Raw genomic sequence first — 72,089 nt, 5'->3', positions numbered from 1 at the left:
CTAATATTCTGTTGACATTGTTATAAAGAATCACGTTTCACCAGATTCACTGGCGGTGGCGTTTGTGGCACGGTTACGTTTATGCGTTGTTTGCGTCACTGTTATGCAATGTTTGCATCATGTTTGCGTGCCGTTTCTGTCACGGTTATGCTTAACCGGTGTTGGCGTCATGGTTACACTTATGTTGCGCTTGTGTCTGCGTTCACGTCATGTTTATTCTTCTGCTGTGTTTGCGTGTCGTTTGCATTTACGCAGCACTTGCGGCACGGTTCCACTTACGTGGCGTGTGTGTTACAGTTCCGCTTACACTTAAGCAGCACTTGCATCACGACTATGCTTACGTGGCGCTTACGCCATGGTTACATGGCGCTTACATTACGGTTACGGTTAGGCAGCGTTTGCGACATGGTTGCACTATTGCGCAGTTTGCATTACGTTTCTGCTTATGCTGTGTTTGCGACACTTTTATTCTTGCTCAGTGTTTGCGCTTTAGCTACGTTTGTGCTTACGTGGTGTTTGCGTCACGTTACGCTTACGCACCAGCACGGTTACACTAACACGCCATTTGCATTACGCTTACACACCGTCACGTTTGCAGCATTTTTACGCTTAAGAGGCGTTGCGTCATGTTTGCGCTTACACGACATTTATGTCACATTTATGCACCGTATGCATTACTCTTATGCAGCGTTTGCATCACAGTTCTGTTTACCTGCGGTTTGCATCACAGTAAAGCTCATACTGTGTTTGTGTCACGTTTACGCTTTGTTACATTTGCCGCAGGCTTACACAGCATTTGCAGCACATTTATGCTTACGGGCCGTTTGCGTAGTGTTGATGTAGCTATTGTGCCGCTTTTACTCTTTTGCAGCGTTGCAACATTTTTGGCACATTTACGCTTATGCAGTGCTTGAGGTGCGTTTACACATCCGTAGATTTTCGTAGTTTAAATGGAAAATGTACATATGTGTAAACGCATTTCAAGCACTGCATAAGCGTAAATGTAAATGTGAGACAAACGCCACATAGGCAGAAGCACGCCGCAAATGCCATGTAACCGTAATTGCAATGCAAACGGCCCGTAAGGGGAAATGCTACACAAACGGCTCAGAAGCGTAAATGCTATGCAACGGCCATAAGCGTAAACAAAATTGCGTCATGTTCAAGCTTACGTTGTATTTGCCTTTGTGTCATGTTTACGCAGCATTTGCATTTATGTTGAGTTTGACTCGTGTTTACGTAAAAGGCACTCGCGTTTACGGCACATTTACACTTCCGTGCCATCACGTTTGCGTTTACACTTCCATTTACATGCTGTTTGTGTTTATGTCTTGTTTTACGCTTATTTATGCTTATGTGGTGTATGCGTTGATGTCTCGTTTGCACTTTGCATTTACATAACGTTTGCATTTCCGTTTACATTTCATGGGTGTTTACAATGCGTGTAACATTGTATTTTTGGTGTGGTGTAAAGTTAATGTCAATAGAATATAAGAATGTGTGTGAAGAAGCCATTAGATACTCATAAAGAAATTATAGCTCACTACTGACAGTATGAGAGAAGATTAGCATACCACAACCCCCCCCCCCCCCCCAGCTCTTGCCCCAGCTCCTCCTCTCTGACGAAACACAGATTATAATGGGCAGATCTGGGGACTAATAACTCCACAACCGTGGGGGCTAGAAGGAAAATTCAAAGTGCCAATGAATCTGTGTGGCAGCCCCTACAAAATGGCATCATCTCCATATAAGTGAGGTAGTGAAAGGTCCTCTTTAAGGGAAAGTGTTTTTTTCAAGTTTTTATCTCTTCTCTTTTAACTGTATTTTTATTGAAGTTTTTCCAGCATTGCCAATAATCATAATGTAACATAAGTACAAGTAGCAACAGGTAATCAGGTAATGTAACAGGGTCATGCCAATATATAGGGGGAGGGAAGATCCCTTCAGACTAGTTGGGGTAACTTTCCCATAGAGTAGGAACAACAAAACAGAAAAAAATAGAAGAGGGGGATCCTCAATGGATAAGAGACATGATGGTTTAGAGACATAAGGGATAAGGGCAAGGGGTGGTATCTAAGTCGGCTGGGTGGTGGGTGCTTCCCAATGTGGAAGCTACCATTTTAGCAGACACTTTGACCAGTCCAATAATCATCCCATGGGGCTCATATGTGGTCAAATTTTCCTACTGTGTTGTGCAGGAGTGTTGAGAGCTATTCTAATCTCCAGTATTCTTATGCAAAGCTCTAGTCGGGAAGGTGGTGTGGGTTGTTTCCGTTTTGCAGAAATTAAACATCTGCCTGCAGTAAGAAGGTGCAAAGTAACCTAGAGGCATGCTTACTCATTCCTTTAGGATAGAGATTTAACAAACAGATACTAGGGTCTAGGGAGGGTCTGGTATTTGAGAACCTAGGATAAAATATTTGTAGCTGTGGTCCAGTACGGTCGTATATTTGGGCAGAGCCAGAATTTGTACTGCACATCTGCTCCCGCCGTTCCCACCGCCAGCAAACATCAGGAGAATCAAGGTATATACGATTTAATAATGCAGGGTGTGATACCAGAGCATTAACAATACTGGTTCTCCTTATATTGGACACATTGAGATGTTTTAGTCACCCTGTCCAAGACTTGCCTCAAGGTCTCAAGTGGAAGTTCCCCAGAAAAGATTCATATTTTCATGTATTCGTGTTTAAGTATCTCTGTGGGGCCATGGTTTGTTAAAATCCTTTATTTTGTTGAGATGAGTCCTACTGTAGATACATATGACTTACAAACTCATTCAAAGTCAGTAGGTGTAGATACCGTCAGTGAAGGATATAATGAGGATAGAAAGGATTTGATTTGTAAGTAACTATACATAGCCAAAGATGGTAAATTAAATCTATCTGAGAGGTCTAGTATGGTTTTGGAACTACAGTCGGTAATGTCTGCAAAGTGAAATAGGCCCTTGAGGTGCCAGGGCCAGGACATGTGACCTGTGAGACTCAATGGAAGATATGGGTTATACAAGAAAGATGTCATAGGGAAGTGATTAGATTCCAGGGGGAATAGTTTGCTACACTAAAGCCATATTGACCTGGTGTGTTTCATGGGGCCTAGAAATTATGTTTTGTGTGGGGTTGAGGCAATCGCCCATAGGTAAGTATTGGGTTGCACCAGGGTGCTCCAGATTTTCTCTATTTCCATCTATTTTGAATAAGCCAGGAGAGTGGACCATGCCAGAACCCTTAGCAAGTGTATACTTAAGTAAGTAAGTAATACTTAATCAGGTCGGGCACCCCAAGACCACCTCTGTCTTTGGCTCGTAAGCTCATGGTACAACCCAATCTGTGGTGCCCATGCGCCCATATATACTTCATAAGTGAGGCCTGTACCCCACAGAGTATTTTGAGGGGGTTTGGGATTGGTAGGGTCTTGAAATGATACATTAGCTTTGGGAGAATAGACATTTTGATTGCCAAGGTCCTGCCGAGGAGGAAATCGGTAATGTGTTCCACTTGTGCAGTAGTCTCTTCACAGAGTCAATAAGGGGAGGGTAGTTTTGGGAATATAGTGCTTTATAGGTAGGGGTGACCCATGTGCCCAGGTATTTTATGCATATTGTTTGCCATTTGTATCTAATTGGCTTTCAATAGGGCAAGTGTGTTTTGTGCAAGAGTGAGAGGGCCTTAGTTTTATTGATGATGACTTTGTGCTTGGATAATCAACCATATTCATCCAGCAATCTATGTAGGTTGGGGAGTGAAGTATGGGGTTGACCAAGAGTCAAAAGGATGTCATCTGCGAACAGCGAAAGTTTGAATTCTTTGTCCCTGACTAACACCCCCTTAACATCCACAGATCGTGTATCAAAAATCTAGGTGATGTTACATGGGGTAATTTAATTGAGGCTGAAGGGGTGGAGTATAGATTCCCTATAACATTTAAGAATGGACCATGCTATCCATAGGCCCGCATAGACCGCAGCATAAATGGCCATCTCAAGCGGTCAAACGCCTGCTCAGTATCTAAGCTTAAGAGAAGGGCTTCACTTTTGGTCTTGTTCACTACTTCAATCAGGTCAAGTGTCCGCCTGATATTGTCACCCACCTGACGGCATGGGACAAATCTGACTTGGTCTTTGTGGATTAGGGGGGAATCCATTGGATAAGACTGTTAGCCAAAAGCTGTGTGATAATCTACATTTAATTATGCAATGGGCTGATAGTTGGAGCAGTCCAGTGGGTCCATTTGGGTGATGTGGGAATGAGACATTTCCAACGGAATCAATGTCGCCTAGAAAAAAATGCATTGTACAATTTAAGTAGGTGAGGGGATAAGAGTGATTGAAAAGTTTGGTTATATATATGTTACCCTGTCCGGACCCGGGGATTTGCCATTGGGAAGTGATTTCAAGACCTCTGTCAATTCAGAGGGAAGCGGGGAAGGTCACTGGACTGCAAATAGGAGACAATTTGGGAGTCAGGCGAGGTAGGGTCGAGGGGCAATGAGATGGGTAGGTTAAACAGCTTAGAAAAGTATATATGAAAAATAGTTGTAATCTCATAGGATATGGATCTGTCTGACTGGTGGATGCAATGGTCTGTGGACCTACATCATTTCTCTAATTGTCTCGCCAAGAGGGTATATGCCTAATTACCCTTTTCGAAATATTTTTGCTTAGAGTAGTGCAGGATTTTCTCTATGCGTGCAATTGTTAGTTATTCGAGTTTGGCTCTAACCTCTATAACCTTCTTAAAGAGGGGTCGGGGTTGTTAGGAGGGTCCTCTTCAAGGAGCAGAGTCGGGTCTCTAATTCTACTTTAGTTTTTGTTTGTTCCTTTTTCATAGCCAATGCGATGCATTCCCCCCTGATCATCATCTTATGGACCTCCCAGCAAGTCAGCAGTGACATTGATTCAGCAGGAGAAGCAAATGATACCGTTCACCCCCGTTAAGTGTCAACAATGACCAAACCGTGTCTATGTAGACTGGTGTTGGAGAGGGAATCCTTAATGGTAGTCCATGACCGCTGTCAAGGGACCACGGTCTCCATTGGTCCAAACAGGGATGCCCTGTGATATCGAAAAGCATATCCTCTATGTGTGATAGTTCTAGACTTAACATAGTAAACTTGAATTCGTGAGGAATGTTTTCATCTACATGGCCCTCCGGTCTCCTTAGCGTCAAGGGAAGTCCGAAACCCTTCTGGACAGGAACTAAGGTTAAAATTCTCCAAGTGGTGAGTTTCAAGTGTTTGAGTGCATTGGCGAATGTTGGGATGATGGGCGATTCCTCTTTCTTTGCACCTGAGACCATTCAGGGGGCGGAGCTCCTGGGGTGGTGATATATCCCAGTCCTGGATATCAGCACAGAATATATACAGTGAAACCTTTCTGCACAGGAATGGGGTGGTCTGCAAATAGGGATCATCTTTCTTAAAGTATAATCAAAAATATCAGTGATTGAATATAAAACCCGTCTTTTAGAGAGATGGTCTGCTGGAGAGGTTTCACTGTGCATATATGTGTGAATATATATAATATAGATATATATATATTTCACCAAAAAAACGTCCTCTTTCAGACATAAATATGTCTATCAATATAGAAAACTCTATACCAGTGGTGGCGAACCTATGGCACGGGTGCCAGAGGTGGCACTCAGAGCCCTACCTATGGGCACCCAGGTCATCACCAGAGAGGACTCCAGGTATCTTCCTACAGACCCAAACAGCCTAGGACTTGCTGTGTACAGAGCTATTTTAAAGTGACAGGACTACAGATCTGCATTAGCATTGTAGCTCCTGCTCCGGCCCTGATAATTCTTCCTGTTTATGTACCCTGGAGGGAAGCTATAATGATCATCCAAATTCCTTCTAGCTTCTGGTTAATTGGTGTCTTCAGGGTGCTGATGTGAATGAAAGCTGTGACAAAGCAGGGAGTATAAATCACAAATTAAATTTCTGCGTTGGCACTTTGTGATAAATAAGTGGGACTTGGTTATAGTTTGGGCACTCGGTCTAAAGGTTCGCCATCACTGCTCTATACCATATTTTGTCCTCCAGGCCACACCTTCTAAATAACACCACTAGATGGCTGTAGAGTGCTAAAAATCTGAGTTTTATTCAGATATTCAAATAAAATAAAACATATCAATTACATTATTAATTTAGCTTTATATTGATGCCCTTCTCTTTTACTGAGAAAAGTGTAGGTCAGGTACAAAAAAAGAGAAAAAAAGGGGGGAAAAGAAAAGGAATGTTAAAAACTATGCACAGGGCATGACGGATCCTGACTGGTGGCTAGGAGAAATAGGTATTGCGCCATTGTTTGTCCGGCCACAAAAATTAATCTATTTACAACAAAGGATTTAATGTTTTTGGTGTTTCTCATTTCTAGATCAATCCAGACATAACCTTACTCTTAGATAGACACAATGCCATAATCACGGTTTACATTTTTGCAGGGGGGGGGAATTTATGCCGGCCACCAGTGACAACCTTGAGCCCAGGAGACACCTCGACGGGCGTTTCACCAAACAGCTTCGTCAGGATATATTAATCTTTTTTTATTGAAAAGAGTCTTATTCTAGATTCGTACAGAAAACTTACATACAGTGTGCGCCATGACGCAGCATGGGCTTTGTACATGAACACACAATAAATTAAGATTCACTCCTAGCATTACAGACACAAAGACTATGACATCCTAACTCTTTGCCAGAAATGCTACTCTAACAAACAAGCTCCACCAAGCAAAAACACACATGTAAAAAGAGGAAGAGGGGTGCAGGGTGTTTTGTTCACAGGCTCTAAGCTTTATTGAAAAACACAGATACAAGAGGGAAAGGTAGGGAGGAAGTAGAAGCTTGAGAGGTCTACACTTCCTTTCTGCTGCATGCAGTTGAGGCAGAGTCCCATGATTCCCTGCTCTGGTTCAAGGGAGCTTCGGTTCTTGTGGAAAGCAAGCTGGAAACAAGTGTGGGACGGGTGGGAGCCTATAAAAACAGGTAAGTCCAGGGGGAATAAGTGGTATCAACAGTAAAACAAGAATAAAAAGTTTTGTGCGGCATTCTCCCCACGTAGGTGGATAAGTGCCCTTTGGGTTCATCCATAAACACGCCCTCTGGGGAGGGAGTGGGTTAGGCCAAATCCTATTCTTCCTCAGTGTAGTCTACTTGGGCCTTCCAGATGGTGTAGCCCCTGAGGACCATTGGGTGGCAGTCGGCAGTGGAAAGGGTCTCTTTGTGTTAAGTGGGACCTCATGGCGTACCAAATGGCGTCCTTGAAGCAATTAACAAGTCGCCAGGCATCCTGGATAACTCCCATGGTGTGTGTCCCTTGAAACAAGCCATAAAGCACAGCATGGTGGGTCATGGTGTTCCTGGGCACAGAAGTAGCAAAGTCCTGGTCCAGAGCATCCAACAAATGCTGAGCAAAAGGGCACTCCCAAAACAGGTGCATGGGTGTTTCTACCATCCTGGGGCACCTGGGACAGAAGCATGTTTTGCTCAGCCTCCGGTGACTCCTGGAAGCTGCTCTGTAGTGTCTTTAGCTCTGATGAGCTTATGGGTGGTCTTGGGCTTCTACAGGTCCAGTTTAAGTCCCTTCAGATGGTGGTCCCTAACAAAGTCCACAACCCCGGCATAGTACCAGGGAGCGGCCCAGTTGAAAGGGAAGGAGCTGTCCCACTTGTCCCACCCCGGCTTGCGCCAGAGAGGCAGGAGGAAGTAGCAGGACACAGACTTTCCTGGTGAACTTACGGTAGTCCTTCGGGTTCTGTGAACGCAGTCACAGACAAAAACAATCCAGAGCAAAGTGGGGATGTCGAGGATGCCTTTTCCACCCCCTTTGAGTGGTGCCTTGTACATGATGCTCTGCTTGACTTTGTCCATTTTGCCCCAATCAAATTGGAAAATGGTCCTGGTAATTTCGTTGCTGACCTCGAGCCGGGGGCAGCCACGCCTGTGCAGTGTACTGTAGCACCTCGTTATGCAAATCAATAGCTTTCCCCTCCAGAGAGAGTTGTCTGAGGCTCTATAGGTTAGTCCTGTTCTTGATCTTGGCCAAGCGTTCTTCCCCAGTCTTTAGAGCTGCTCCTTTCTTTCCGAACCAAACTCCCAAAACCTTGATAAAGTCCTGCTGGATGGTGAACGGGAAGGGGGCAGAAGAAGAATGGTGCCAGTTCCCGAAGAGCATGGCTTCTGACTTCGTGCAGTTGACCTTTGCCCCTGAAACTTGTCCGAACTTGTCTCAGGTCTGGAAGAATGCAGTTCCCAAACCCTGGTCAGTACAGAAGACGGTCACATCATCGCGGTCTGGTCCCAATGCAGTGATCCCTCTGATCTCTGGATTCTGCCGGATAGATTCTGCGATCTGCTCTATAACACAAACAAAAGAAGAGGTGAGAGAGGGCAGCCTTGTCTGACCCCTGAAAGCACAGGAAAGGGGTCAGTCTTCCAGCCGTTCACCAGCAACGTGCTGTGGTTGTCAAAATACATGAGGTTAACATAGGCACAGAACATCTTACCCAGACCAAACTTACGCAGGGCCTGGCCCATGAGTTTGTGAGAGACCCCGTTGAACGCCTTCTCCTGATCGAGACTGACAGGGCTGCCTGGAGCCGGAGACTTTCGATGTACTGAACTGAGTCCCTCTCGATGACCAGGCTGTCTGCGATTCTGCGGCCGGGGATGTACAGTGAAACCTTTTTGCACAGGAAGGGGTCTGTCTGCAGATAGGGGGCATCTTCCTTAAAGGAAACCTACCACTTACAAGGGCAGGGTTAAGCTGTAAGTACCGAGCACCAGCTTTTTAAACTTTAGACCAGAAGCTGCTTCGGCGCTGCGTGCGCGCGCCTACATAGGAAATAGCGGAGATGTTGCGCGCGCACAGTCGCGCGCAGCGCCGAAGCCTCTCCTGCTCTAAAGTTTAAAAAGTGTTAAAACCACAATACCGCGGTTTATGACACTAGCGAAAGTAAGTACCGGCACCAGCTCACCCTGAGCTGGTGCTCGGTGCTTACAGCTTACTCCTGCCATTTTAAATGGAAGGTTTCCTTTAAAGTATAATCTAAAATATCAGTGATTGAATATAAAACCCATCTTTTAGAGAGGTATTATTCTGGAGAGGTGTAACTGTGCAAAATTATTTATTCTTTTTGAAAAGGCCTTTATTCACCAGAACTCAGTAAAACTCATAGAGAGTGTGTCCCATGACGTAACATGGGCTTTGTACAATGCACACAATAAATTAATATACACACCTAGCACCTATCCACGATGTCCACAATGTCCTTGGCTCTAATGAGTTTGTGGATAGTCTTGGGCTTCCACATATTTGGCTTGAGTCCCTCCAGATGTCGATCCCTCACAAATTTCAGCACCTTGGCATAGTACCAGGGAGGATCCCAGTTGTAAGAGAGGGAGCTGTTCCACTTGTCCCAACCCAGGTTCCACAGGTGAAAAAGCGGGACATGGACTTTCCGGCAAAGTCCCTTGGTGTTCTCAGAGTTTGGACGCAGTCACAAACAAAAGAAATCTATAGCAGAGTGGATGGAAATGTCGGGGATACTCTTACCCCCCTTGCGCTGCTCTTCGTACATGACTGACCTTTTACCTCTGTCTATCTTTGAACCCCAAACAAACTTGAACATGGTCCTGGTAATGGCCTTGCTGACTCACCGACCGTGGTCTGCGCAGAAGATGGTCACATCCTCCATGTACAGTGAGCACTTGACAATGTTGTGTTCTGGTACTGGTACGGAGATCCCTCTGATGTCTTCTCTCTGCCGGATAGATTCTGCAAACAGTTCTATAACACAAACAAAGAGAAGAGGTGAAAGAGGACAGCCTTGTCTAACCCCTGAAAGTAGTATTGTGGGGACACGTGGCGCCTTGGGGGGGGGGGGGAGTAATAGTTTTCGGGGGATATAGAGATATGATAGTGAAGATAAGATATGGAGGGAAGGGTAGAGAAGGGGGCTGCTGCGGATCCTGTGGCACGCAGGAATGCATGCGGTTTAATTGGTAGATAGCTATAAGACAGAAAAGTCCAAAGAAATGCACAGGTAGGTGTGTACGCGCTGCCCCTACAGCTAAAATTGTAGTATACAGGTAAAACTCCAAAAGAGTGTAGGAAGTGTAGAAAGTTTTAATTTTTTCAGTGGCGGACGACGCGTTTCAAGGACGTATTGTCCTCTTCATCAGGTCCATAAGCATATTACACTAAAAAGACATCGAACAAGATAGGGAGTGGGGGAGGTGGTACAAATAAATAGAGTAAATAAATAATTATATGTAAAAAGAATTCATAAATATGTACAAATAGAGTATGGATATGTACAAAAATACAAGAATATGTATAAAAATTCTTAAATTACATAAAATTCATCAAAATGCATAGAGCCTTTCAGCAAAATTCATACAGACTTTGTAATATATGTAATATATGTATCTAATTTTACATAAGTGGTAAAATACATAGTGATGATACTAGACAGATCTGAAAGGTGTGGCTGTCATGGATGACAAAAAGGTGGAAGCGATGGGTTTGAACGTACCTGCAGGGTGATGGAGCAGGGTATAGGGGCAGCGCCACTGGTTACTGGCAGGATAAACCACTGTGGGTAATGAAGAATGATGGTGATAAGTAGAGGTTTGGGGAAGGAGAAGAAGGGAGAGCTAGGGGATGGGGGTCCGAGTGGACCGGTACTTACAGTTGTCCAGCGATTCGTGCTCCCGAAAAGTGGCGCATGCGCAGAGCGGAGCGCCTGATTTTTGGCGCATGTGCAATAATCCTAGTGGAATAGAGCCTAGCTGGATGGTGGTGGGGAGAGGGCGGGGAACGGGGAGGTGTGGGTGGGTAGGGGGGGGGGATGAGCAGAAGGCATAAAAAGGGTATAAGGGGGTATAGGGCAGAATATATTGATGGGTATAGAAAGTACAAAAAGAGGCAAATAAAATGTATACATTAAGGCTGATATTTAAATGGTAAAGATAGTTATAACAGCAATATACATATAGTTACTCTTCCGGCATCACTATGTATTTTACCACTTATGTAAAATTAGATACATATATTACAAAGTCTGTATGAATTTTGCTGAAATTTTATAAGGCTCTATGCATTTTGATGAATTTTATGTAATTTAAGAATTTTTATACATATTCTTGTATTTTTGTACATATCCATACTCTATTTATATTCTATTTGTACATATTTATGAATTCTTTTTACATATAATTATTTATTTACTCTATTTATTTGTACCACCTCCCCCACCGCGTACACACCTACCTGTGCATTTCTTTGGACTTTTCTGTCTTATCGCTATCTACCAATTAAACCGCAGGCATTCCTGCGTGCCACAGGATCCGCAGCAGCCCCCTTCTCTACCCTTCCCTCCATATCTTATCTTCACTATCATATCTCTATATCCCCCCAAAACTATTATTTCCCCCCCCCCCAAGGCGCCATGTGTCCCCACAATACTATATCCAGTCCGGACCCCCACAGGGACCCCGGTAGGAGGACACCCATCAGTGAACCTCCATTTTTCACACGTTAGGCTGCCTTTAGTTGTCAGTCTTGACCACAATCTCACCTAAGCATGGACTACTACAATTCCAGATTCATAAATAGAGAGAACCTGATACATAAACTATCAGTGTCTAGCAAATCCACCCTCGCTATCTCTTCAGAAGATACACATGTCTCACAGACAAACACGAAAAAAATGACAGACCTCTTTCTCCGTCTGGAAGCTGCCTGTAAAAAGGAGATTCAACACTCTATAGATATTGCCTTTCTTAAAATCTACCTGAAAGAGAAAATTACCCCAAGAGGTCTTAGACTACCATTCAAATCCCCTTTTCCCAACGACACATCTTTTTCCCAAGATTGGGAACTGTACCTTGAAACCTGCTCATCGGGTTTGATAGATAGGCTCATACACAAAAGATCCCGAATGGTTGACACCAACACTGCATCTATTGACACGATTAAAAATGATCTAGAACACTATATTGACCATAGCGATTACTCTAGCTTAAACGTATCCATTTCCAACAGGCTCCGCTCACTAGAATACTCCCTAGTCTCCGCCCCCACACCCCCCCCCCCCCAAAACCGACTCAGGAAAACCACCCGACACAAGACATAAAGCCCCACCTCTCCACCCAAACATCCCCCCATTAATGTCTATCTCCAATCAGACAACAAATAATAAAAAATACACCCACATACCCACCAAAGGACGTACCTATGTCAATCGGACCCACAAGAAACCCAACGCCTCCTATTCTCCCGTTCATAATGTTGCTCCACCACCTGACCCCAAACAGAACCCAAACAATCCCATCCGGAACCACCAACCTCATGTACACTTCCGGCTTTCACAAATAACTACTCACAATGTGACAATAGACAGCCAAATCGAAATATCTCCCTGTTCCTCCACACCAAAATCAACGACACCCATACTGCCACTTACTAACCTGATAGCCCAACCTACTCCCCAAGAGATACATAATGACACTCTGAATCCCAAAACTCCTTTATCTCAGGACTCGAGCCATTCACTGTCTTTTTTAGACCTACCACCCAATCTCAAGGACCCCCCACCCATGATAATGGAAAATCTGGTCATGCCCCTGTTGAGTCCGAAAGCGACCTTCTCCATATTCTCCCCAGCCAACAGACAAAAAAGAAAAGGAGGACCAGAGGATGTAGGGGAGGGAGAAATCGGAACAAAAAAGTAAGCCATTAACCAACACCAAAGCCCAGAAAGTGAAAATCTTTAACCTCTCGGCACATACTCTCACTCCCAGTGAAACAAGCTTACTCAGCAAAGGGCTTTCTTTTTGCCCCTCTACCGTCTCTAATGAATTTGACCTCTTTCTTGACTTGAATCAATTTATTCGCAAGATGACCCTCACTAGGCACTTTTCTCTGAAAAATATAGCTGATCCAGCCCCTCCTCTGATCCCCCAGACAGTTTCTTACATACCAACCTAAAACCCCCCTCTTCATTTAACCCCACACATAGCAGAGGACCGTTCATAGACACCTTCTTCCATACAGTATCCACTGAATTCAGGATGCTAAAGAGAGGACCCCACCCATCCAATATCACCACTAATGAGAAGAAGGCCCTGAAACAACTTATGGATAACACCTTGATAGTTATCAAACCGGCTGATAAGGGTGGTGGTACTGTCATTCTTAACAGAGACGACTATATCACCGAAAGTACCTCTATTCTCTCAGACTCCCAATATTATTGTCATTTGGACCAGGACCCAAAACTCGACCATCTCAACCAACTCTCCACCCTGGTACAAGAAGCCCACTCATCTGGCATCCTGACAAAGAAAGAAAGAAATGATTTAATCCCTAAAAATCCTTGCACTCCCCTCTTTTACTACCTCCCTAAGATCCACAAAAATCCGGTAAAACCCCCTGGACGACCAATCATATCCGGTGTCAACTCTGTTACATGCAACCTCTCCGAGTATGTAGATATACTTCTCCAAAAATATGTGGTAACACTACCAACTTTTCTCAGAGATTCCGTACAGCTCATACTGGAGCTTGAACAAATTAAATGGCAACCAGGATATCTACTCATGACCATGGACGTGACCTCCTTGTACACCAACATTTCACACAATCTAGGAATTCAGACTATCCGAGAGACCCTCTCATCAGACACCCTAATGCCACCTGAACAAACTGAATTAATTCTAAACAGCATTCGATTCATTCTTGATCATAACACCTTCTCATTCGGATCCAGCATATATAAACATATTAAGGGGACAGCCATGGGCACCAGATTCGCTCCCAGTTACGCAAATATTTTCATGGGGGCCTTTGAGAAGAACCACCTTACAGAAAATCCACATTTCTCCCATAGACTTAAATACTTCAAAAGATATATAGATGATCTTTTTATCATCTGGGAAGGCACTGAAACCGAAGCGCTCTTATTTACAGAACAAATCAACACAAACAACTGGGGTATCCAACTCACAGCCAACATCTCCCCAACTCAAATCGAATACCTGGACCTTCCAATATCGGTAAACCAACTATGCTCTGGTCTGACCACTGAGACTTTTTTCAAAAAAGTAGACGTTAACAGCTTCTTAGACTTTACCAGCTCACACTATAAAAAATGGCTTCTAAACATACCTTACAGCCAATACAAACGTGTAAGAAGAAATTGCACAGATACCAGCACATTCAGAACCCAGTCCAAACTCCTCAGGGATCGTTTTGCACAAAAGGGCTATCCATCAAAGGTCCTCAAAGATGCATATAATAAAACTCACGCTCTGACGCAGAAGGAGTGCCTATTACCTTCCCGACACATCGAAACCACCCATAAAAACAGGAGTGCCAACTTCATCACCAAGTACACCACTGACCATAAGATTATTAGGGAAATCCTCACTGAACATTGGCATATCCTACAGAAGGATCCCCATATCACCAACACTCTCCCGGCCAAACCTCAAATTACCTTCAGAAGAGCGCCCACGCTAAAAAACCTTCTAGCACCCTCCAAACTCCGTACGTAATCTGCCACCAAAACTACAACCAGCCTTTTCCCCGAACTAAAAGGGGCCTTCAAGTGTGGGGTGTCAAAATGTAAAACCTGCGATATCCTCCTACACAGATCCACTACCTTTACATCCAAGACCACTAAAGAAACCTTCCCTATCAATTTATTCATCAATTGCAATTCTGACTTTGTCATATATCTCCTTGAATGCTCCTGCACCTTACAGTATGTAGGCAGGACATCTCAAACACTCAGGGAACGCATGAATACCCACCGCAGCAAGGCCAAGGCGGGCTTTCTACTTCATAGTGTCTCTAGACACTGTCTCACTCACCACGATAGGGACTTTTGTAGCCTGTCTCTGATCCCCATCGAGAGAATCCCGAAGAACCACCCGAACAGATTGGATCCGTTGATTAAACGAGAAAATTTTTGGATTTTCAAACTGAACACCCTGTCCCCCAACGGTCTCAACGAATCTCTGGAACGCATCTGATGACAACTCCCTCCAGAAAAGCATATCATCTACATTTATGATCCCTGCATCTACATACCGGATCCAGAGACTGACCCATGAATTGTGCCCATGGACTTCGCACGGCCAACATTCATCTATATATTTATTAAATTTGTTGTTTTACTTTATATTGTTCCACATGTCTCCCTTTGTTACTGTTTTGATCATCTTCCAATATAGTATTATGTTGTTTTGATATGAATTTTCAATATTTCCACTGTCCTTAACAAACCCATTTTATCATATTGATGCCAGAAGAGTAACTATATGTATCTTGCTGTTATAACTATCTTTACCATTTAAACATCAGCCTTAATGTATACATTTTATTTGCCTCTTTTTGTACTTTCTATACCCATCAATATATTCTGCCCTATACCCCCTTATTCCCTTTTTATGCCTTCTGCTCTTCCCCCCCCCCTACCCACCCACACCTCCCCGTTCCCCGCCCTCTCCCCACCACCATCCAGCTAGGCTCTATTCCACTAGGATTATTGCGCATGCGCCAAAAATCGGGCGCTCCGCTCTGCGCATGCGCCAATTTCGGGCGCCATTTTTAAAAACCCGCCGTATTCCCCGCACTGCTATTGCATTGCAGCGCGCACGAATCGCTGGACAACTGTAAGTACCGGTCCACTCGGACCCCCATCCCCTAGCTCTCCCTTCTTCTCCTTCCTCACACCTCTACTTATCACCATCATTCTTCATTACCCACAGTGGTTTATCCTGCCAGTAACCAGTGGCGCTGCCCCTATACCCTGCTCCATCACCCTGCAGGTACGTTCAAACCCATCGCTTCCACCTAGCCCCCCCTCCCCTCCCCCATCCCACTCATTTTTCCATACCCCTTATCCCATGCAGGATTGCAACACTTTCCAAAATAGTACTCCTCTCTGATACACCCTAAAGCATTTTGTTCAGGTAAGCCTCATTATCTTTTTGTCATCCATGACAGCCACACCTTCCAGATCTGTCTAGTATCATCACTATGTATTTTACCACTTATGTAAAATTAGATACATATATTACAAAGTCTGTATGAATTTTGCTGAAATTTTATAAGGCTCTATGCATTTTGATGAATTTTATGTAATTTAAGAATTTTTATACATATTCTTGTATTTTTGTACATATCCATACTCTATTTATATTCTATTTGTACGTATTTATGAATTCTTTTTACATATAATTATTTATTTACTCTATTTATTTGTACCACCTCCCCCACTCCCTATCTTGTTCGATGTCTTTTTAGTGTAATATGCTTATGGACCTGATGAAGAGGACAATACGTCCTTGAAATGCGTCATCCGCCACTGAAAAAATAAAAACTTTATATTTAAAAAAAAAAAAAAAAAAAAGTACTTCCTACACTCTTTTGAAGTTTTACCTCTATACTACAATTTTAGCCGTAGGGGCAGCGCGTACACACCTACCTGTGCATTTCTTTGGACTTTTCTGTCTTATCGCTAACCCCTGAAAGGATAGGAAAGAGGTTAGTCTTCCAGCCGTTCACCAACACTGTGCTGCAAATGTCAGAAAACATCAGGTTTACATAGGTACAAAACATTTTCTCCAGACCAAGCTGTCGCAGTACTTTACCCATGAATTCATGCAAGACTCGGTCGAAGGCCTTCTCCTGATCAAGGCTGACCAGGGCTGCACAGATGTGGCGGCTTCTGATGTAGTGTAGCATCTATTCTTCCATACTAATGCCCAAAGCCCAATGCTCTTCTATCCAAGCATCAATTCTAAGCTGAAAATGTTTGATATTCAGGCAAGGTAAGGAAACTGCTAAAGTGCCAGTACAATTGCCAATACAAATAGTGGAAATCTTCTCTTCTTCCTTACTAACGAAAATCTGGGCTGACAAGGGTATTATTACCCTCAACGACTTGGCTTTTGCGGAAATAATCAAAACTGTCAAAGAGATATTGCAAAAATATAATATCCCTTCTTCTCAGATTATTCCCACAACCCTTCTGAGGGAAACTGTAGCCACTCACAGCCTACACAAGGTTTGCCTTCCCAAAGACCTATATTCTAACATGCTAGATAAGAAGTTTCAGGAGTTTACACTCACTAAACAAATTTACAAGGCCATGGTGGGGAAATTTCCAAGAAAGCTCATATTCTCAACTGGGAAAAAAACTTGGGAAGACTTCCCTTCAGACCAATGGAGAGAAGCCTATTTTTGGTGTAATAGAGCCTCATACTGTACCAACCTCACAGAGGTCCAACAGAAAATATTAACAAGATGGCACTACACTCCATCCTTCTTATCGCAAATCTTCACGGGCACATGCGGCAGGTATTTGAAAAACTGTGGGCATAAAGGTTCCACTGAGCATATCTTTTGGCATTGCCCTATACCAGTATCATCTCTATGCTGATAATACCCAGCTATATACTTCTGCATGTGACATCACTCCTGCCTTAATCCAGAACTCTAGTGAATGTCTACCTGCTGTCTCAAATGTCATGTTCTCTCTCCTCTTGAAAATTAATCTTTCTAGGACTGAACTCCTTATCTTTCCACCATCTACCAACCATAATTTCTCCATCTTGGTCTGTGGGATCACTATAGCACCGAGGCAGAAGTCCTCCTGTCTTGGGGTTGTGCTGGACTCCGACCTCTCCATTTCACCAGAATCTGACCATTTCTGACAATTGATACTTCTAAAATGCTCTCACTAAACTTTTTCTTCTACTATCTATTCTTAATACAGCAGGCAGGCTTGTCTTTCAGACCAAACGCTACACGGATTGCTTCAGCCTGTGCCAGTGACTTCACTGGTTGCCTGTCTCCTTCTGAATTCACTTTAAAATAATAACCCTCATCCACAAACTCTGAATGATGCTGTACCACACTATCTCTTTTCTCTCAACTCAGTCTATCACCCAAACCGTGCTCTTTGATCTGCCAGTGATATTGGATTAATTTCTATCTTAATTCAAACCTCCCATGCTCATCTCTAGGACTACTCCCAAGTTGCACCAATTCTCTGGAATGCCCTTCCCCTGACTCTCATACCCACTCTCCAAAGTTTCATGCTCTTAGTTCTTCTCTTTAGGCAAGCCTATCACACTCGCTAACAGCATGAAACGTCAACTCTCCCTTTACTATTCCCTCCTTTGTCCTCCTCCTGTCTATTATCTGGCAAACAGCAGATATATACTAAGTTCTAAGCTTCTCTGCAGTCACTTTCACCTTGGACATTGTAAATAAGAAAATTATTTTATATTGTTCCCTTATAAAGAATGGCTGGACCATTCATTATACAATCTCTTTTACCTCTTGTGTCAACCCCTTTATCCACATAGAATTTAAGCTCTTGGGAGCAGGGCGCTCACTCCTATTGTTCCATATGACTGTTTGTACTCTGTAATGTAATATTATATTTGTATATGTTTACTATGATTTGTAAAGCGCTATGGAATTTGAAGGCACTATATAAATATTTAAAGATTATTATTATTACTGCAACTTTTTTGGATTGAAACCTTTTGAGTTCTGTCTTCAGTCTTGGTTTACTATATTCAACCTGACCCTTCATGGCTTTGCTCATGCTGGAAATCACTTTGTTTCCCTACAACTACGGAAAGTTCATAGGAAATACTCTGCAACGAATGGGCAGAAAAGCATTCTTAAGATCTAGGAGGTAATGCCCATAGGTAGCTCTGTATTGCTTTCTAATGAGTCCAATGCTATCTTGGCCTGGGCTGTTGGGGAGAGGTAAGGGGAGGGTGAAGCGGCTGGTGGCTACAAGTTCTATTATGAAAAGTGGGAACATATTATTTGATATTGTCATGTCCTGATCAAGGTGTTTTTCTGGCATGTGCGTGGCCTGAATAATAAGCTTAAGAATAAAGTGTTATTTGATATGTGCCTCTCCCACCAGCCCCCAATATAGTCTGTTTGCAGCAGACCCATCTGTTAAAAGATTTCATCTACAAGGTCAAGAAATCCTGGTTAAGACACTACTATCACTCAGCCTTTTCTGCATATACATGTAAGTATAATGATTAACCCCTTAACGACTTGGCCTTTTTTAGTTTTTTCACTTCCATTTTTCACTCCCCACCTTCAAAAATCTATAACTTTTTTATTTTTCCACATAAAGAGCTCTGTTAAGGCTTATTTTCTGCGTAACAAATTGCACTTCATGGTGACGGTATTTAATATTCCATGGCGCGTACTGGGAAGCGGGAAAAAAATTCCAAATGCAGTGAAAAGGGTGAAAAAACACATTTGCGATGTTTTCTTGTGGGCTTGGATTTTACAGCTTTCACTGTGTGACCCAAATGACATGTCTAATTTATTCCTTGGGTTGCTACGATTACACGGATACCAAATTTGTATAGTTTTTATAATGTTTTCATACATTAAAAAAAAAAATAAAACCTCCTGTACAAAAATTTTTTTTTTGATTTTGCCATCTTCTGGCGGCAATAACTTTTTCATACTTTGGTGTACGGAGCTTTGGGTAGTGTCATTTTTTTGCGACTTTTGATGGCGTTTTCATTTGCTATCATTTTTAGGACTGTGCGACCTTTTGATCACTTTTTATTAATTTTTTTATATTTTCCAAAATGGCAAAAAAACGTCATTTTTGACTCTGGACGCTATTTTCCATTACGGGGTTAAACGCAGTGAAAAATTATATTTTGATAGATCGGACATTTTCGGACGCGGCGATACCTAATGTGTTTATGATTTTTAATGTATATTAATATTAATATTAATATCAGTTCTAGGGAAAGCGGGGTGATTTGAATTTTTAAGTTTTTTTATTATAATTTTTTTTTTAACTTTTTTTAACTTTTATTATTTTTCAGACTCCCTAGGGTACTTTAACCCTAGGTTGTCTGATCGATCCTATCATATACTGCCATACTACAGTATGGCAGTATATGGGGATTTTACTCCTCATTCATTACAATGGTACCAATATACAAAAAAGGATCAAATAGCGATCCTGGAAACTACAGACCCGTAAGTCTAACTGCTGTGGTGGGGAAAATATTTGAGGGGTTTATTAGAGATGCTATCCTGGAGTATCTCACTGTGCACAACCTTATAACCCAGCGTCAGCATGGGTTTATGAGAGATCGGTCCTGTCAGACTAATCTGATTGGTTTCTACGAGGAGGTAAGTTCAAGACTGGATCTGGGGGACGCTGTGGATGTTGTATATCTGGACTTCTCAAAGGCATTTGACACCGTGCCACATAAAAGGTTGGTATATAAAATGAGACTGCTGGGAATAGGAGAAAATCTGTGTATTTGGGTAAGTAATTGGCTTAGTGATAGAAAACAGAGGGTGGTCATTAATGGCACATTCTCAGATTGGGTTGATGTTACCAGTGGAGTGCCACAGGGGTCAGTATTGGGGCCACTTCTTTTTAATATTTTTATTAATGACCTTGTAGTGGGTTTACACAGTCAAGTTTCAATATTTGCAGATGATACTAAGCTGTGTAAAGTAATAAATACTGAGGTCGATAGTTTAGCATTACAGAGGGATTTGTGGAAGCTTGAGGGATGGGCAGAGAAATGGTTGATGAGGTTTAATGTAGATAAATGTAAAGTTATGCACTTGGGCCATGGAAACAAAAAGTATAATTATGTTCTAAAAGGTCAATTACTTGGTAAAACTGAAGCTGAAAAGGACTTGTGAGTATTGGTGGATGGTAAACTTAATTTTAGTGACCAGAGCCAGGCGGCTGCTGCTAAAGCAAATAAAATAATGGGATGTATCAAGAGAGGAATAGATTCTCATGATAAAGACATAGTTTTGCCCTTATACAAATCCCTGGTCAGACCACACATGGAATATTGTGTACAGTTTTGGGCACCAGTGTATAAAAAGGATATAGTAGAGCTGGAACGGGTGCAGAGGAGAGCAACCAGGATTATTAGGGGAATGGGGGGATTAGAATACACTGACAGATTACAAAATTTGGGATTATTCAGTTTAGAAAAAAGACGACTGAGGGGAGACCTCATTACAATGTACAAATACCTGAACGGACAGTACAAGGATCTCTCCAAAGATCTTTTTATACCTAGGCCTGTGACCAGGACAAGGGGGCATCCTCTACGCCTAGAGGAGAGGCGATTTTACCATCACCATAGACAAAGGTTCTTTACTGTAAGAGCAGTGAGACTGTGGAACTCTCTGCCGCAGGAGGTTGTTATGGCCGACTCTATGTACATGTTCAAGAGAGGCCTGGATGACTTTCTGGAGAGAAAAAATATCACGGGTTATGGGGATAAAACATTTATTTAATTCTTGAAGGTTGGACTTGATGGACTTGCGTCTCCTTCCAGCCTTATATACTATGATACTATGATACTATGAATGTGCTGATAGCACATTGTAATGAATGGGTTAAAACGAGACAGCTTCGGGCCTTCGTGAGACCCGAAGCTGTCATGGCAACGGATCACCGCTCCCCGTGACCTCATCGGGGAGCGGTGATCCGCGGCAAGATGGCGGCATCCGTGCGGCGCCATCTTTTTGAAGCCTCTGGCAGCATTGCCGTCGGCGATCGCCGTGAAAGCACCCGCGATCTCCATGCACCGGGACCCGGCGCGCGCCGTACTAGTAGGAAGGGAAGGGGTTAATAAACAGGTTAGTTTTCAAGAACTGATGGTAAGAGTGGATCCACTGGGTAGATATGTTATCTTGCATCGCCTCTTAGATGAACATGAGGCAGTATTGGTAGTGGTCTATTTCCCCCCGTCTGCGCTACTGGAAATACTGGAATACTCTTAGATATTTGGGGTCAGGTAAAAAATTATGATAGCATCCCAATATATTGGATAGGAAACCAGACTACCTCCTTAGGTAAATTATTGGAGGAGATTGGGTTACAAGATGTATGGAGGGAGAGATTACCCTTTAGATTATGTTACACATGCTACTCAAAATCTCATAGCACACTGTTAAGAATCGATCTAATATTAACAATGATAGGGGATGTTATTTGATCGGGAAAATCAATATTGGTGCAAGGGGTCTCTTGGATTATTCTCCCATGTAGTTTACACTGGTTAATAGTGGTGATATGGAAATCACCTTTTACAAAATGAAGCCTTTTCTGCTTAATCTTGTTAAGGAAGAAAGTACAATTATTGAGGATATTAAAATATTCCTGGGCAGTTGGACGGAGTTGCAGGATAAGGGAGTAAGCAGGGACGCATATGTGTTTTTCCATATAAGAAAAAGGAAAATGTACTTTTGCAACAGGCCAAAGTAAGGGTATTAGAATTTGAGAGAAGGTTTTTGACTGATCCTTTGGAAGGTAATAACAATCAATGGCTTTTGGATAAGGACTGCATGAGGAATCTTTGTATGGAGAAATCATTGTTATCCCTGAAAGTGCAGACTCAGCGGAATATACTGGGGCAGTTGACATCTTTGTAGAAATTAGCATCCCTCATAAGAAATCAGAGTCCTAGAGATACTATAGGGATAATAACTTCCTGGGATACTACCAGCTTCCCATCCCTAGCTCTTATCTGTAACAAGTACTTAGAATACTTCAAGGAGGTATACTCCTCTGAGCTCTTGAGGAAGTACTGGCGAACATTTCAATTCCAAATATCTCTATGGATGAAGCAATAATGTTAGATAACCCAATGAGTGTTGGATGCACTCCAAAATCTACCTAGGGGGGAGGCAGTAGGGTCAGACTGCATTCTTCCAGAGGTTTTCTTGCAGTTCTCTGATTTGCTGCTGCCGTTGTTTGATGTTTATAAGTTTTCGTTTAAAAGGGTTTAAGAAAGGCCCTTATTATTTTACTGTTAAAAGAGGGGAAAACCCCTCAAGAAATGAATGCCTATAGACCAATCTCCATACTGAACACAGATTACAAACTACTTCCAAAAATCTTGTCAAATAGGTTACAGAGAGTTCTACCTAGAGATGGTCGAATTTGTTAAAATTCGGTTTGTCCCAATTCGCCAAATTTTTTTGAAAAAATTAGATTCAACCCAAATTGAATCATAATGAATCACAATAAAAAAAAACTGGTATTTCCTGGCTGCAGAGAGCCTGTAGGGTGTTGTAGAATGTTGTGCCATGCTTAAATATGCATAGGGAGCATGATTTGGTCTTCAAACAATGCTGTGTTTTAGTATGACACGCACATGACAGCCGCTGCTATTAGAATCGCTTCACTCTTCACTTCCATGTGCACTTACAAAGGCCAGCTTCACCAAATAAGCGAAGCAGGAAAGCAGCCTGACAAGGTAACGTCTGTGCCAGCTCGAAAGGACTGAGCTGAGGGCCAAGATCCCACTATAACATCAAAGAGTGCACTCTTTTTACACTGACATCAGATGATTCCATAGATTACGACAGAACCTGTTCAATTAAACGCGGATACATATAGAAAACCCCCAAAAGAGTGGAGAGGGTGTCGCCAGTAATTTTGCATTGACGTCACTGATCATTTTGCCCTTCTTTTCACCGTCAGTGTCCTCTTTCAATCGGTCAAAAATCCATCAGTATTGCTAAAGCCAGAAACAAACAGGAGTTGATCCAGAATAGAGATGAGCTGCAAATTGGATACTTGCATGTCCTGTGTGTTCTGTATTCACTCCTGCTTTTGGCTATCAATCCTGAAGCTTTTCATCCTTCTGACAGAGGAAATGAAGGGGAAAACCAAACAGTGGCAACGTCATAGAGTGGTGGAGGGTAAAAACAGCATTATGGAAATCAGAGGGTGTTCCAGGGAGACAGCGGTCAGTTGGCAGCAGCATGAGGGTGGCGGAAACATGGTAGGCCACAATGTGGCACAATGATGGTGGCAGCAGTAGCAACAGGAGGCCACAGGTGGCAGCAACATGGAAAGCCACAGAGTGGCACAATGATATAGTGTGCAGGTGGCATCAGCAGCAGCAACAGGAGGCCACAATGATAAGAGTGTGAAGGTTGTGGAAGAAGAAGCAGCAGCAGGAGCCCACATGTGTCAGCAACATGGTTGCAGCAACAGGGAAAGCCACAGAGTGGCACAATGATACAGTGTGGAGGTAGCATCAGTATCAGCAGGAGCCCGCAGGGTGGCACAATGATATAGTGTGGAGGTGGCATCAGCAGCAGCAGGAGCCCACAAAACCCACAGCAGAGGAGGCCACATTGTGGCACAATAATGAAGTTTGAAATGAATTTGAATTCAAAGTATTCAATGTAAATTTTAATTTGTTGATTCGAGATGCCACACCCATTATACATTACAGTTTTCCTGACAATATCAGGTCTTTGCCAAAAAAAGAACTGCAAAGGTGGCACCAGCAGCAGCAGCATGAGGTCAGAGGTGTGGAGGTGGTGGCAACATGGTAAGCCACAGAGTGGCACAATGATATAGTGTTAAGGTAGCAGCAGCAGGAGCCCACAGAGTGGCCCAATGATATAGTGTGAAGGTGGCATCAGCAGTAGGAGCCTGCAGAGTGGCAAAATGATATAGTGTGAATGGGGCATCAGTAGCAGCAGGAGCCCACAGAGTGGCACAATGATAGTGTGAAGGTGGCATCCGTAGCAGCAGGAGCCCACAGAGTGACACAATGATATAGTGTGAAGGTGGCATCAGTAGCAGCAGGAGCCCTCAGGGTGGCACAATGATTTAGTGTGGAGGTAGCATCAACAGGAGCCCACAGGTGGCAGCAACATGGTGGAAGCAACATGGAAAGCCATAGAGTGGTCCAATGACAGAGAGTGGAGGTGGCGGCAGCAGCAGCAACAGGAAGCCACTGGTGGCAGCAACATGGAAAGCCACAGAGTGGCACAATGATATAGTGTGAAGGGGGCATCAGAAGCAGCAGCAGGAGCCCGCAGAGTGGCACAATGATATAGTGTGAAGGGGGCATCAGAAGCAGCAGCAGGAGCCCGCAGAGTGGCACAATGATATAGTGTGAAGGTGGCATGAGTAGCAGCAGCAGGAGCCCGCAGAGTGGCACAATGAAATAGTGTGAAGGTGGCATCAGTAGCAGCAGCAGGAGCCCGCAGAGTGGCACAATGATATAGTGTGAAGGTAGCAGCAGGAGCCTGCAGGGTGGCACAATGATATAGTGTGGAGGTGGCAGACAATTCCAGTCCCTGGTAATGATGGTAGGAGGCAGATGGAGCTACTGGCAGCAGATGTGTGGCATCAGGCGCGTGGCAGCATAAGAATATTGGCTGAGGAAGGTAGTTAGAACCCTGACTCATTTCTCAACGTTTGGAGTAGGCGTCATGGCTGATATAATCTGATGTATTAGGCATTGGTGAGTTGAAATCCTGGCTGATCCAAGCCTGATTCATCTTGACAAAGGTCAGTCTCTCCACATTACTGGTGGACAAGCGGGTTCTCCTTGGGGTAACGATGGCCCCCGCCGCACTGCACATCGCTCTTATGCCACACTACTGGTTGGGCAGGACAGCTTCTCTACTGCAAACTCCCCAAATTGCGGCCACACATCAAGTTTGGCTGCCCAGTAGTCCAGGGGATCCTCTACCTGTGGTGGTAAAGTGCTGTCCAAATAGGTGGCTACCCTCCTCACTAGGCGGGTGAAGGTAGTTGCTCAATAAGGAATCCATACTTAAGCTGCTGCTGATGGAGCTGCTACTGCTCTTACCCCCCAGCTCCCCATTTTTAGTTGTCAGCCGATTTTTAGTTGTCACGAAGAAAGCCACACATTGATTTCTTGTTGCATGACGCGGAGCAGTTCCTCCCCTGTGTTACTTCATTCGACCAGGCAAACCAGGTGTAGAACTGCGTGACACCGCTGTGCCCTGCACATGTAGTATGATGGAGCAGCACTTTTGGAGGCTGAGGTGGTGGTGGAGATTGAGGAGGCGGACACTGCCGCAGGAGCAGCAGTTTGACAACGTGGTGGAGAAAGCACCGTCTCTTGTGGAAGTTGTAATATTTTGAGTCACACACTCAGCCCTTTGGGAGCTGCTCTACACTCAAGGACCAATCCCATATCCACAAGCCATAAAATAAAAACAATCTGACCGGAGCTCCTATTGTGTCCTTTTAAATGTCCTTTGCCGAATCCACGGTTCCGTTCCACTTCTATTCCTTAGGTTCCGTTCCACTTCTATTCCTTAGGAATAGAATTCGGAATAGAAGTGGAACGGAACCGTGGATTCGGCAAAGGACATTTAACCGGTTAAGGACCGGGCCCTTTCCCGTTTTTTCCTTTCCATTTTTCACTCCCCACCTTCAAAAATCTATAACTTTTTTATTTTTACACGTAAAAAGCTATGTGAGGGCTCGTTTTTTGCGTAACAAATTGCACTTCATAGTGATGGTATTAAATATTCCATGCCATGTACTGGGAAGCGGGAAAAAAATTCCAAATGCAGTGAAAATGGTGAAAAAACGCATTTGTGTCGTATTCTTGTGGACTTGGATATTACGGCTTTCCCTTCACGCCACAAATGACGCATCTAATTTATTCTGTGGGTCAGTACGATTACAGGGATACCAAATTTGTATAGGTTTTATAATGTTTTCATACATTTACAACAATTAAAACCTCATGAACAAAAATTTTTTTTTTATTTTGCCGTCTTCTTGTGCTTATAACTTTTTCATACTTTGGTGTATGGAGTTGAGGGTGGTGTCATCTTTTGCGACTTTTGATATTGTTTTCAATGATATTATTTTTAGGACTGTACGACCTTTTGATCACTTTTTATAGAATTTTTAATTTTTTTTTAAATGGCAAAAAAGTGCCAGTTTTGATTTGGACGCGATTTTCCGTAACGGGGTTAAACGCAGTGAAAAACCGTTATTATATTTTGATAGATCAGGCATTTTTGGACGCGGCGATACCTAATGTGTTTATGATTTTTACTGTTTATTTATATTTATATCAGTTCTAGGGAAAGGGGGGTGATTTGAATTTTTAGGTTTTTTTATTATAATTTTTTTTTTTTTTTTACTTTTTTTTAATTTTTATTTTTACTATTTTTCAGACTCCCTAGGGTACTTTAACTTTTAGGTTGTCTGATCGATCCTACCATATACTGCCATACTACAGTATGGCAGTATATGGGGATTTTACTCCTCATACATTACAATGTGCTGATAGCACATTGTAATGAATAGGTTAACCCGAAGTAGCTTCGGGTCTTCGTGAGACCCGAAGCTACCATAGCAACGGATCGCCGCTCCCCGATGACGTCACGGGGAGCGGCGATCCTCGGAAAGATGCTCCGCCATCTGTTTGAAGCCGCCGGCAGCTTTGCCGACGGCGTTCTGCAAGAAAACACCCGCGATCGGTGCCGGCACCGATCGCGGGTGTTACCGGTAAGCCTTTGCTGCAATATGCAGCAGAGACTTACCGGCTATGGAGAGGGCTCGGCCCTTATGCCCTCTCCATGCACCGGAACGCGACCGCCGCCGTGAATACACGGCGGGCGGTCGCGAACCGGTTAAAAGGACACAATAGGAGCTCCGGTCAGATTTGTTTTTATTTATTTTATGTCTTGTGGAAGTTGTTGGTGTGGCTGGGAGGGAAGCACATTCACCCAGTGGGCTGTAAAGAACAGGCCCTGACCATAGTTACAGCTCCACACGTCCGCGCTGCCCTGCACCTTGGAAGAAATGGATAAGCTCAAGGACTGGCCCACCTTCTGTTCTACATATTTTGTGAAGGGCTAGTATCGCCTTTTTGGAAAAAAAATTGCGGCTCGGAACTCTCCACCTTGGTTCGGCACAAGCCATTCGTTCTCTGAAGGGTGCAGAGTCCACGACCTGGAAAGGGAGAGTACCAACAACTTTGACAAGAGCATGGTCAGCTTCTGCACCTTAGGATTGCTGGACGCATAGAGTTGTCTCTTTGTAATCGCTTTATTGTGTTATACAGATTCCCCACAACTGACACTGTAATTTCAGCGAAAATCGCTGTATAAACTATGTTGATTTGACACATAAATCTGGCTGTAAACTATAGCCCCAAAAAGGTATGGCAATTTGCATTATACAGATACCCGACAACTGACACCCAGTTAGAGGTCCACAAATCACTACAGCAGCTGCATAAGTGGGAAACAGATTTATTCCTATTCGATTTTGTCACTAAATAGAACTGCTATTTGGGGTATACAGATCCTCCTTAACCCCTTAACGCTCTGCGCCGTAGCTCTACGGCGCAGAGGTATAAGGGATGTATGAAGAGGGCTCACGGGCTGAGTCCTCTTCATACAGAGGTGGGGGTTTTTGCATTTTGCACAAAACCCCCACCGCTAATAACCGCGGTCAGTGCTTGCACCGATCGCGGCTATTAACCCTCTAAACGCCGCCCGCAAAGTCGCGGGCGGCGTTTAAAAGACGGCGGCGCACGGGCGCCGCCATCTTTTTTTCGATCGCCACGCCCCCGAACGTCATCGGGGGGCGGCGATCGGTTACCATGGTAGCCTCGGGTCTTCTCTTGACACGAGGCTACATGGTTTATGCAGGTTCGTTACAATGAGCCAGTGGCTCATTGTAATGTAAGACCTGCAAAAACGCCATATATTGCAATACTGTAGTATTGCAGTATATGGTAGGAGCGATCTGATCATCTAGGGTTAATGTACCTTAGATGGTCTAAAAAATAGTGAAAAAAAAAAGAAAAAAAAAAGTTTAAAAAATAAAAAAATTAATAAAATATTAAAAGTTCAAATCACCCCCCTTTCCCTAGAACGGATATAAAACATAACAAACAGTAAAAATCACAGACATATTAGGTATCGCCTCGTCCCAAAATGCCCGATCTATCAAAATATAAAAACGGTTACGGCCGGCGGTGACCTCCAAGGCGGGAAATGGCGCCCAAATGTCCGAAATGCGACTTTTACACCTTTTTACATAACATAAAAAATGAAATAAAAAATGATCAAAATGTCACACAGACCTCAAAATGGTAGCAATGAAAACGTCGCCTCATTTCGCAAAAAATGACCCCTCACACATTTCCGTGCGCCAAAGTATGAAAAAGTTATTAGCGTCAGAAGATGGCAAAATTTTTTTTTTCTTTTTTGTACACATTCGTTTAATTTTTGAAAATGTATTAAAACACAATAAAACCTATATAAATTTGGTATCACCGCGATCGCACCGAACCAAAGAATAAAGTAGGCGTGTTATTTGGAGCGAAGAGTGAAAGTCGTAAAAACTGAGCCCACAAGAACGTGACGCACGTGCGGTTTTTTTTCAATTTTTCCACATTTGGATTTTTTTTTCAGCTTCGCAGTACACGGCATGTTAAAATAAATAACATTACGGGAAAGTAAAATTTGTTACGCACAAAATAAGCCCTCACACAGGTCTGTACACGTAAAACTGAAAAAGTTATGGATTTTTGAAGTTGGAGAGCGAGAAATTTGCCGAAAAACCCTCCGTCCTTAAGGGGTTAAAGAACAACCAGGGATTGGTCCACGAATCGCTACTGCAGATGCATGAATGTCAAACTGATTTCTTCCTATACGATTTTGTCACTAAATAGAACTGCTATTTGGGGGTATGTAGATCCCCCTTAAAGAACATCCAGGGATTGCAGCAAGAATCGCTACTGCACAGTACTGTAGCAGCAGCTAGACGCTACATGAAGTGTGAAGTACGAGATGTAAAATGGCTGGGTTTTATAGGGCTGTGTGACATCACATAAGCCTGCTGGTGACTGATTGGCTTACTGGTCTGCAGATGTCATCGGGGGTGTTCCTTTCTCCTTCCCAGAGTTCTCTGCCTCAGAGTAACACGGAGTAACACGTTGTTGTCACTCTCATTTAGATGAAAAAAGAGGGGAAAAAACAACTTTGTTCCCGCGAATCAGCATAAACTTCGGCTTTGTGACGAGTCAAATTTTACCTGAAATTCTAACCGAAGTTAGAATCATTAGAAACGATTCGCCCATCTCTAGTTATACCATATGTGATGCATGAGAATCAGTCAGGTTTACGGCAGGGAAGTCGGTCCGTAAAAAAATCCTGAACAAAAGGTGTAATTTGCAGACTCATTGGGAGATTTACTTACCCGGCCCATTCGCGATCCAGCGGCGCGTTCTCTGCGGTGGATTCGGGTCTTCCAGCGATTCACTATGGCAGTTCCTCCGACGTCCACCAGGTGTCGCTGCTGCGCTGAAGTTCCCCGAGGTCCGCCGGAGTGCACCATCCTATACTTAGTGAAGGTAAGCGCGTGTCCCGTGACACTTTTTTTTTTTAAAATGCGGCAGTTTCTCCGAATCCGTCGGTTTATCGTTCGGCCACGCCCCTCCACCACCAGTGTACACAGCTGACACCCTTTAAAAAAACAAACAAACTTGTACTTACCTCCAGCTCCGACGCTCTCCCCCAGCTCTTCTCATGCCAGCAGCCACATTGTGTACAGTGAAGACCTCACTCCGGCCTGTGTCCTGTAGAGTGGTACGCACAGACGCAATGTACTGCACCGCTCTGCCTATCAATTGTAATGTATTGTAATGTAATTGATTTTTCAGGTAGTTACGAACTTGCCAGCATTTGGCCAGCCAGTACTACCGGCAGCAAAATGACACCCCTCAAAGGGGTTCATAATCTGCCTCCTGAGGTGGGGACTTCACCCTGCCTCATAGCAGATGTGGCCCTGAACTGGGCGGTACTTAGGAGAATGGAATTTAGGCCTCAATAAATAAAGCTCCTATACAATGGGGCATCTGTAAGAGTAAGCATAAATGGTAGAGCTTCAGTGGCGTTGAGTCTATGTAGGGGAACAAGGCAAGGATGCCCTCTGTCCCCCCTGTTGTTTGCAACAGCTTTGGAGCCATTGGCATGTTGCTGAAGAGAAAATAAGCTGGTAAGGGCAGACTGTAACTCTGTGCTGATGATTTGTTGTTGTTCTTAGATCAGTTGGGTTATATGCTTTAGATAATTAGTGGGGTGATCTAAGAGTAGAGATATAAATAATTATATGCGTGTTAATGTAATGCCCATGCTGACTAAAGTAAGATAGAAAAAAAATGAATTTACCTTATGCAAAATGGTGATACTGCCAAGTTCTTTTGTTTTCAGAATAGCCCACTAGCGATAACAAAAAATGTTTTTTATGATTATTTTTTATAAAATATTATAATAAGGGTTTTGATGTGTGTGTGTGTGTGTGGGTAGGGGTGGTAAAAGGGCTCTCATAGGTCTTTGACATGGGGAAAATTCTCTATACATTAGGGGGGAACTATTAACACTTGGAATCAAATGAACTGATTAAAGAAGAATTTCAAAATCACAACTCACTATTTCACTCTAGTGCAATGGTTTTAGCAAAAAAGTTACCGTATGTACAATAGTATAAGCTGTGTATCATAGTATATAAGGCTGGAAAAAGACACAAGTCCATCAAGTCCAACCTTTTAAGAATTAAATAAATGTTTTATCCCCATAACCCGTGATATTTTTTCTCTCCAGAAAGGCATCCAGGCCTCTCTTGAACATGTACATAGAGTCCGCCATAACAACCTCCTGCGGCAGAGAGTTCCACAGTCTCACTGCTCTTACAGTAAAGAACCTTTGTCTATGGTGATGGTAAAATCGCCGCTCCTCTAGGCGCAGAGGATGCCCCCCTTGTCCTGGTCACAGGCCTAGGTATAAAAAGATCTTTGGAGAGATCCTTGTATTGTCCTTTCAGGTATTTGTACATTGTAATGAGGTCTCCCCTGAGTCGTCTTTTTTCTAAACTGAATAATCCCAAATTTTGTAATCTGTCAGTGTATTCTAGTTCCCCCATTCCCCTAATAATCCTGGTTGCTCTCCTCTGCACCCGTTCCAGCTCTACTATATCCTTTTTATACACTGGTGCCCAAAACTGTACACAATATTCCATGTGTGGTCTGACCAGGGATTTGTATAAGGGCAAAACTATGTCTTTATCATGAGAATCTATTCCTCTCTTGATACATCCCATAATTTTATTTTCTTTAGCAGCAGCCGCCTGGCTCTGGTCACTGAAATTAAGTTTACCATCCACCAATACCCCCAAGTCCTTTTCAGCTCCAGTTTTACCAAGTAATTGACAGTTACAGTGGCCCCTGAATTTACCACCAAAAACTGGGAAAACCTATTGACTTGCGTATAAGCCAGGGGTGGGAAATGCATTGGTCTTAGCCTCCCAGTATATAGCCAGCCAGCCCTCTGTAGTATATAACCAAAGAGGCCCCCAGTAGTATATAGCCAGTTAGCCAGCCAGCCAGCCCCCTTTAGTATATAGCCAGCCCCTATGCTCCTGTCCCTGCGGCTCCTCCTTTTTCTTCCTTCTGCTGCACTGCCGGCTGGCACAAACTATGATGTCATCAGCGGCAACACCACCGCATCATAGTGTTACAGGAGAGAGAAGACAAGAGGAGCTGCGGGAGGTGAGGTTTTTCAGCACAATTTTTACACAATTTTTATACACGAGTATATATGGTACATTAGAATTAGGTTGGCAAAGTTTTCTGCATGAAGGTCCACTATGAGATAATGGGGATTGAAAGGGAGTTGTTATTTGTGCACCAGATAGTGGGGGAGAAGAGATTTAAAGGACATCTTCCTACTGGTATAGAGATGGTAGATGCCTATAACTCACCAGTCCCCGTCTTCTGCATTTTCTAAAACATATTTTATTACTTGATAAGGTATTGTCTATGTTGAGATATAAACTTATATTCTATATGCTAATGAGTCGGAGGTGCTCAGGCTTACGTTACCTGAGCGCCTCCTAGCTCCGATGGCCGATAATTTACTCATGCCCTGTATATTTTAATTGTACCCGGGTCCGCCCCGATATCATTCAGACTGCCCTTGACGTTAACCTGCAGTCTGTAAATCTCGCAGCCTCACTCCGCTTTCATGTAAAGTCTCTGCATGTGTGCGCAAGACTTACAGACTGCCGGGTGGCGTTAACAGCAGTCTGAGTGATATCGGGGTGGACCCAGCTACAATTAAAATATAAAGGGAGTGAAAAATTTTCGGCCACCCGAGCGAAGAGGCACTCAGGTAATGTAAGCCTCCGACTCATTAGCATATATAATATAAATTTATATTTCAACATACTATCAAGCAATAAAATATGTTTTAGAAAGTGCAGCAGACAGCGACTGGTGGGTTATAGGCGTCTACCATCACTATACCTGATAGTATAGGTAGATGTCCTTTAAATTGTTTTTTTTTAAGGCCCATGAGATACCCCCTTAAAGGAAACCTACCACTTGTAGTGGCAGGTTTCCGATGGCAATACCGGGCACCAGCTCAGGGTGAGCTGGTGCCGGAGCTTATTTTAGTTAGTGTTTTAAACCGCGGTATCGCGGTTTAAAACCCTTTTTAAACGTTATAGCCGGCGCAGGCAGGTACGCGCTCGGCGCTTACCGTGCACGCGGCTCTCATTCACTTCCTATGTAGCCGCGTGCACGGTAAGCGCCGAGCGCATACCTGCCTGCGCCCGCTATAAAGTTTAAAAAGTGGTACAAGTGGTAGGTTTCCTTTAAGGGTTGTTGAATTAGTAAGCTTTGTTATTACTACATCACACCACTAGGGGTCAGTTATATTCCTTATTATGAGAGGATTTATACACATAACTTTTAGAGATGAGCGAACACTAAAATGCTCGGGTACTCGTTATTCGAGACGAACTTTTCCCGATGCTCGAGTGCTCGTCTCGAATAACGAACCCCATTGAAGTCAATGGGAGACTCGAGCATTTTTCAAGGGGACCAAGGCTCTGCACAGGGAAGCTTGGCCAAACACCTGGGAACCTCAGAAAAGGATGGAAACACCACGGAAATGGACAGGAAACAGCAGGGGCAGCATGCATGGATGCATCGCACCATTATGCCGAAATTATGGCCATGACAGAGTGACAGAATGAAGCTAGATAGCATGTAAAACATCCAATAATTGACCCTGACACTATAGGGGACGGCATGCAGAGGCAGAGGCAGCGGCAGCAGGCTAGAGAGTGGCATGGCGACATACCCTAATTGGACTCAGGCTTCAAACCAATGGGTGTCAGAGAGGAACCAAAGGAGGTGAGCAAGAAGCGCTCAAATAATATCGGTACATGATAAAAGTTTGCCAGTATATTTTGTGGATTACACAGCAGGGTGGCGACAAAGTTAACATGGAAGCCATGAAAACAACCCAAAATTCTGCCTGACACAGCTCGTTTGATAAGGGGACCATGTATGCTTACAGTTCATGCCAGTCGCTGCACTGGCTGCCAGTCTCCTTTCGAATACAGTTTAAAATAATAATAACCCTCATCCATAAAGCTCTGTATAATGCTGCACCCCCCTACCTCTCCTCTCTTATCTCAGTCTATCGCCCAACCCGTGCTCTTAGATCCGCCAGTGATCTTAGATTAACCTCTACCCTAGTGCGGACCTCCCACTCGCGTCTCCAAGACTTCTCTAGAGCTGCACCAATTCTATGGAATGCTCTGCCCTGGACTATCAGACTAATACCTAACCTCCAAAGTTTCAAACGTGCTCTTAAAACCCATTTCTTTAGGCAAGCCTATAACACTCATTAACTGCATGAAGTTTTAACTCTTCTACTAACCCGTCCTGTGTCGTCCTCCCATCTGTTATCCAGCAACCAACAGGCACCAGACTTCTCTGCAGTCCCATTCACCCTGGACCTGGTATATAAGATGACGGCTGAGTGGTTCAAGCGACAGCAATTCCATTTATTATATTTTTTTCTATTCCCTAAGAAGAATGGCTTGACCATTAAATATTCTTTTACCTCGTGTTACCCCATCATCTTCATAAACCGTAAGCTCTGGCGAGCAGGGACCTCACTCCTGTTGTTCCATACAAATGTTGTGCTCTGTTACATTACATTTGTATTTGTTTCCTATGATTTGTAAAGCGCTACAGAATATGATGACGCTATATAAATAAAGATTATTATTATTATTATTATGGAGGCAGTGAACTAGTAGTAGATTAAAGGTGCTGCAACTATGTTAGTTGGATCTTGGGATGGAGCTGGCGCTCTGCAGCCAGGCGAGCTTTTGCCAATCCAAGCCCCTGTCTCTAGGCTACTCCCCAAACAGCACTTCTAAGAACCTTTTGTATAAGATCAAGTGTAGTAGCGTTCTTATAAGTTTAGGATATGGCGGGTGAGGGGAATGTAAACAGATGCGCAAGAAGCGCTGAAATAATATCCCTAAATGGTAAAAGTTTGCAAGTATATTTTGTGGATTACACAGCAGGGTGGCGACAAAGTTAACAACTTTGATGTGGAATGCCCTGTAATAGCTCTTGGGCGGTGTGCCTTTTATCGCCTAGGCTCAGCAGTTTCAGCACCGCCTGCTGTCGCTTAGCGACGGCACTGCTGCTGTGCCTAGAGCTACCGACTGATGGCGCCATGCCCACGGATGGTAATTCGGAGGAGGAGGAGGTGGAGGAGGGGTGGGAGGAGGTATAGTAGGCCTTTGAGACCTGGACCGAGGTAGGCCCCGCAATTCTCTGCGTCGGCAGTATATGACCAGCCCCAGGGTCAGACTCGGTCCCAGCCTGCACCAAGTTAAGTGTAGTAGCGTTCTTATAAGTTTGGGATATGGCGGGTGAGGGGAATGTAAACAGATGCGCAAGAAGCGCATGATGCGCATGGAGCTGGCGCTCCGCTGCCAGGCGAGCTTTCGCCAATTCAAGCCCCTGTCTCTAGGCTACTCCCCAAACAGCACTTCTAAGAACCTTTTGTATAAGATCAAGTGTAGTAGCGTTCTTATAAGTTTAGGATATGCCGGGTGAGGGGAATGTAAACAGATGCGCAAGAAGCGCATGATGCGCATGGAGCTGGCGCTCCGCTGCCAGGCGAGCTTTCGCCAATTCAAGCCCCTGTCTCTAGGCTACTCCCCAAACAGCACTTCTAAGAACCTTTTGTATAAGATCAAGTGTAGTAGCGTTCTTATAAGTTTAGGATATGCCGGGTGAGGGGAATGTAAACAGATGCGCAAGAAGCGCATGATGCGCATGGAGCTGGCGCTCCGCTGCCAGGCGAGCTTTCGCCAATTCAAGCCCCTGTCTCTAGGCTACTCCCCAAACAGCACTTCTAAGAACCTTTTGTATAAGATCAAGTGTAGTAGCGTTCTTATAAGTTTAGGATATGCCGGGTGAGGGGAATGTAAACAGATGCGCAAGAAGCGCTGAAATAATATCCCTAAATGGTAAAAGTTTGCCAGTATATTTTGTGGATAACACAGCAGGGTGGCGACAAAGTTAACAACTTTGATGTGGAATCCATGAAAACAACCCAAATTTCTGCCTGACACACCTCGTTTGATAAAGGGACGATGTATGGAGGCAGCTATATGGACGACTTTTGGAGGTAGCAATGGAGACAACGTGTGGAGGCTGCTATGGAGACAATTTAATTTGGATAGTGCCTGTATGTGGCAGTCCCAAACATTTTTCAAACCAGAGGAGCAGGTAGGTGGCCCTCCAGTAAAATGGAATAGATTGAGTGCCTGTATGTGGCAGTCCCAAAAATGTTTCAAACCAGAGGAGCAGGTAGGTGGCCCTGCAGTAAAATGGAATAGATTGAGTGCCTGTATGTGGCAGTCCCAAAAATTTTTCAAACCAGAGGAGCAGGTAGGTGGCCCTCCAGTAAAATGGAATAGATTGAGTGCCTGTATGTGGCAGTCCCAAAAATGTTTCAAACCAGAGGAGCAGGTAGGTGGCCCTGCAGTAAAATGGAATAGATTGAGTGCCTGTATGTGGCAGTCCCAAAAATTTTTCAAACCAGAGGAGCAGGTAGGTGGCCCTCCAGTAAAATGGAATAGATTGAGTGCCTGTATGTGGCAGTCCCAAAAATGTTTCAAACCAGAGGAGCAGGTAGGTGGCCCTGCAGTAAAATGGAATAGATTGAGTGCCTGTATGTGGCACTCACAAAAATTGTTTCAAACAGAGGACCGGGTAGGTGACCCTCCAGAAAAATTAAATGCATGAAGTACTATAGCAAGAGCCAGTGGGCCCTGTCAAAAAATAGCCATTTTCCTCTGCTTTACTGTACAAAGAGGAGGAGAAGGAGGAAAATGAGGAGGAGGAGGAGTGGATCAATTATTCAGGTTGAGCTTCCTTCACCTGGTGGAGATTGGAAATTCTGAGAAATCCAGCCTTTATTCATTTTAATAAGCGTCAGCCTGTCAGCGCTGTCAGTCGACAGGCGTGTACGCTTATCGGTGATGATGCCACCAGCTGCACTGAAAACCCGCTCGGACAAGACGCTAGCGGCAGGGCAGGCAAGAACCTCCAAGGCGTACAGCGCCAGTTCGTGCCACATGTCCAGCTTTGAAACCCAGTAGTTGTAGGGAGCTGTGTGATCATTTAGGACGATGGTATGGTCAGCTACGTACTCCCTCACCATCTTTCTGTAAAGATCAGCCCTACTCTGCCGAGACTGGGGACAGGTGACAGTGTCTTGCTGGGGTGACATAAAGCTGGCAAAAGCCTTGTAAAGCGTACCCTTGCCAGTGCTGGACAAGCTGCCTGCTCGCCTACTCTCCCTCGCTACTTGTCCCGCAGAACTACGCACTCTGCCGCTAGCGCTGTCAGAAGGGAAATACTGTTTCAGCTTGTGCACCAGGGCCTGCTGGTATTCATGCATTCTCACACTCCTTTCCTCTGCAGGGATGAGAGTGGAAAGATTTTGCTTGTACCGTGGGTCCAGGAGAGTGAACACCCAGTAATCGGTGCTGGAATAAATTCTTTGAACGCGAGGGTCACGGGATAGGCAGCCTAGCATGAAATCTGCCATATGCGCCAGAGTACCAACGCGTAAGAATTCACTCCCCTCACTGGCCTGACTGTCCATTTCCTCCTCCTCCAACTCCTCCAACTCCTCTTCTTCTGCCCATACACGCTGAACAGTAAAGGACTCAACAATGGTCCCCTCTTGTGTCTCACCAACATTCTCCTCCTCTTCCTCCTCATCCTCCTCCACCTCCACCTCCTCCGATATGCGCTGAGAAACAGACCTGAGGGTGCTTTGGCTATCAACAGGGGAATATTCTTCCCCTGTCTCTTGTGACGAGCGCAAAGCTTCCGACTTCATGCTGACCAGAGAGTTTTTCAACAGGCCAAGCAGCGGGATGGTGAGGCTGATGATGGCGGCATCGCCACTGACCATCTGTGTTGACTCCTCAAAGTTACTCAGCACCTGACAGATATCAGACATCCACGTCCACTCCTCATTGTAGACTTGAGGAAGCTGACTGACCTGACTACCAGTTCTGGTGGAAGTTGACATCTGGCAGTCTACAATCGCTCTGCGCTGCTGGTAAACTCTGGATAACATGGTCAGTGTTGAATTCCACCTCGTGGGCACGTCGCACAACAGTCGGTGAGCGGGCAGTTGGAGGCGGCGCTGCGCTGCCCTGAGAGTGGCAGCATCTGGGCTGGACTTCCTGAAATGCGCACAGATGCGGCGCACCTTCGTGAGCAAATCAGACAGATTGGGGTATGTCTTGAGGAAACGCTGAACTATCAGATTTAACACATGGGCCAGGCATGGCACATGTGTCAGTCTGCCGAGTTGCAGAGCCGCCACCAGGTTACGGCCGTTGTCACACACAACCATTCCCGGCTTGAGGTTCAGCGGTGCCAGCCACAGATCAGTCTGCGCCGTGATGCCCTGTAATAGCTCTTGGGCGGTGTGCCTTTTGTCGCCTAGGCTCAGCAGTTTGAGCACCGCCTGCTGTCGCTTAGCGACGGCACTGCTGCTGTGCCTAGAGCTACCGACTGATGGCGCCGTGCCCACGGATGGTAGTTCGGAGGAGGAGGTGGAGGAGGGGTGGGAGGAGGAGGAGGCATAGTAGGCCTGAAACACCTGGACCGAGGTAGGCCCCGCAATCCTCGGCGTCGGCAGTATATGAGCAGCCCCAGTGTCAGACTCGGTTCCAGCCTCCACCAAGTTAACCCAATGTGCCGTCAGCGATATATAGTGGCCCTGCCCGGCAGCACTCGTCCACGTGTCCGTGGTCAGGTGGACCTTGTCAGAAACGGCGTTGGTCAGGGCACGGATGATGTTGTCTGACACGTGCTGGTGCAGGGCTGGGACGGCACATCGGGAAAAGTAGTGGCGGCTGGGGACCGAATACCGAGGGGCGGCCGCCGCCATGAGGTTGCGAAAGGCCTCGGTCTCTACTAGCCTATAGGGCAGCATCTCCAGGCTAAGCAATCTGGAGATGTGCACATTAAGGGCTTGGGCGTGCGGGTGGGTTGCACTATATTTGCGTTTCCGCTCCAGCGTCTGGGGTATGGAGAGCTGAACGCTGGTGGATGCTATGGAGGATCGTGGAGGCGACGATGGGGTTTTTGTGGCAGGGTCCTGGGCAGGGGGCTGACTAGCAGCTGACACAGGGGAAGGAGCAGTGGTGTGCACGGCCGGAGGTGAACGGGCTTGTTGCCACTGAGTGGGGTGTTTAGCATTCATATGCCTGCGCATACTGGTGGTAGTTAAGCTAGTAGTGGTGGAACCCCTGCTGAGCCTGGTTTGGCAAATGTTGCACACCACAGTCCGTCGGTCATCCGGTGTTTCCTTAAAGAACCTCCAGACTTCTGAAGATCTAGCCCTCGCCGCAGGAGCCCTCGCCACGGGAGCTTCACTAGTTGACACATTTGGCGCTGATGCACCAGCTCTGGCCCTGCCTCTCCGTCTGGCCCCACCACTGCCTCTTCCAACCTGTTCTGGTCGAGGACTCTCCTCCGTCTCAGAAGCACTGTGTTCACCCGGCCTCTCAACCCAGCTTGGGTCTGTCACCTCATCATCCTCCGATCCCTCAGTCTGCTCCCCCCTCGGACTTCCTGCCCTGACAACAACTTCCCCACTGTCTGACAACCGTGTCTCCTCATCGTCGGACACCTCTTTACACACTTCCACTACGTCAAGAAGGTCATCATCACCCACAGACTGTGACTGTTGGAAAACCTGGGCATCGGAAAATTGCTCAGCAGCAACCGGACAAGTGGTTTGTGACTGTGGGAAGGGTCCAGAAAACAGTTCCTCAGAGTATGCCGGTTCAAATGCCAAATTTTCCTGGGAGGGGGCAGACTGGGGGGGAGGAGGCTGAGGTGCAGGAGCTGGAGGAGTGGCGATTTCAGTGACATGGGTGGACTGCGTGGAAGACTGACTGGTGGTGGACAAATTGCTCGAAGCATTGTCAGCAATCCACGACATCACCTGTTCGCACTGTTCTGGCCTCAACAGTGCTCTACCACGAGTCCCAGTAACTTCAGACATGAACCTAGGGAGTGTAACTCTGCGGCGTTCCCCTGCTCCCTCATCAGCAGGTGGTGTCTCACCCCGCCCAGGACCACGGCCTCTGACCCCTGCAGTAGTTGGACGCCCACGTCCCCGCCCTCGTCCTCTACCCCTAGCCCTCGGGTTAAACATTTTTAAAATGAGAGTTATAACTTTTTTTTTTTTTTTACTTTTTTTTGTTTATTTTTGTGTTTTTTTTTTTTTTTTGTGTTTTTTGTTTTTTTTTTGAGTTTTTAAAACCAAACAATGCTATCCTATTGCTATGGCTATTTTCTAGCCAAGTATCAAAGCACACTACTATGCCAGATGAGATGACACTGAGTTAGTGCCTAATTGAAATCCAACCCCTACTAAATTTTCCCACTTCGGTCTTTGCTATGGATATGTGCGTCACTAAGCGCAGAACACAGCGGTCGCAAGTCTCACTACAAATTGCTCAGAATTGGCTAGTACATGCACTGCAGAAAGTACAGCCACCAGCAGATCAACCAGAAATCAAATATATAGAACGCTACTGTATGCGTAAGTAAGCTCTTTGTATTCTCCTATGGCTATTTTCTAGCCAAGTATCAAAGCACACTACTATGCCAGATGAGATGACACTGAGTTAGTGCCTAATTGAAATCCAACCCCTACTAAATTTTCCCACTTCGGTCTTTGCTATGGATATGTGCGTCACTAAGCGCAGAACACAGCGGTCGCAAGTCTCACTACAAATTGCTCAGAATTGGCTAGTACATGCACTGCAGAAAGTACAGCCACCAGCAGATCAACCAGAAATCAAATATATAGAACGCTACTGTATGCGTAAGTAAGCTCTTTGTATTCTCCTATGGCTATTTTCTAGCCAAGTATCAAAGCACACTACTATGCCAGATGAGATGACACTGAGTTAGTGCCTAATTGAAATCCAACCCCTACTAAATTTTCCCACTTCGGTCTTTGCTATGGATATGTGTGTCACTAAGCGCAGAACACAGCGGTCGCAAGTCTCACTACAAATTGCTCAGAATTGGCTAGTACATGCACTGCAGAAAGTACAGCCACCAGCAGATCAACCAGAAATCAAATATATAGAACGCTACTGTATGCGTAAGTAAGCTCTTTGTATTCTCCTATGGCTATTTTCTAGCCAAGTATCAAAGCACACTACTATGCCAGATGAGATGACACTGAGTTAGTGCCTAATTGAAATCCAACCCCTACTAAATTTTCCCACTTCGGTCTTTGCTATGGATATGTGCGTCACTAAGCGCAGAACACAGCGGTCGCAAGTCTCACTACAAATTGCTCAGAATTGGCTAGTACATGCACTGCAGAAAGTACAGCCACCAGCAGATCAACCAGAAATCAAATATATAGAACGCTACTGTATGCGTAAGTAAGCTCTTTGTATTCTCCTATGGCTATTTTCTAGCCAAGTATCAAAGCACACTACTATGCCAGATGAGATGACACTGAGTTAGTGCCTAATTGAAATCCAACCCCTACTAAATTTTCCCACTTCGGTCTTTGCTATGGATATGTGCGTCACTAAGCGCAGAACACAGCGGTCGCAAGTCTCACTACAAATTGCTCAGAATTGGCTAGTACATGCACTGCAGAAAGTACAGCCACCAGCAGATCAACCAGAAATCAAATATATAGAACGCTACTGTATGCGTAAGTAAGCTCTTTGTATTCTCCTATGGCTATTTTCTAGCCAAGTATCAAAGCACACTACTATGCCAGATGAGATGACACTGAGTTAGTGCCTAATTGAAATCCAACCCCTACTAAATTTTCCCACTTCGGTCTTTGCTATGGATATGTGTGTCACTTAGCACAGAACACAGCGGTCGCAAGTCTCACTACAAATTGCTCAGAATTGTCTAGTACATGCACTGCAGAAAGTACAGCCACCAGCAGATCAACCAGAAATCAAATATATAGAACGCTACTGTATGCGTAAATAAGCTCTTTGTATTCTCCTATGGCTATTTTCTAGCCAAGTATCAAAGCACACTACTATGCCAGATGAGATGACACTGAGTTAGTGCCTAATTGAAATCCAACCCCTACTAAATTTTCCCACTTCGGTCTTTGCTATGGATATGTGTGCCACTAAGAGCTAAACACAACGGTAGCAAGTCCCCCTGCTAATTCCTCACAAAATGGTACTAGATGCAAATTAAAATAAAAAAAGTAGAACGTTATTGTAGCCCTAAGAAGGGCTGTTGGGTTCTTTGAGAATCACTCCTGCCTAACAGTAAGCTAATAGAACACCCTAACGCTTTCCCTGACCAGCAGCAGCTCTCTCCCTAGCGGCATCCAGACACAGAATGATCCGAGCAGCGCGGGCAGCGGCTAGTCTATCCCAGGGTCACCTGATCTGGCCAGCCAACCACTGCTATCGACGTGTAAGGGTACCACGTCATGCTGGGTGGAGTGCAGAGTCTCCTGGCTTGTGATTGGCTCTGTTTCTGGCCGCCAAAAAGCAAAACGGCGGGAGCTGCCATTTTCTCGAGCGGGCGAAGTATTCGTCCGAGCAACGAGCAGTTTCGAGTACCCTAATGCTCGACCGAGCATCAAGCTCGGACGAGCATGTTCGCTCATCTCTAATAACTTTTGAATTGAAGCAGAATTGTAACACAGCTATCCCAAAATATATAGCTTATTTGTTTGGTGTAGTAATGAATCCTGTCACATACAGATTGTACAGCAGTGATATCTGCTTTATAAGTTAGATATAACCTACTATTATGTGGCTCCTCGGATTTCCAAATCGTAGTATTCTATTTTTTGTATTTGTAAGCCAACACAAAGAGGCCTGTTAACCCCTACGGGACTCAGCCTCTTTTAGCCTTAAGGACACTGTCCCATTTTTCAAATCTGCCATGTGTCACTCTAAGTGCTTATAGCTTTGGAACGATATTGTTTATAGGGGATTTTGAGATTTTTTTCTCATGACACATTGTACTTCAAATTAGTTTAAAAATTTGGATGATATCTTTTGTGTTTTAGTTATGAAAAAACACTAAATTTGGAAAAAATTTGGAAAAATTCTTTATTTTCAACTTTCTAAATTCTCTACTTTTGATGCAGATAGTCATAGCACCCAAATAAATTCATAACTTACATTTCCCAAATGTCTGCTTTATGTTGGCATGGTTTTTTTAAGATTCCACTTATTTTACAATAATGTTATGAGGCTCAGAATTTGGGTGCCACTTTTAAAATTTTTGGGAAAATCACCAAAAGTACAGTAATATTTAGATGGACCTGCTTAACTTTTTATTGATTGTGAGAGGCCTAAATAATAGCTAGAATTGTTAATGACCCCATTATGGAAACTACACCCCTCAATGTATGAAAAAGCACTTTTAAGAAGTTTGTTAACCCTTTAGGTGTTTTATTTTATTGTGGACCTATAGGGGCTTATTTTTTGCCACATGAGATGTACTTTTATGGTACATAATTTTGGGGCATCTATAGCTAATTGGTGAGATTTTATTAACTCTTTGTTGGTTGGAGGAAATGGAAATCATCAATTTTTAGAAACATTTTTTTGTGTTTTGGCTGTTTACCATACCGTAAAAATAGTATATTATTTTTACTCTATGGGTCACCACGATTACGAAAATACCTCATTTATATAGTTTTTTACATTTTTTTCCTCATTTTTACTGAATAGAAAGTAATTTTGCAAAAATGTTAATTTTAGCATCATCGACTTTTATATGCATAACTTTTTTATTTTTCGGCTTACAAATCTGGTTAAGGGCTTATTTTTTGCGAGAAGGATTGTTATTTTTAGTGTTCTTATTTTAGAGTACATAACCTTTTTAAATCACTTTTTAGAGCATTTTTTAAAGGGTATTAATTGAAAATCATCTTTTTTTTGGAGCATTTTTTGAGGTTGTATTTTACGAGGTTCATTTTGTGGGTCCAATAACAATTCTGTTTTATTATGCAGATTGTCACGGACGTAGCGATACCAAATATGTGGGGGTTTTGTGTATTTTATTTATTTTACTGAATAAAAACTAATTTGGAGAAAATTTTGTTCATTTTAGCATCACCATCTTTTCATATGCAGAACTTTTTTATTTTTCAGCTGAAAAATCTGTTTAGGGGCTTATTTTTGGCGAGAAGAGTTGTTCTCTTTAGTGGTCTCATTTTAGAGTGCATAACTTTTTTAAATAACTTTTTAGAGCATTTTTTTAAAGGTATTAATTAAAAAATATCTTTTCAGAGCGTTTTTTGCAATTTTTGCCATATATGGCAATACCATATATGTGGCAGTTTTTTATGTGTTTGTGTTTATAGTTTATTAAGTGTTCTTATGGGAAAGTGACATTATTTTAATGCATTTATTGCGCAGACAGTTTACAGTCAGACCCGGAAGGGATCTGACTGTCTTGGACATCGGGCAGCCCCGCAGCCCCGGAGCATTAGGCAGACTTCGGGGCTGCCCAGAATAGGATCGGATTCCCCGGTAAGCGGCACGGGGGATCCGATCCATAGCAGAAACACCCTTACACGCCGTGGTCATGCATGACCGCGCGTGTAAGGGGTTAACACCCGCGATCTGAGCCGGTTCCGATCGCCAGTGTTAGCGCGTGGTGTCAGCTGTGATTGACAGCTGACAGCCGCTGCTTCTGGTACCGGCTCCGTTCGTGAGCCGGTGCCAGAAGCAGGACATTATAGCGCATCCTGGTGCGCTAAGTATCTAGCCACCGGGACGTACTATAATGTCCAGGTGCGCCTAGGGGTTAAATTGTAAACAATTGTAAGGACTCTGTTCCAAAAGAGGAGTTAGGATGGACACTATATACTACTAAAAGACCTGCAATAACTCCAGAGTGACAAAAGTTTAGTTGGTCCCTTGGTATATTCTTTTTTTTTTTTTTTAATTTGTTTTTATTGGCAGTAAGAGTACAAATAAAGAGCAGGAGCGCAGTCCTTGTAACATCATGTACAAACAATCAAACATGAACCGTAATAAGTGACAAAATATACCAGCATGTAACCTTTGGTGTATCTCTTCGTGTATACGCTCCAGCCCGCTTCACACTCTCACCATTTTTATGTAATTTAGAAACAGAAACAGAACCATTAGGAAGTCCTTAGACTCAATTAAGTGCCCGTAAGGAACTCCCCAAAGAAACATAGGGAGGGGAGCAAGAAGGAGTAATAGGATGAGGGGAGTGAGGGAAAGGGATAGGGCGAGAGGGGTAACCAAGTAGGTGGATAGGAGGAGGCGCCCAGGCCGGGTGGCAGGAGGACAACTGAAGCAGTCCGGAAAGGGGATCACCTCAGGTCCTTATAAAAGTTGTCTGTACTCAGCAGATTACTGGAAGAGGATCCATGGTTGCCAGGTTTTGCTGAATTTCACATAGGTGCCGTGCAAGGAAGATGTGAGGTCTTCCATACGCATGATATCATTTACTTTGTTAACCTACAAACTTCTGTTCAGGTGTAAGTGTGACATGTAGGTCTGTTTCCCATTGCCTTAAAAACTGAGGACCAGGGTCATCGGGTATGGATAGGAGACATGAATAGGAGGAGGAGAGCGTATGTCATACAGTCCCAGTGCTGGAACAAAGGCTTTCGAATGAGGTTTGATTTTTAGAAAATTGAGAACAAGGAGGTTAAATAGTGTCGTAATTGCTGAGCCCTCCATGTCCCAAGTGGGCATGGATCTGTGATTTCCATGAGCTGCTGAGTCGTTAACCAAGCTTAGTCTCTGCTGACGTGTTTAGCCCTAAACTTGCCCGCCTGCCTCCATTGGTTAAATACAGGGTCGTCACAACCCGGGCTAAAGTCAGGATATCCTAACACTGGTGTCAGCGGGGAGTGTTTGGGCAGCAGTCTTTCCCTGATGGCCTCTAATTGGCAATGAGAGAGAGTTGGGCCAATCGTAGGGTGTGATTTTAAAGCTGCATTCCTTTCTATAGACAGCCATGGTAGCACTTGTAGTGGGGTTGACGTGTAGGACTGCTCCAGCCGCACCTAAGGTTTCAGGTCTGTGTTACAACACCAATCAAGGACTCTGGCCAAATGAGCAGCCGTATGATAACCCTTGAAGAACGGCAACCCAATCCCCCCCGATATCTTTGGGCGATATAGAGTGGTACGCTGAATCCTGGTGGGTTTACCCGCCCAAATGAATTTTATGTTGGATGGCATTCAGGGAGCGAAAGTAGGCTTTTGGCAATTTGATGGGTAGTGCTTGAAATAGATATAGAAGACGCGGGAGTATGTTCATTTTGAATATGGCGCATCTGCCAAACCATGAAAAAATGCCTTTGGTCCACCTGGAGCAGTCCTCCTGTACTCTCTTAAGAATGGGTAAGAAGTTAAGTGTGTAGAGCTTGGATAAATCGGCTGACAAGTCCCCAAGTAAGTAATGCTTTGTGAAGCCCACTTAAAATTAAAGGACCCTCGCAGTGTCTCAACCAGGGCCTCTGGGAGAGAGACATTGAGGGCCTCGGATTTGGACCAATTAATGCGAAAATTAGACAATTGGGCAAACACCTGTATTTCCTTCATTAGGTTAGGGATCTGGGGGTTAGTTAGGAAGAAAAGTAGATCGTCGGCGTAAGCCGCTATCTTGTATTTAATTCCTTGGGTCTCTAATCCGGAAATATCTTGATTGGCTCTTATGTGTCGGAGGAAGGGTTCTAAAGAGAGAACAAAGAGTAGAGGAGACAACGGGCATCCCTGCCTGGTACCATTTCGTATCTCAAAGCTGTCTGAAAGAGTGCTATTCACGCGGATGGAGGCTGAGGGGCTGGAGTAAAGAGACATGATCCAACTAAACATTTTGGTTCGAATACCAAATGCTCGAAGGACCTCAGACATGTAAGACCAGTTTGCATCCGTAGATAGGAGCATAAGTGGGATATGTTCCATTTGGGCCTTGCATATCAAGTAAATGGTTTTTGTGGTATTATCCCCAAGATGAAGCCAGCCTGGTCTGAGTGAATGGAGCTCAGGAGTAGGGGAGCGAGTCTCATTGCTATAACTTTCGTAAACAGCTTGAGATCTTGGTTCAGCAGCGAAATTGGTTGATAATTTGAGCATTGGGTAGCATCTTTTCCTGGTTTAGGTATGACAGCAATGATCACTCCTAGCGCATCCTTAGGAAGTGAGGCTCCCAAAGCTATCTCATTGAAAGCCTTTGTCCAGTGTAGTTCAAGGAGACCAGAAAACTTCTTGTAGTACGGTAAAGAGAAGCCGTCAGGCCCAGGGGCTTTACTCGATTGGGTCTCCTTAAGGGCCAGTTGGAACTCTAAGTCGGTAATGGGGGCTTCTAGGGCTTCTGCCTCCTCCTCAGAAAGAGATGGTAGGGAAGAGTCAGGTAAGTTTGGATTCTATTTCGTAATGCATTTCGGGCTGAGGCTGTGTGAGGCTGGTCAAGATTGTATAGGGATTGATAATAGTCACAGAAGGTTGCCGCAATGTCCGAGTTTAAGTGTTTAGGGAGTCCCGAGGGTGTCATCATTTTTTGAATGTATGTACGCGAGCATTGGATACGTAATGCTCTGGCTAGGGATCTGCCACATTTGTCGCTGTACTCATAGAAGTGCTGCCGACACTTCGCTTTACCGACTAACAGTGTTTTAAGGGAGTCACGTGCTTCAAACAGGGAGGTTCGAAGCTTGTGTGATGTCTCTAGTTCCCTAATTTTATCTAGTAGGGTAATTATCTCTTTAGCCCTTTCCCGTTTTCGCCGGGCCCCGTGTGTAATGAGGAAGCTGCGGATGTTATGCTTATGGCCTTCCCAAGCAATACACGGGTCGATCCCCTCTTCTGTGGTCCTGGTAAAATGCGTCTGTAGGGAATCTCGGATTTCGTCTGTGATCACACTGTCATCTAAGAGGGATGTATTCAATTTCCACTGCCATTGGAAGTCAGATACGTCTGGAAGGTTAAGTACCGTAGAGTCCAAAGCATGATCCGAAAAGGTGATATTGTCAATTTCCGCTTTCTGGATGAGGCCCAAGTCGCAATGGCGAATTAGGAAATAATCCAGTCTAGAATACAGATTGTGCACTGGAGAGTAGAACGTGTAGTCCTTGTCTCTCGGATGCATTAGTCTCCAGGTGTCAATCAATTGATGGTCATGTAATAATCCTCTCAGTCTGCGTAGGCTATGCTGCGACATGGAGGAGGAGCCTGAGGAAGTATCAATGCTGGGGTCTAGAGCAACATTGAAATGTCCACCCACCACCAGGTGCCCCTCAGCAAAATCCTCTATGAGGTTCAAAAAGGAAGTCATAGCTTGGGTTTGTCCTTTGTTTGGAAGATACAGGGAGACAAATGTGTACGTACTGTCTGCAATTTTGCCCTTAACCATAATCATCCTCCCCTCCGAGTCACAGCATGAGTCCACAAATGACCACTGCACTGAAGCCGCTATGAAAATTGAGGTGCCTCTCGCTCTGGAGTCAGTAGTATAGCTATGATAGGCATTTGGGTATCTCCTGTCTGTGAAGTTGTATGGTCTAGCCTCACTAAGATGGGTTTCCTGTATAAAGGCAACCTGGATTTTCTTTCCTTTTAACATATTGAACAAGATAGACCTATTTTCGGGGCTGTGCAATCCCTTTACATTAAGGGAGCCAAGTGTTAATTTGTCTTGTCTACCCTCCGGCCTAGACGCCGCCATAGTGGAAAGAGGGGAAGAGAATAGAGTAAGAGGGGTAAGATGGAGGAAGAAAAAAAAGAGAGAGGAATAAAGACAATAGAAATATGAGGGTGAGTTGGGTGAAGTGGGAGCGACCTGCGGTCCCAAGGTTCAGCAGGGGGGGGGGGGTGTTTCGAAAGATACAAGAAAAAAGCAAAAAAAAGGGTCAAACCCTAAGTCCCTGGAGAATAAAGCCAGGGAAACAACTCCCCCTACCAGGAGGAGAAAGAGTGGGGAACGTAGAAGGCAATAGCGCATGGCTCCATTACCAACAGGCATAAATGAATAATTGCAAGCTTAGAGTGATCGACTTCTCTCACCCGCCTTCAGATGAAATATTAAATCCAAAGGCCGATGGGAGAGGCTCAGTGCTTAATTTCTACAAGTAACAACTATAACACCTACTATCTTTTGTGTAACAGAGAAATACAGATGTTGTACACACTGCGAGGTATAAAGGTGGGAAGGCATAAACAAAACCTTTTGAAGATGGTGTTATAAGTTAAATTTTGACAGGCAACCTCCCAGGGTGTAAAAAAATTCACAAAGCAAGGAAGTTCGGGGAACGTCAGGCTTCCAGTGGTAGGCCCATGGAAAAGTCCAGACCCAGTGAGGCAGCTCCAGAAGGTTGGGAAGATAGAAGTGGCGGTAGGGTGTCTTCTATTGAGGGACGTCTCCCGCGTCTTGACGCACTCCGTCGGCGAGATTGCAGAGAAGGCACTCTGGGTGTATCTGTTCCAAGCCAATTAGGGATGGAAATTGGAGGTATATTCAGAAAACAAAAAAGATCAGGGAGGTCATCAGTGCTCCTTAGGAAGAACGGGGTCCCATTATGTCGAACAATGAGGTGAAAAGGGTGGCCCCATCTGTAAGAGGCGCCAGCTTCCTTTATGCTGTGTAGGAGAGGTTGCAGTAAGCGTCTCATGCTCAGGGTGCGGGCCGATACATCAGGATAGATACGTATATCCGAATCATCCACTTGCACGTTTTCCCTGCCCCAGGCTGCGCACATTATTTTCTCCTTATTCGTGAAGTAGTGTAGACGGCATAGGACGTCTCTGGGGATCCCAGGTTCTGCAGCAGACATTCTGGAGACTCTGTGAATCCTGTGAAACAGAAGAGCCGAGTCCGCAGGGCGGCCCAGGATGTCATTAAAGATTTGCGTTACTCTCTCAGATAAATTGTCTGCTGTTTGAAGCTGAGGCAGGCCCTTTATACGTATGTTGTTTCGTCTGCCGCAATTTTCTTGATCATCTAATAAAAGGGTCAAATGCTGGATATGTGCTCTAGACTGATTCATCTCTGTCTCAAGGGCAGTGACACGAGCATCCAGTGCTGAGGCCGTATTTTCAACATTCGTAGTACGCACAGAGACCTCCTCAAGCTCCTCTTTGACCTCCTCTAAGGCCTGATTGTGTGAAAGCTCAAGCCTCTGAACCACAGAGTCCAGGTCTTGTCTGGTGGGTAGGGCTTGTATCAGCTCTTTCAGTAGTTGGAATTCAGCCTGTATGGGGTTAATCCCTGGATTTTCCAAGGCCATGGGCACATGAGGCACATTTCCCCCAAGTGTTGAGGCCTGTGATGATAAGGCTGCACCCACAGAGTCATTGGGGTGCATTGGGGTCAGGGCCATGGGTATTGCTGGCTGCTCTGTACCTGTGGCTGGGATAGGGCATCACAGCCTTGTTCCCCAGGCTGCTCGGTCTGCAGTGCTTGCGGCGCCAGCTGTGTGGCAGCAGAGCAGGGGCTATGTCCGGGCGCCATATTGGACGCACATGGCGCTGCTGGAGGAGAGGAGGCCGCACTCTGCGGCTGCAGAAACCGCTCCATTCCCGGACCGGAGGCCGCCGAACGGGAGCCGACAGGGGTCACCAGCCTCCCTGTGTTCCTTCCCCTCCTGGAGGACATGTTTTGCCACGGGTGAGCCTCTCGATCGCCGGTAATGGTGCCTGAAGGACAGGAGCTCGTGCCGGTCATGTCTTCACGCCGCCATTACCAAGCCACGCCCCCCCTTGATATATTCTACCTCCTTATACGCAACACATTCACAATTCACGCCCAACCTGTTGTGAATTCATTTCGGTAAAATTAATAATTGTAACAACTGTTAGGTCCCGTTGCTCCCTATACCCCTCCATTTTTTTAAGGGGCGCTACATAACGGGCACTGAACTTTCCAGAAATAATTGCAATTTCCATCTTGGACTCCATAGCAAATCATATTTGGAAACCACCTATATGTTCAAAATGCTCATTTCACCACGTGTATTACATTACACCACATATTACACCTTGCTAAATTCCCCAAGGGGTGTACATTCAACAATTAGGGTCACTTTTCGGGTTTTCCTCTGTTTTGGTACCACTACGGCTCTCCAAATGTATCCTGACACACGCGAAGGATTTCTGTCAAATTTGGCTTCTAAAAGACAAACATCCCTCTTTTCCTATACTGTGCGCCCATAAAGTATTTTATATGCACATGTGGGGTACTTCTACACTCGGGAGAATTAGTTTTACACCTTTTTCAGGGTTATTTAATATATTATCCCTTGTGGCTTACAAAAATTAGGGGTAAAGTGACATTTATAGGAAAATTTTCACCTTTTTAATGTTTAGGGCCTAATTGGATCATTCACCTGTAGGGGCAAATACATTTATTACACATTGCAAAATTCTCTAAGGGGTGTGCGTACAAAAATTAGGGTCACTTTTCGGATTAGGGTTCTCCAAATGCATGTCAAACATTTCTGTCAAATTTGGCTTCTAAAAGGCAAACATCCCTCATTCCTTCTACTGTATGCCCATACAACATTTTATATACTCATGTGGGGTACTTCTACACTTGAGAGAAATAGGTTTACAAATTTTTGGAGGTTATTACATTTTTTTATCCCTTGTGGCTATAAAAAATTAGGGGTAAAATGACCTTTACAAGAAAATGTTCACCTTTTTCCTATTTAAGTCCTAATTAAATCAAACAATTTTACGGACAAATACACATTATACACCTTGCTTAATTCTCTAAGGGGTGTGCTTTCCAAAATGGTGATACTTGTTGGGGTTCCCCTCTGTTTTGGTACCACTACGGCTCTCTAAATGCATCCTGACGTCTGTCAAGGATGTCTGTCAAATTTGGCTTCTAAAAGGCCAACGCCCCTCTTTCCCTTCTGAGCTTCACTGCGTACCCATACAACATTTTATTTGCATGTGTGGGGCAATTTTATACTCAGGAGAATTGCTAGTACACATTTTTTGTTTTTTTTAAAATCTTTAATGCCTTATGAGATACAAAAATTAGCCGTAAAAGTGACTTTTTTGGGAAAATGTTCATATTTTTCCTTTTAGGGACCTAATTGAAGCAAACACCTGTAGGGGAAAATACACATATTACACCTTGCTTAATTCTCCAAAGGATGCACTTTCCAAAATGGTGACACTTGATGGGGTTCCCCTCTGTTTTGGTACCACTAGGGCTCTCCAAATGCATCCTGACACATGTAAAGGATGATTGTCAAATCTGGCTTCTAATAGGCCAAAGCCCCTCTTTCCCTGCAGTTCTGTGCTTAGGAGAAATAGTTTTACACATTTATGGGGGTTGTTTCATCTTTTATCCCTTGTGGCTTACAAAAATTTGGGGTAAAAGTGACTTTTTTGAGAAAATGTTCACCTTTTTTCCCTTTTGGGGCCTAATTGAATCAAACACCTGTTGGGGCAAATACACAAATTACACCTTGCTAAACTCTCCAAGTGGTGTACTTTCCAAAATGGTGTCTCTTGTTGGGGCTTTCCTCTGTTTTGGTACCATTTTGGCTCTCCAAATGCATCCTGACACATGAAAACTTTTTCAGCCATATTTGCCCTCCAAAAAAGAAACAACGCTCTTTCCATTCCAAGTGCCCCCCTGTGTCCGTACAGCAGGGTACAGTGACAAAATGGGTATTGGCATGCTCAGGAGGAATTGCCCTAAACATTGTAAAAAGCATTTTCCTTTTTAACCCATTGTGAAGGTGCAAATTTTAGTGTTCAATGAATCTATAGTAAGATAAAATTACATTTCTGTAATTTCACTTTCATTTATCTTTCACCCTCATGAAACGCTTATAGGGTTAACAAAATTCCCAAAGGTTGTTTTGAATATTTTGAGGGGTGTAGTTTCTAAAATGGTGTCATTTGTGGGGGTTTTCTGTTATGTAGGCCTTATAAAGTCACTTCTAACTAAATTAACCCTCCAAAAGTAGGTTATGATGATTTTCATGAAAATCTGAAAAAATGCACCTAAAGTTATAAGCCTCCTAGCATCCTAAAAATGGAAAAGATGTTTGAATAATGATGCCAAGTTAAAGCAGACATATGGAAAATGTTAATTATCAAGTTATTTAAGTGATATGACCAACTTTCCAAAAAGTAGAAAATTTTGAATTTGGAAAACATTGTTTTCTTCAAAATTTTTGCCAAATTTCCATTTATTTCATAAATAAATACTAAACATATTGATTAAATTTCTCAACCAGCATGACGTACAATGTGTCACGAAAAAACAATCTCAAAATCAACTGGATATGTTAAAGCGTTCCAAAGTTATAACCACTTAAATAGACACGTCAGATTTTAAAAAATGGGCCGTGTCAGGAAGGTGAAAAGTGGCTTCAGCGTTAAGGGGTTAATATTTCATGCCGTGTACTGGGAATCTGGAAAAAAATTCCAAATGCAGTGAAATTGGTGGAAAAACACATTTGCGCCATATTCTTGTGGGCTTAGATTTTACAGATTTCACTCTATGCCCCAAATGACATGTCTACTTTATTCTATGGGTCGGTACGATTACGGGGATACCAAATTTATATCGGTTTTATAATGTTTTCATACATTTACAAAAATGAAAACCTCCTGTACGAAAACATTTTTTTGGATTTTGCCATCTTCTGGCACTAAACTTTTTTATACCTTGGTATACAGAGCTTTGGGAGATGTTGTTTTTTGTGACTTTTGATGATGTTTTCAATGTTATCATTTGTAGGACTGTACGGCCTTTTGATCACTTTTTATACATTTTGTTATACTTTTTAAAATGGCAAAAAAGTGCTTCCGTTACAGGGTTAAACGCAGTGAAAAACCGTTATCATATTTTGATAGATAAGGGAATTTTTGGACGCGTCGATGCCTAATTTTTTATGATTTTTACTGTTTATTTATATTTATATCATTTCTAAGGAAAGGGCGGGATTTGAATTTTTATGTTTTTATTATTATAACTTTTTTAAAACTTTTTTAATATTTTTTTTCAGACTCCCTAGGTTTAACCCTAGGTTGTCTGATGGATCCTAACATATACTGCCATAATACAGTATGAGACCTCAAAGAGCACATGAGTGATATTTGGTCCATAGATACTTCGTTACGTCATTTAAAATTTGAAACTTTTTTATTAATCAATACCATCTAAAAACATCAATATTACAGTATGACTATTGAAACATAATAAGTTGTCCTCGGGATTCCACTAATGCATCCACGCAACACAAGTCAGCAATTGAGCAATGTAAACCCAGGTATATTAGCATGTATAGGTTCATGGAAAATCCTATAAAGTGCCTGTGCAAGGAAATTAATAATCCAACCCAACACGTAATCGTGACATCACGGTAAAGTGCTGTGTGCCTTTCCTAAAATTATGATGGCAGAATCAGCTTACCCATGCTGTGTGTAACGAGGACGCCAGTACCCCGACGCGCGTTTCGCGTTGCCGCTTCCTCAGGGGGCCTGTGTGTGTCTGTGTGTGGTCTCTTCATATTTAAACACAACAGCGTGTCACGTGGGGAGCAGGGGAACACGCCCACACTATGGCCGGGAACAGACACAGCAGGAAGCCACACCCACGACCGCGTCATCGCGGGAGCGGCCCATGCCGTGTCATGTGATCCGCCCAAGTGCTGACGTCACCTCTATCTTCCCGCTGCCCCCCTGGTCCCAGCCCCCCAGTGTCAGATGGAGAGCACACCGCTGGATCTGGGAACATGTTATCCAGAGGCTGCGGCGCGTCTCCGCCGCATGGGAAAGCCGGTATCCAAGGGGAACAGTTTTCGGGCAGGCTGTGTGGAAAAGATGGAGAAAATATCTGATAAGAAAAAATATATCTGTATGATGTTGAAAGGGGACAGCATCATAATTTATAGTGATGTAAAAAGGCTGTACTTATATATATATATAAGGGAAATTTGGACATTAGTTGTTACTTGTATATTAGGTTGTGAATAAGGTGGGACATTAAATGTAAAAATTTGAGTAATAGTTATTACTTATATACTAAGGTATGGAGGTTTGGATAATGGTTAATACTTATGTACTGAGTTGTGAATGAGGTGAGACATTGAATGTGAGTGTATAAGTGAAACAGATGTAGTGATGTTGAATTAAGTGAGATAAGGATATATATTCAAGGTTGTGCATCTAAAATGTATAAATATACTACACATCGATATGATGTGTTATATTATTTTGTGAAAATTGTTGTGATCCGTGTTGTGTTTAGACCAAGGTCTAATTGTTGCGTGTGCACAATTTCCCCCCCCCCTCTTCCTTCAAACAAAAAAGTTAATTATGATTGTAATATTGTGATTATGCGTGCACCCTAATACCCCTCCCCCCCGCCACTTGCCAAACCAATGACCCCACAGAAATTGCAAAATGAAAAACACATCACCACCCCTGCGCCCACCCCGAGCCCTCCCCCCCCCACACGCACAGAAAAAAAACACACTCAACCCTCCCCCCACCTTTACATCCCTCCCCAATACCCTCCCCCCCCCCCCATGCAGAAAAACCAAAATAAAGTCCTGATGGTAAGACTGGGCTGGTTGGGCCTCTCAAACTCCAAACATGCATATAGTCCCATCGAAATCCTGAAGGGAAGGACCCAAAAGGGTCCAACTTCCAAATTGTGTTAAATGATATATGTATATCTTCATTTCTTGCATCATCTTTCTTATGTCTCCTTATTTTCATGACGTCAAGCATTGTCCTCGCGTCAGTCTCCATCTCCGAGGCCATCAGACAGCACAGCACAGGAAGATATGTCAAGAATCGTGTTTGTGTATTCTACAATAAAACATCATATAGAGAAATATCTCTTAGTCATTCTGTTTTCAAAACAAACAAGATGAAAACAAGTGGAAGGGAAGGGGAGAAGGAAAAGGGAAGGTATGGAAGTGTGGGGAAAGTGGAGATTTCGTCTACCACTGTGGTCTGTACATGTGTTCAGAGGCTATAGAGAGTACAGTTGGAACAGGGCAATTCAAGCAGTCCTATGAATCTCATAAGAACGGGGAAAAGGTTAATGCTTCGTTGAGGCCTTTGGGAACCTTTGTATCCAAAAGTACAATCCACTTGCACTCCCTCTGTGCCAATAATTTCTTTGTATTGCCCCCTCTAATACCCAAATGGAGTCTCTCAATTCCGCGGACCATAAAGGTCTTGGGATCACAATTATGGTGTGTTCTAAAATGTCTGGGGATTGTTTTCAGTTGGCTCAGTTCTAGTGGCGTCCTCGCTTGTTGGGCCTTCATTATGTCCCTTACGTGTTCCCTTGTACGAACCCGTAGTTCTCTAACTGTCATCCCTATGTACACCAAAGGGCAGCCACAGGTTGCATAGTATATAACATTGGTACTGTTACAAGAGATGTATTCCATTATTTTAAATGTCCTACTTCCGTCGGTAGTGTCAAATTCTTGCGTCCTCAAGATGTTTTGGCAGGCTACACAATGCCCGCATGGGAAACATCCCTGCTTCTTACTTCCTCCACCAAATGGTCTGTCAATTTTAGGAATATAGTGGCTGCTGACCAGTAGATCTTTTAAATTTTTACTCCGCCTGGCAGTTAGTGCTGGTCTATCTTGTAGAGCATCTTTCAGTGCGCTATCTGTCTGTAGTATAGGCCAGTACTTCGTTAAGATTGCTCTCATTTCAGGCCATTTGTCATTGTATGTCGCAATGAAATTGACACAATTGTTCTCAACTGCTCTCTTTTTGTGAGTGGATCCGGTAATCAGCAAGTCATTTCTTGATTGTCTTCTAGCCCTATCTGAGCCTCTTTTTATACTTCTGTTGCTGTACCCCCTATCTTGGAATCTCCCTCTAAGATCTTCACATTGATGTCTGAAGCTTGTTTCTGATGAACATAAGCGACGGGCACGTAAAAATTGGCCTATGGGTATGGCCCTGATGGTAGATGGGGGGTGAGCCGAGGAGGCATGTAACAACGAATTTACAAAGGTAGACTTTCTGTACATATCAGTCTGCAGTAGGCCCTGCGGTCCCACCACAATCTGAATGTCCAGAAAGTCAATCATACTTTGACTGTACTTGTACGTGAGTTTTATGTTGTCTTTATTAGGGTTCAGCTGCTGCATGAACCGTGTCAATTCCTCCTCTGTTCCCTGCCAAATAACTGGGGGGCTGGGACCAGGGGGCAGCGGGATGATAGAGGTGACGTCAGCACTTGGGCGGATCACATGACACGGCATGGGCCGCTCCCGCGATGACACGGTCGTGGGCGTCGCTTCCTGCTGTGTCTGTTCCCGGCCATAGTGTGGGCGTGTTCCCCTGCTCCCCACATGACACGCTGTTGTGTTCAAATATGAAGAGACCACACGCAGACACACACAGGCCCCCTGAGGAAGCGGCAACGCGAAACGCGCGTCGGGGTACTGGCGTCCTCGTTACACACAGCATGGGTAAGCTGATTCTGCCATCATACTTTTAGGAAAGGCACACAGCACTTTACCGTGATGTCACGATTACATGTTGGGTTGGGTTATTAATTTCCTTGCACAGGCACTTTATAGGATTTTCCATGAACCTATACATGCTAATATACCTGGGTTTACATTGCTCAATTGCTGACTTGTGTTGGGTGGATGCATTAGTGGAATTCCGAGGACAACTTATTATGTTTCAATAGTCATACTGTTATATTGATGTTTTTAGATGGTATTGATTAATAAAAAAGTTTCAAATTTTAAATGACGTAACGAAGTATCTATGGACCAAATATCACTCATGTGCTCTTTGAGGTCTTGTTCAGTTAGGAATGGAGTGGGTTTGTGTAAGAGAACTTATGGACTAATGTTTTTTCATTGTTTGTTGCTAGTTTTTTGGTTTAGCATAATGCAGTATGGCAGTATATGGGGATTTTCCTCCTCGTTCAATACAATGTGCTGCTTTGTGTTCCAAAGCAGCCTCGGATCTTCGGAAGGCCCGAGGCTGTCATGGCGACGGATCGCCGCTCCCCGGTTACGTCACGGGGAGCGACGAACCTCAGCAAGATAGTGGTGCCCGTGCATTACTGGTATTACTGGTAAGCCTTTGCAGCAATATGCAGCAAAGACTTTCTGGCTATGGAGAGGGCTAAGCCCGTGAGCCCTCTCCGTGCACCCGCACCCGGCATGTGACATATTATTATGTCACATGTCGGTAAGGGGTTAAAGGGGGCAACTGCTACGGACATTTCATTAACAGGGTCATCTGCTGTGGACATTTCTGTAAAAGCCGAGTCTGCTGTATATGTTTGATTACAGGGGAACTCTGCTGTGGACATTTTATTATCCCTTAGCACTCCGCATCCAATATATTGACTTAACGCTCAGCATTTGATATATTGGACGCAAGCATTACTTGCATTTTGTGACAGGGTGACACTTTGGTGGGAGGTGTCGGCATTGCTAGCGGACACCTTACCGATGACATCACAGGACCGTTCTGATTGGTCCTGTGACATCGATTGCCACCATTGACAGCGATCTGTGGTGCTGGGGGCTGATCTTACTAGCCCAACACTCTCTAACATTGTTGTTTTGTGTCTGGAGGTGTTAGACAGAGTTGTGCTAGTGATCTGTTCCTTTACTATACCCCAAAACACACGATTAGCCCCCCTTGTCCATTTTACCTATCCCCCACAATCGCACTTTTAAGTGCGATCTGTTAGGAGTTGGAGGAGCAGCGTGTAGGCGGAGTTGTAGTAGCGTGTTGGAGTAGTGGTAGCGTGGAGGAGCAGGCGTTTTGTAGTGTAAGTGAATTAGGCGTAGGGTAGTGGAGTAGGTGTTCTGTGTTGTTTTGTGTTGTTCTAGGGAGGAGTAGGTGTTTTTCTGTGTATGTGGTGTACTATCTGCCCCATCATGTCACAGAAATGATACACTGACTTGGAGGTGTATAATTATAATGAGTCAGCTAGTGGGCCCCTGAAAGTGCAGCAGAGATGAAGTATTGGGGCATAGTACTTCTTATGGGACTTGTCAAAAAGCACGCTATCAAAAATTACTGGAGCACAGACGTACTTTACCATACCCCGATGTTCCGCATGGCGATAAGTAGGATGCTCTTTGAAGCCACCCATAGGTTTTTGCCGACAATGCTCAGTGCCCACCCAGAGATGACCCCAGTTATGATAGGTTATATAAGGTCTGGCCCATATTAGACTATCTGAGTGCCCAATTTATGGAAGTGTATACTCCAAAGAGGCACAAATCAGTAGACGAGTCCCTGGTTCCTTTCAAAGGGAGACTTCAGTTCCGCCAGTACCTGCCCAATAAGAGGGCAAGGTATGGCGTGAAGATGTATAAGCTGTGTGAAAGTGCATCAGGGTACACTTTTAGTTTCAGGGTGTATGAAGGGAAGGACTCTAGAATAGTGCCCCCAGAATGCCTGCCCCTTCCTTGGAATTGCTGTAAAGATAGTTTGGGATTTGGTGCACCCACTTTTGGACCAGGGCTACCACCTGTACCTGGATAATTTTTATACTAGGAAAAGAACTCCTGAAGTCGCTGCTAGGGGAAAAGCTCAGAAGGTACGAGAGCCAAGCACTAAGCAGCGACTCAGTATTGTGTGTTAGGTACAAGGACAAGAGGGATGTCCTTGTACTAACAACAATACATGGGTACACCACCACCCCTGCCCCTGTACAAGGTACCAGTGCAGAAGCCCCCAAGCCGGACTGTATTTTGGGTTAATAATAGGTATGTGGGAGGGGTGGATTTGTCGAAACAGGTACTTCAGCCATATAACGCCATGCGGAAGTTGAGGGTGTGGTACATCGATGCGCAGGCTAGAGGGGAACTCTCCTGGAATTTCAAGAGGTGGTAGTCAAGCAGTTGACTTTTAGAGACCAGGAAGGGGGGGAGGGGTGCTAGTACGTCCGGAAGCAAGGTCACATCAGGCATTTTATCAGGGCAGCACTTTCTAGGAGAAGTTCCCCAAACTGCCAGCAAGGGAAGGGCACAAGAGGTGCAGGGTGTGCTCCAAAAGGGGCATAAAAAAACAAACCACATACCAGTGTGACCCATGCCCCAAGAAACCAAGGTTATGCATGAAAGATTGTTTCAGGATTTATCACACATCCCTGGATATATAATTGTACCCTGATGCACTCTCACACAGCTTATACATAATGCTGCATACCACACCTTCCCTTCTAAGCCCTGCCATGTGCCCAGCCTATAGATTATTGCCACATATGGGGTATTGCTGTACCCGGGAGAACCTGCATCATAATTTTGGAGATGTTTGTCTTCCATGGCAGGAGCTGGGCACAAGATGATATAATGGATAACTTGTACTCTACACTATCCATTATGCATCATCCTTGGGGTTAAAATGTGGGGTTAAAATGCTCATTACACCCCTAGATTTATTCATGGAGGGGTGTAGTTTTTTTTAAATAGGGTCAGTTTTCTGGGGTTTCTACTGTACTGATCCCTAAGGGCATCTCTTCCGAGCCCTGCCATCTCTCCCTCTTGTAGCCTATTGCCACACATGGGGTATTGCCATACCTGTAATAACCCGCAGAATGATTTTGGGGGTTTTTATCTGCAGTGGAATGATTGGGGCTAATTTCATTTGTCACTACAATGGCACATCCGAAAATTACAATGCAATTTTTACACTGACCCATTCATTTTGTATTACATTTGGGCCAGCATCTCAGGGGTTATAATGCTCATACAACCCTAGATCAATACTTTGAGGGGTGTCCTTTCCTAAAATGAGGTCAGTACTTGGGGGTTTCTATTGCACTGGTACCTCAGGGTCACCCCAACGTCAGTCTATTGAAAAGGTGCTCCAAAAGCTAAATTTTGCTTGTCCCTACTCAGCCCTGCCGTGTCCCCAGCCTGTAGACTATTGTCACACATGGGGTATTGCCATACCCGTAATAACCCGCAAAAAGATTTTTGGGGTGTTTCTCCAAAGTGCTATGGGTTGGGCACAATAAATCATTATTATTATATTAGGTCCTAAAATGAAATTTTTTAGATTAACACGCATTTTTTACTCAACACCATTTATTTTGCATTAGATTTTGGCCAGCATGTTGGGGGTTAAAATGCTCACCACAACCCCAGATAAATTCTTTGAGGGGTCTAGTTTACAAAATGGTATAATTTCTCAGGTGTTTCTATTGCATTGGTACCTCAAGGGCCCTGCAAACATGACATGGCACTCCAAATCCAAACGTGTGAAAACGGAGCTGCTAAAGCAAGATTTCACTCCTTCCCTTCTCAGCCCTGCTGTGTCCCCAGCAATCCCCAGTCATTTATTGGCACATGTGTGGTATTGCTATTCTCGGGACAACCCCCAGAATGGTTTTTGGGGTGTTTGTCTAAATTGGCATGGGTTGGGCACAATACATTAGGCCAGGGGCGTTGCTAGGTGGAATCATTCGGGGCACAGGCCCCGGATCTTTTGTCCTGTGCCCCGGATGTCTGTGAGCAGGTACACAGCAGCCGGAGCAGAGTGAAGCACTTATCACAGAGGCCCCGCCCCCAGCTCTGCCGGAGACTCCTGCTTCAGGCTAATAGTAGGGACAGTGAGGGGAAACAGGTTCTATCATTCCCACAGCACAGGAAACTTCTCCTCCAGCCTCTTATACCCCTTCCACAGGCTGTCACATCTCCTTCCCCCAGCAGCTCCTTACACAAGCCCTGACTATGTCTGTGCAGGCTCTTGTGTCGATCCGGAGGGTGAGGGAGGAGGCTGCAGCCATTACCTCAGCTCGTCCTGCTGCACCACACAGCAGAGGAGTTACCACAGTAAGTGGCTTATAAGAGGATTCTCATAATGTAGTCCATGTATATACTGTAGTGTATGTATATATATTTATGAGTGAACTTGTATCTAGGGTGTATAAGGCCTTGTGTACACAATGTGTAATGTTACTGTGAGTTTCATTCTTTTTTCAATCCCCATGCTAAGTCACAGCCCCATGACAGCCTCAGGTCTTTATTAGATGTGAGAATTTGTCATTCATGCAGATCTGTTACAATGTACCAATGAAACTTGTAACAAATCATGTTCAAAATGCCATATACTGCTGTACTGTAGTATAGCAGTATATGATAAGATCAGCAAGACCAACTAGGGTTAAAGTAGTAAAAAATCATTTTTTTATTAAACAAATAAGTCCTAATCGGCCCCCTTTCCCAAGAACAGATATAATGATAAAGTAAAAAATAGAAATTTAAATAAAAAGTGATGAAGAGGTTGTGCAGTCCCACAAATGGTATCAATGTATATGTCATCACCTCCTGCAAAAAATTACGCTTGATGCAGTTCCCTATGCCAAAGAAGGAAAATGTTATTAGTGTCAGAATATGTCAAATTGAAGAAATCTTTTTTTGTACACAAGGTTTTCTAAAGTTTATCAAAACCTAACGAAACATATAATTTGGAATCCCCATAATTTCACCAACCCAAAGCAAAAAGGGGAGGTATATTGAGGTAAAAGCCCTCAAGAAAATGGTGCAAAAGCATTTTTTTGTCCTAGTTCACTCATTTGGAATGTTTCTCCCGCTTCCCAGTACACGGCATGGAAAATTCAGAGATCCAAAGATGAGTAACGGTGCACAGTGCTGTCAGCTCCTTGCTTCACTACAGACCCTACAACACTGCACAATGGGGCTGAAAACTCTGCAGGGGAAGGTAAAGTCAATACATCCAGGAGGTGCCTTAAAGTGGGTCGAATTTCTGCATTCTGTCATGCTGCGGATATGGGTACCAGAGGTGGAACCCAACCTATCATGTATTAATGACATATCCTGTGCATATGTTATAAATACTAGAGAATACCCTTTTAAGTTTTGGGGCCACAATAACAATTCTTATCATATGCAGCTATAGAAAGAACTCCCCGTCTCTTATAAGAGACGGGGAGTTCTTTCTATAGCTGCATATGATAAGAATTGTTATTTTATGCAGCAAAAGCACGTGTGGGGTATTCTGTAAGAATGGATGCTACATTTGAAACATGCAACTTTGGGCCCGTGCCCCGGATCTTTTATGACCCTAGCAACGCCCCTGCATTAGGCACTAAAATGACATTTTTGAGATAAAAATGCATTTTTTAACTCTGCAACATTTACTTTGCATTAGATTTTGGCCAGCATGTTGGGGGTTAAAATGGTAACCCCCCCTCCCCAATCCCAGATAAATTGTGGAGGGGTTTGGTTTCCCAAATGGTGACCTCTTCGGGAGTTTTCTATTGTACTGTTACTTCAGGCACTCTTCAAGTACACTGTGGCACCTCAAAAATATTTGCAGCCAAACTGGCCTTTCAAACACCCAATAGTACGAACTCTGTTCTGGACATCGCTGTGCGACAAAACAGCAGTTGACATCCACATGTCTTGTATTGCCGTACTCGGAAAAAGCAGGGATGTATATTTACCTCAAATTCCTTCCGAATGTGTCCATTTTAGGGCTAAATTCTCAAATGCTGATTTGAATAGGTTTAGATGTTATGTTCATAAAATGGTGTTACTTGTGGGGGTATATAGTACAATAGCCTTTATAGGGCACTTCCAAAATGAATTGGTCGCCAAAAATTTTGCATTTTTTTAAATTTCAAGAAAATCTACAACTAAAATCTGCTACTAAAACTTTTTTGAATCCCCCCCCAAAAAAAGGAACGTATCACCGAAATGATACTTCTAACATAAACTACAATGTCTCACGATAAAACAATCTCAACATCACAGGGATATCAAAGGGTTGAAAAGTTATTACCACAGTAAGAGACACTGGTCAAATTTTTAGAGAAAGGACAAAGCCTTAATGTACAAACAGGCTGTGTCCTTAACCCCATAGCGCAATAAGACGTACCCTTACGTCTTACTGCGCATGGGGGAGTATGAAGAGGGCTCACGGGCTGAGCCCTCTTCATACTCACCGGGCATTTGCTTCATAATGAAGCAAATGCCCGTCGCTAACACCCGCGATCGGTGCTTGCACCGATCGCGGGTGTTAACCCTTTGATCGCCGCCGGCAAAGCTGCCGGCGGCATTAAAGAGCCGGCGGCGCGTGGGCGCCGCCATCTTGGCTCCGATCGTCACTCCCCGTGACGTCACCGGGGAGCGGCGATCCGTTGCCATGACAGCCTCGGATCACACAATGATCCGAGGCTATCATGTTTTAGGCCATCTATTACAATGTGCGATCTGCACATTGTAATAGATGGTATGCAAAATCCCCATATACTGCCATACTGTAGTATGGCAGTATATGGTAGGATCAATCAGACAACCTAGGGTTAAAGTACCCTAGGGAGTCTGAAAAATAGTGAAAAAAAAAAATAAAAAAAAGTAAAAAAAAAAAAATTATATTAAAAAAACATAAAAATTCAAATCACCCCCCTTTCCCTAGAACTGATATAAATATAAATAAACCGTAAAAATCATAAACACATTAGGTATCGCCGCGTCTGAAAATGCCCGATCTATCAAAATATAATAACCGTTTTTCACTGCGTTTAACCCCGTAGCGGAAAATAGCGCCCGAAGTCGCAAATGGCATTTTTTTGCCATTTTGAAAAATAGAAAAAATTCTATAAAAAGTGATCAAAAGGTCGCACAGTCCTAAAAATAGAAGCATTGAAAACGTCATCAGAAGTCGCAAAAAATGACACCACTCACAGCTCCATACACCGAAGTATGAAAAAGTTATTAGCGCAAGAACACGGCAAAATGAAGAATTTTTTTTCTGTACAGGAGGTTTTAATTTTTGTAAATGTATGAAAACATTATAAAACCTATACAAATTTGGTATCCCCGTGATCGTATTGACCTAATGAATGAAATAGACCTGTCATTTGGGGCGCACAGTGTAAGCTGTAAAAACCAAGCCCACAAGAAATGGCGCAAATGTGTTTTTTCATCATTTTCACTGCATTTAGAATTTTTTTCCCGCTTCCCAGTACACGGCATGGAATATTTAATACCATCACTACGAAGTGCAATTTGTTACGCAGAAAATAAGCCATCACATAGCTCTGTACACGGAAAAATAAAAAAGTTATAGATTTTTGAAGGTGGGGAGTGAAAAATAAAAACGCAAAAACGAAAAAGGGCCTGGTCCTTAAGGGGTTAAAGGGGTATTCACATTTCAGCAAATTAATGTTATTGTTTGTATTATGAAAAGTTATACAACTTTCCAATATACTCCGTATCAATTCCTCACAATTTTCTAGATCTCTGCTGGCTGTCCTTCTATAGAAAGCTTCTATGTTTACTTTGAGTGGAGAGAAATCTGACCATGGTCACACAGGTGCGCAGCTCATTAGTATCACAGAGAGTAATCAGATCCATGTGTTATAACGAGCCGTGCACCTGTGTGACCATGGTCAGATTACTGTCCACTCAAAGTAAACATAGAAGCTTTCTATAGAATGAGAGCAAGCAGAGATCTAGAAAACCAGGAGGAATTGATACATAAAGTATATTGAAAAGTTGTATAACTTTTTATAATACAAACAACAACATTTAATTTGCTGAAATGGGTATACCCCTTTAACCCCTTAACGCTGAAGCCACTTTTCACCTTCCTGACGAAGCCCATTTTTTAAAATCTGACATGTGTCTATTTAAGTGGTTATAACTTTGGAATGCTTTAACATACCCAGTTGATTTTGAGATTGTTATTTCGTGACACATTGTACTTCATGTTGGTTGAGAAATTTAATCAATATGTTTAGTATTTATTTATGAAATAAATGGAAATTTGGCAAAAATTTTGAAGAAAACAATGTTTTCCAAATTCAAAATTTTCAACTTTTTGGAAAGTTGGTCATAGCACTAAAATAACTTGATAATTAACATTTTCCATATGTCTGCTTTAACTTGGCATCATTTTTCAAACATCTTTTCCTTTTTTTAGGATGCTAGGAGGCTTATAACTTTAGGTGCAATTTTTCAGATTTTCACGAAATTCATCAAAACCTACTTTTGGAGGGTCAATTTAGTTAGAAGTGATTTTATAAGGCCTACATGAAAACCACCACAAATGACACCATTTTAGAAACTACACCCCTCAAAATATTCAAAACAACCTTTGGGAATTTTGTTAACCCTATGAGCGTTTCATGAGGGTGAAAGATAAATAAAAGTAAAATTACAGAAATGAAATTTTATCTTACTATAGATTCATTGAACACTAAAATTTGCACCTTCACAATGGGCTAAAAAGGAAAATGTATTTTACAATGTTTAGGGCAATTCCTCCTGAGTATGCCAATACCCGTTTTGTCACTGTACCCTGCTGTACAGGCACAGGGGGGCACTTGGAATGGAAAGAGCGTTGTTTCGTTTTTGGAGGGCAAATATGGCTGAAAAAGTTTTCATGTGTCAGGATGCATTTGGAGAGCCCTAATGGTACCAAAACAGAGGAAAGCCCCAACAAGAGACACCATTTTGGAAAGTACACCACTTGGAGAGTTTAGCAAGGTGTAATTTGTGTATTTGCCCCAACAGGTGTTTGATTCAATTAGGCCCCAAAAGGGAAAATTTTCTCAAAAAAGTCACTTTTACCCCAAATTATTGTAAGCCACAAGGGATAAAAGATGAAACCGCTCCCATAAATGTGTAAAACTATTTCTCCTAAGCACAGAACTGCACCACTTTTGCATATAAAGTTTTGTATGGGTACACAGTAGGGCTCAGAAGGGAAAGAGGGGCTTTGGCCTTTTAGAAGCCAGATTTGACAATCATCCTTTACATGTGTCAGGATGCATTTGGAGAGCGCTAATGGTACCAAAACAGAGGGGAACCCCAACAAGTGTCACCATTTTGGAAAGTGCACCCTTTGGAGAATTTAGCAAGGTGTAATATGTGTATTTTCCCCTACAGGTGTTTGCTTCAATTAGGTCCCTGAAAGGAAAAATATGAACATTTTCCCAAAAAAGTCACTTTTATGGCTAATTTTTGTATCCCATAAGGCATTAAAGATAAAACAACCCCAAAAAATGTGTACTAGCATTTCTCCCGAGTATAAAATGTTGTATGGGTACGCAGTGAAGCTCAGAAGGGAAAGAGGGGCGTTGGCCTTTTAGAAGCCAAATTTGATAGACATCCTTGACAGACGTCAGGATGCATTTAGAGAGCCGTAGTGGTACCAAAACAAAGGGGAACCCCAACAAGCATCACCATTTTGGAAAGCACACCCCTTGGAGAATTTAGCAAGGTGTAATATGTGCATTTGTCCGTAAAGGTGTTTGATTTAATTAGGACTTAAATAGGAAAAAAGGTGAACATTTTCTTGTAAAGGTCATTGTACCCCTAATTTTTTATAGCCACAAGGGATAAAACAATGTAATAACCCCCCAAAATGTGAAAACCTATTTCTCTCGAGTGTAGAAGAGTGTCCCCACATGTGTATATAAAATGTTGTATGGGCGCACAGTAAAAGGAAAGAGGGATGTTTGCCTTTTATAAGCCAAATTTGACAGAAATGTTTGACATGCATTTGAAGAACCCTAATCCGAAAAGTGACCCTAATTTTTGAACGCACACCGCTTAGAGAATTTTGCAATGTGTAATATATGTATTTGCCCCTACAGTTGAATGATCCAATTAGGCCCTAAACATTAAAAAGGTGAAAATTTTCCTATAAATGTCACTTTACCCCTAATTTTTGTAAGCCACAAGGGATAATATATTAAGTAACCCCGAAAAAGGTGTAAAACTATTTCTCCCGAGTGTAGAAGTATCCCACAAGTGCATATAAAATACTTTATGGGCGCACAGTATAGGAAAAGAGGGATGTTTGTCTTTTAGAAGGAAAACTCGAAAAGTGACCCTAATTGTTGAATGTACACCCCTTGGGGAATTTAGCAAGGTGTAATATGTGGTGTAGTGTAATACACGTGGTGAAATGAGCATTTTGAACATATAGGTGGTTTCCAAATATGATGTGCAATGGAGTCCAAGATGGAAATTGCAATTATTTCTGGAAAGTTCAGTGCCCGTTATGTGACGCCCCTTATGAAATAATGGAGGGGTATAGGGAGCAACGGACCTAACAGTTGTTGCAATTATTCATTTTCACATTATTCACAACAGGTTGGGTGTGAATTGTGAATGTGTTGCGTATAAGGAGGTAGAATATACCAGGGGACCAACTAAACTTTTGTCACTCTGGAGGTGTCGCGGGTCTCTTAGTACATAGTGTCCATCCTAACTCCTCTTTTGGAACAGACTCTTTATTGAGTCCTACCTTTAGAAACAGCAGAATTCACCGAGAGAATGCTGTCCTGGCAAAACACGGGAACATCTAATCCAGAGGTACTGGGGCTCCGTCCTTCTTGTCCCAATATTAGTTTCCTAATACCTTCCTCTTGAAAACGGAGAAATGATACGGCAGGACCTGCACATTGGAACAGCTCGTAAGAGTTGTACAGCATCATCTGTACAATGTGCACGGTAAGCGCTTTTGTACCATATCTTCGTTTTTCGTAGGGAAATTATCGCCAAGTGTTGCTCTTATTTACCCTAGCGATGCCCATTGTGACAAATATTGCTGCCTTTTGCTGGACCAAATCGACCAGCCAATAGCGGCAAACATGGACAGAGGGGGGCAGCAAAACCCCTCTGGACCGCAAGGCAAAATTGGTGGCAGTCAGGAACAGCCGCCACCCTGCCCCGATCACCGTGTGTACAGACATGGTGATCGGTATTACTGACGTCATAAGTAAATTCGCTTCTATTGGCTGGTCTGAATTGATGAGCCAATAGCAGCGATCATGAACTGGGGGTGGGGGGGGGGGGTGTAACCCTTCTGGTCCATGGGGCAGGATGTATTGCTGTCAGGGACAGCCGCCATCTTGCCCCGATCACTGTGTCTGAACCGTGTTGGCAAGTCACTACCCGCCGCACCGTTCTATAACAACGCGCATTGGGAATAGGCTATACAATCTTTATTTAATTTTTAAGCAATTTAGACAAATAAGGGCTTATTTTTTGCGAGACGAGATGCACTGTAAAAAAACCTTCATTTTAGTGGGTTTTTAGCTTATTGAAGCAATTTTATTAACTTTTTACGTGTGGAGGAAAATAAAATCATCAATTCTTGTTTTGGATTTTTAGCATTTTTTGGGGGGTGTTCACTGTAGCATAACAATAATATATTATCTTTATTCTACGGATCACTACGATTACGGTGATACCTCATTTATATAGTTTTATTAATATTCGTCCAATTTTATTGAAGGAAAACTAGAATAGAAAAAATTGCATTTGTTTTAGTTTTGCCATTTTTATAGTGGCATAACCATAGTATTTTTTGGTTGATGGAGCTGGTTGTGAGCTTATCTTTTGCGTGACAAGTTGTTCTTTTCAGTGGTATCATTTTGGTGCTTGTAACTTTTCCGGATCACTTTTTAGAACATTTTTTGTAAAGTAATTTGATAAAAAGTTTTAATCTTTGGCAAGTTTTTTTTTTTTTTTTTACCACGTTCACCGAGCGGGTCCAATTATGATTAGGATTTATTGTACAGATTGTTACAGACGCAGTGATACAAAATAAGTGGGGTTTTTTTGTGATTTAGTATTTTTTATACTTTATTGCTTGTGTACCGGGAAATGTGGTGTTTGGAGGGACTTTCACTTTCTTTTATTATTTATTTTTATTTAAAAACTTTATTTATTGTTTTAACTTTTTTTTTACAGTAGCTGACATCTTAGCTTGAACAAGTGATCTTCTGATCACTTGTTCAAGCTCTTTTACAGGTTACACAGTGCAATACAGATGTAATGCTGCGCATGCCCAGTGTCTTACAGCCGGGTCCTGCCAGAAGGCAGGGACTCGGCACCGGGAGGAAGATCGCGCGGCCCCGGGCACTGGCAGTCCCGGGGCTGCGATCGGAGCTGCGGACCCCCTCCCCCGGTAAGCGCTGCGGGGGGGGGGGGTCCAATTGACTTCTAATGTACTTTAAATGCCTCTAACACGCCGCGGTCAGTACGACCGCGGTGTGTTAGGGGTTAACACCCGCGATCGGAGAAATCTCCGATCGCGGGTGTTAGAGGAGGGTGTCGGCTATAATATATAGCCAACACCCGCAGATTCTGGCGCTGGCTCCATTCAGGAGCCAGCGCCAGAAGCTTGACGTAATAGTACTGCATTTTGCGGGAACGCACCTCCCGCCATGCAGTACTATTACATCAAATGTCGGGAAGGGGTTAATGATATGTTGGTTTGGATGCTGGGGGGGGGGGGGGTTAGGCATCTGAAGAGCCCGGGGCCCATGGGACTCTTAATCCGACGCTGCACCTACCTTATGGGCTACTAAGTGCAATTGCAAAAATCTATCTTGTATTGAGGTTGTAGCACTGTGTCAATTGTTCCTGAACTAGAAGGCGCAGACTAGCTGCACTGCAGGGCCGGCGCTATGGGTAGGCAAAGGTGGCAATTGCCCAGGGCCCCCTGAAAGGGGAGCATCTCTTCTTTCAAATGAATCTTGAATTTTGTTTCTAGGTGCCATGGATCCAGAGATATTCAGGTTTAAAGTGGGAATATCAGGTGCCATTTTTATATATAAAAATCACTCCTGACAGCAGTTCAACAGTTATTATCTCCACTTTCCTAAAACTTAGAAACACAAATTTAGATTCATATAACAGAGTAGACTCTCTTCTTTCATAGGAAAAAAGAAGTAAGGTTCTATTTGTCACAGAGCCAGAGATACAGCCCCCTGAAGCGTACCCCCCCTCCAGATTCTTAGCCATCAGGCTACAGGGAGAATTTGCTGCACACAGGAGCTGCTGCACCTCACAGATAATGGGAATATTCACTTTATATGTTACTACATTTTGAGAAGGGATAATATCAACTAATATTCATGTTTTTAACCCTCTTCTATCCAGAACTATCTAAGAACACACTTTCTCTCTTATTCCCTTTTATTTTGTGATAGTTTTTTTGTTGGGGAAAATTGACTGATACGATGAACATTCGATCCTCTTCGCCTAATGTGGCTACATATTAACACCGCGACCAGAACATGTCCATAAAGTTATGTAACACCAAAAACACCCACATGTTCTGGAATAAAGTTTTTATTTCACACCATTCTCCATTATTTACACTGATGTTATGACGTTCTCACTCTCGTTCTTATGAAGCGCGGAGGGTTCTGTTATTGTGCGGCTAACACAATGGCGACATCTAAAAGTGACTTTTGTTATCTCATTAGCTTGGTTTATGGATAGATTGTTATTTATTTGGGTGACCAATGTGTAAGGAACATACAATGATACATCTGTGTATCTGTGAATTTTCTGCATTTCCATTTGCTGCATATTTTGGTGAATACTGTATATTGGTGTGGGGTCTGTATGATCTCCTCACATCTTACTGTTTTAGGAAAGTAGATTTTCTTTATATAAGTATCTGGATGTGTACATATTTTAGAGGAAATTTTGAATGTTAATTGTCAAATGCATCGCCTGGTTGTCTGCTTTCAAAATTCTATAGGTTTTATGGCGCCTTTACTTTTTATGTGAAGGTAAATATTTTCTGTTTGGAGCACATTTTTTGCCATCAAAGTCAAATTTTAAGTATTTTTTTGTAAAATGTTTCAGTTCAAATCAAAGTTGCATGAAGGTGCCTATGTCTATAAACTCTTTGATACAATTTTGAAAATGGGGCAAGTGTCGGCCTCACAGTCTAATCAACCTACCAGTAATTTTTTGGAGTGTGGGAGGAAACCCACACAGACACAGATAGAACATACAAACTCTTTGCAGATCTTGACCAGCGCTGCAAGGCTGTAGTGCTAACCACTG

This window comes from Engystomops pustulosus, chromosome 10 (genome assembly GCF_040894005.1).
Source record: "Engystomops pustulosus chromosome 10, aEngPut4.maternal, whole genome shotgun sequence".
In the NCBI taxonomy this organism is placed as follows: domain Eukaryota; kingdom Metazoa; phylum Chordata; class Amphibia; order Anura; family Leptodactylidae; genus Engystomops; species Engystomops pustulosus.
This window is presented reverse-complemented; position numbering follows the sequence as displayed.